General features: G+C 49.2%; 1 protein-coding gene and 1 non-coding gene across 2 annotated transcripts; one reads left to right on the top strand and one right to left on the bottom strand.

Annotated features, from left to right (window-relative positions):
- Nucleotides 1-3,212: 3,212 nt before the first annotated feature.
- SH3TC2 (SH3 domain and tetratricopeptide repeats 2) lies at nt 3,213-48,196 on the top strand. Its single transcript, XM_045830237.1, has 17 exons — nt 3,213-3,408; nt 12,167-12,265; nt 15,714-15,841; nt 18,761-18,866; nt 21,157-21,300; nt 22,375-22,588; nt 23,348-23,421; nt 25,403-25,598; nt 30,544-30,677; nt 32,995-33,036; nt 33,161-34,858; nt 34,966-35,146; nt 39,325-39,475; nt 41,392-41,514; nt 43,551-43,701; nt 45,467-45,663; nt 47,369-48,196. Exons 1-17 carry the CDS (start codon nt 3,357-3,359, stop codon nt 47,558-47,560), a joined length of 3,882 nt encoding a protein of 1,293 aa, XP_045686193.1. The 5' UTR covers nt 3,213-3,356; the 3' UTR covers nt 47,561-48,196.
- LOC123813300 lies at nt 16,937-17,043 on the bottom strand. Its single transcript, XR_006784728.1, has one exon. It is a non-coding gene; the product is annotated as a U6 spliceosomal RNA (small nuclear RNA).
- Nucleotides 48,197-70,863: the final 22,667 nt, after the last annotated feature.

A 70,863-nucleotide genomic window follows, 5' to 3' on the forward strand; every position in this document is an offset into this window, starting at 1 on the left:
CTGCATTTTTCTCCTAGGGATGCCCTTACAGAGTACCCAAAAGTGGGTGGCTTAAGACAACAGAAATGTATTGTGTCCTAATTCTGAAGGCTCGAAGTCCAACATGAAGGTGCGTCTGCATGGCCACACTCCCCATGACACCCAGGCAGGAGCCTTCCCTGCCTCTCCCCAGCTTCGGAGGGTTTGCAGGCAGCATCTTGGGCTTGCAGCCACGCCACTCTGATCTCTCCCCCTTCGCTGTCAGACGAGCTTCTCCCATGTGTCTGTGTCTCTTCATAAGGTGTTTTGTTTTTTTTTTTAAAAAGGACATAAGTCATATTGGTTTAGGGGCCTGCCTTACTCCAGTATGAACTTATTTTAAACTAACTTATTAACTTAGTTTAATATCATAAAACTCTATTTTCAAATAGAGTCCCATTCAGAGGCACTGGGTATTAAGTCGTCAATATATTATTTTGCGGGGGCACAATTCCACCCATCACATGGTCCTTAGTTTTTCTCTTGAATTATAATACCCAAGAACATGTCTTATTTTCCCAAGAAGATTGTAAACTTTTCCAAGAAAAACAACCCGATTTTACACCTGCGGGGGCAAACTCGCTGCTCTTGGGCTGAATCTGGCCGGCAGGCACGCTTGTCTGCCCTGGAGTGTCGGCCCACCGCCGCTGTGCTTGGGAAGGTACTCAGAATTAGTTCAAAAATGTGAATGTCGGGTTTCCATGCCAAATCCGACTATCTAGTCACGTGCCAGGGCACAGGGGACATTCCGGCGTGCTCCTCACTGCCTGAGGCCTAGCAGGGGCTTCTCTTGAGAGTGGGCAGTGCCCCCCTCGCCCCACAGACGTACGAGTCTATTCTATTGGTTCTGCTTCTCTGGAGAACCTTCACCAAGATACTCTTCACTGGAAAATACGTCCAATACCTCAGCCGCCGTCACCACACCCACTGACGTCACTCTCGTCCAAGCGACCATCTGCTCTCTCCTGAACGTTACCACTGCTGCAAACCTGGAATCCCAGCTGCAGTCTGAGGTCCAAGGAGCAGCCAGGGTGACCTTTTAAAGCCCCAGGTCAATCACGTGACTCCTGCGTTTACTGCTCTCCATTGGCTGCCATCTCCCTCAGAGCAAAAGCTGCAGTCCTACATCACCTGGCCTCCTGCCGCTTTCTCTGACCTCATCTCTGTATGATGTCCTGCCTCCTAGATTCCAATCACACGTGCTTTTCCTCTAACATGCCATGCATGTTCCAGCCTCAGGCCGCGCACATGTGGCCTTCTAGATGATCTTCATACCTGCACCGCCTGATCGAGTGCCTCTGTCTGTCCCAGGGCCTTTGGACATGCTGCTGTCTCTGTCTGAAAAGCTCTTTGTTCTGCTTGATTCATCTGAGCTACCCAGAGCAGAATAGCACTAGTTTCTTGTATCTGACGAGAAGCAATGGACCATTCATTTCAGATTTGACAAAATATGTGTCTCAGTCCCTTGCTCCAGGGTGTCATCTATGACAGATGACCTTCCAGTGGTTGGTCTCTTTCATTTACAATTTCTGATCTCCGTTACTGCGCCTGTATAACAATGGTGTGCGGGCAAGTAACGCGGAAAATGGCGAGCCTGAGATTTGCCGTCCTCTGCAAGTTAAAGACCGTGGTTTCTCTTCTCTGTCTGATTCTCACCTACCTCCCTGAATTTCAGGTGGCTGCTTTCTGAAGAAACCCTCGCCCTTTTATCTTGGGCCCAAGAAAACATCCCAATTCATACTTGAAATGCTGTGCTTTGGTGAGGAGAAAGGCATGGGACACGTCATGGGAAGCGGACACTTCAAACATCCTGCCTGGTGGCAGTGTGACCGGAGACCCTGTGCCGCCTGCACTCCCTGCCCTGCCCCCCAGCCCAGTCCTCCCTCGGCGTGCTCGTGGGAAGAACCTGTAAGCAGAAAAGTGCAGCCTCTGGCGGGTCCCGAATCTGACTCTCCTACATGGTAGGGTCTGAGACAAGCAGCACGCCCCTGCTCATCGGCTTCCTCCCTTACGAGTAGGGACGACGATGCCGACCCCACGGGGCTTAAGTGAAGTAGGGCGCACTGAGCGCCTGCCTCGTAGGAGCTGGGAGTCAGGCTGAGTCAGTCTGCACCTGGAGCCAGGCTTCAGACACGTGGTGGAGATGCCGTCCCCTGGGTTTGAGCTGGTGTGTGAGGTGGACACACTCCAGACCACTCCGGTGAGATTGACCCCCGGGTCATCCTTCACATTGTCACCCCAGTCCTCCTTCCAGAATTCGACTTGACCTGGCCTCCTCCCTCCTTCAAATGCTTGTGAGAGGGACCCCAGGTCCATCCTCCCGGCAGTCGGGACCCTGATTTCTCTCAGCCTACGTCTCCTCGCTCTTTGGACCACTCACCACTGACCTTTGCTCTTGGCATTAGACAAACACTAAGGGATGAGTGACCCTTGCGTGTGGTTGTTAGATCACCCGTGCCCCTGTCTGACCCGGCTGGCGCTCAGCCCTATCTTTTCTGTTTCCTTCGGGCGATGTCAGGGGAGGTTTGCTGAGATTCAGCCACACGGAGTCAGTTGCGTTCCCCTGCTTTGCTGACTTTCCAAAATGGAAAAGAGGTTGGTCTGTGTGACCAGTATTTTGTGCATACTTGTAGCCTTCCCATACCTGGTCCTCCACCTTCTCACCTGTGAGATGCTGGGCCACATCAGGCGACTTCCCAGATCCCCTCTGCCCAGGGCCTTGGGAGCCAGGGCTGGGGCGTGGCACCTTCCCCAGCAGGCGGTTGGCTCATTGATGCTGCTGGTGTTGAGCTGAGATGCCTCGCCCAGAGCTCCTGCTTCAGCCTCACGAGGGTAGCTGAGGACGGTGCTTGCAGAGAGCCTGGGTGGGGAATCCCTTTCCTGAGGCAGACAATTCAGGGCAGGCCAAGTCAGTCCAGGAGGGAGCAAGACCAGCAGCCTGGTTCCTGGGGTGCTCTCTGCCCTCCTCCTCCACCCTGGCCGCCCCCGCAGGAACCGAACAGTGTATCTCAATCTTAGAATGCCTGGAATGTGCCGCAGCCTGCTAGGCATGAAGCAGTCTGCAGAGAGTCAGGGAGGAGCTCTGCTCCCAGGCAGAGGCCTGGCAGTGCGAGGGCGAGGGCGATGGGGCCTGAGGGACGGGCAGCCCCTCCCATCCTCCCTGGGCCTCCTGCTGCAGCCAGGATATCAAAGGCTGCATTGTGCACTGAGCCGGGGCCTTGGTCCCTCGTGTGCCGGGGTGGAGGCGGGAGGAGGAACACCGTGGGGAGGCTGTCCCCTCCCCGTGCTCTTCTGGCTGGTGTTCCCAGGGTCCTCGGCCCCAGGAGGATGGTGAACACATGGGTGGCTGCTTCTGCATCCCCAGGGAGCCGACTCTGTCCTGGGGCCCAGGTGAGTTTCCTGGGGGGGCCCGGCCTGTGTCTTGGCTGAGGTGGTTGGTCCAGTGAAGGCTCAGGGGTCTGCTGGGTTGGGGAAGCTGCTCTTCCAAAGAACGGGGGGACGGTTGTGCCTTCTGGCTCCCTGCTCCCTCCCGCTGTCAGTGTTTGCCATTCTGGCTTTGTGAGAAGGCTGCAGAGCCTGGGAAGCCTCTACCTTTCCTGAAGAGAGAGGCTGTGAGCTGGCTCTGCGAGGAGTCAGTGCTGTTTTTGGCCGCCACTCGCAGGGTGTGACTAAGCCCTTCCTTCCTTTCTTCCCAAGATTCTCTAGGTCAGGAAAAGAGCTCAGGCTGTGAGTTCCTCTGGGGCCCATGGGTGGTCAGAAACTTGGCTTCTGTCCCTCAAACCCTGTGTTCGTCAGGGTTGCTGTTACTGAACAAAAACAGGCAGTTTCCTGTTACAGTGTGATGTGTTGTTTCGGTACGTCAAGTTGAGGCCACAGAGGGTTGTTGCTCTAAGAAACTGTCAAACCGCTGAGACTTGACATTGGGTGACCAACCATCCTGGTTTGCCTGGGATTGGGGGGGGGGGCGGTCTCCCCAGCTGCAGCCAAGGCTAAAATTGGGACGGTCCCAGGAAACGAGGATGGTGGGTCACCCTAATGCAAGCTCCTTGCTTCTCTTCAGACCAGGACCAGGATGAGGCCCTGTGGTCTCGCAAACGGCATTTATGAGGGCAAGTGGTGGCTTTGGGGGTGGGGGTGATTGAATTGGGGGAAGACCATTGAGGAGCTGGAAGAGCGTCACACCAAGGAGCAGTTCCCAACCCTGGTTAGCACGCCGTGTCTGCCCGGAGCACTGCCGTGGTTCCTCGGGGGAGGAGCCCAGGAGAGCCCCTCGGCCAGGCTTTCCCGTCTCTGACAGAGGATTTCCCCTGGGAATCTTGCTAGTTGGGCTCAGCAGTGTCAAGGTGAACAGGAAGAAGCCATGTTCTGCTTCCTTTGCTTGAAGTTCTAGCCTAGGCCCTTGGCACCTCTAGCAGGGTGAGGGTCCTAGACTAAGGCCACCCCAGACTGAGGAAGTATAAGCAAACCTGCAAATGAGGCCGCCAAGGCAGGCATCATCACCGTTGATCACCTGGCCTTCGAGGCCAGAATGCCTGGGTGTGATCTTGGTTCTTTGACTTGCGTTGCACAACCTGCAAGTCAAGCCTAACAAACCTCTCCGTGGCTCAGCGTTCTCACCTGTAGATTTTATGATATCATTGTGTCTTCCTCCCAGGGCTGTGGTAGGGATTAAGACTCCATGTGAAACACTCAAAACAACCTGGTACACAGTTAATTAAGCACAATAAACGTTAGCCGCATTAATTACATTCCTATGGCGGGCACATCACGCTCTCTCCCCAGGCTTCCGTTTGCTCATCTGTAAGATGAGGGGGGCATAAACTTGGCCTGTGCAGGTTTCTCGGGACCCCTCCTCCTGCACCCTGACCTTCAGCTTTAGATCTTGCTCTTAAACCCGGATTTCATGGGAGAGCATTCTGCAGCTCAGACAAACAAACCAATATTGAAAAACCACCCTCAAAGTTCTTCAATACTATCATTCAGTTATTTTACTGGTTTACCTGACTTTGTTATTGATAATTGGTGGGCATCCTAGATTCACTTTTTCACCAAGAGCCAGCTTGCTATTTATTTCCAATGAGGCTTTTTAATGACATCATTTCACATTGTCCCCCATCCTTGTCAGGGCTCTTTCCTAGGGTGGTTGAGAGAAGTGTTGTAGGTCTTAGGCCAGTTGATACAAACAGCACCTTCTAGGTGCACTTATTTGTCCTAGAAAAATGGAGCAAAATGGGAGACATATCCTGGAGCAACTTCATGATCACGTGATGCTGGGCAAGTCTCTGATATTCTCCGAACCTGCTGAATGAGCATACGTGCAACAGGAGGCTGTGGCTAGAAGTAAAACGTAAAGCTTTATTGAAGGGTCTGAGGGTTTGCAAACTGAAAACACAATGAGGCGATACCCAGAGTGGTTGGAAGGGGAACGAAAAGCCAAGGGTTCTCACAGTCAAGGGCGTGTTCCGGAGAAGAGTCAGGCCTGCATTCGCTGTCAGCCTCTGGGCTGGTCTGCGATGGCAATCCTCTAGGTGGCCGGTGGCCTGGGCAATGGATGTCAGGTGGTCTGGCTGCATGAACATTCTCTCTCCTTAGTTCTTCAGGGCTGCCCAGGGGGGTATCTGGAGGCTGATGAACACCAGGTATTGACACAAGACTTATGTAAAGGTCAAAGGGGTAGGTTCCCAGGCTCACAAAAACAAGAACAGGATTGCTTCCTCATACCTCAACCTACTCGATTTTAGTAGTTCAGCATCTTGACTCTAGGGACTTCATTGTATTTCTTCACTGTATTCTTCAGACCTCAGCCTTCCTGCCTGTAAACTGCATCTAATGGTAGTATCTATTACTTGGTGCATTTGTGCGGGTTACATGGGATCATTCGTCTCACGGGTGGAGCACAGGGTCTGGCGTCAGATAGCCCCTCAGTGACTGCGGTCTGTGTTATCGTTAGCTGGTAGGAGTGCCCCAGCATTCCTTCTTCTGCTTGCTGGAGGCTCCCGAGCAGGCTCAGTGCTCGTGTTTCTTTGGCTGCCTCTGCCATTGTGTCTGCTTAAGTGGGAGTGAACATTGAGGACCAACAGTCCCCAGGGGAAAGGGAGGCAGCAAAGGGGAAGGTTCTTGATGGAACCGAGCCCTGGCTGGCCGGCCGACTGGTTTGCTGCTGTGCGACAGGATGACTAATGCTGGTTCTGATGGCCACAGGCACGCCACCTTCTCGTGTGTGGCTGCTGCCTGCAACATATGTTTCCTGTGATGTCTCTCATCTGCTCACGTAAACCTCCTGATTACGCATGGTGAGAGGGTGAGTTTCTGGTCAATTGCCATCAATTCTGACTTCCGGGCCCCTTCAGTGTCCTTGCCATTGTCCAATAAACCACAGTGGGTCACCTAGGATTACAGAGCAAGCCATGTCCAAGTATGTGGGTCCAAAACCTCCTAGCACTTTCCCCTTATCTCAACACATTCTTGAAGGAATTTGGCAGATGTCTACCCTTAAACAGTGGATGTGAGAGAGATACATTTGCCTGTATTGATGGTTAGAGTTTGTAACTTCCCTTTCAACCTTTGTGGTCAGTAGTAATCATCAGCATGACAACAGGAGACTGAAGGTGAATGCCCGAGGAAGGGAGTAAGTGACGCTTCACGTCTGAACTTGAGAAAACTTGTGAGGCACTTTGAACATCCTGATGATAGAGAATATTAGAACAATAAGCCCACCATCTAGCTTTAGTAAGTTTCTACTTTATGCCATATTAGCTTCAGACCTTTTTAACCTTTCTCATACTTTTTGAAAAAATGAAACATTGCAGATACAATTAGGGTCCCTGGGTAGTTTTCCCAATCACATTCCCCTTTTCACTCCTCAAAGCTAATCACGTCCATGAATTCAGCAGTTTTGTGCTTTTTTACATTTTTACATATTCATTACAAAAAACGATTTTGAAGATTTAAATACTTAAACAAAATTCTATCATTATGCAACTCACTTCCCCCACTCAACATTGTTATCTAATAATGATATCTGATGTAGCTGTAGCTCTACTCTGACCTTTGTCCCTACAAGGACAAGGGGTTACATCATAAAACTGCTGGTTGTGTGCTTGTCAGGTCAGAGGAGGAAGAAAAATGTGTGAGTAGAGGAAAAAATCATGCAGGGAAATGTTTACTATTTACTTTTTTTCTTAAAGTTGAGGGCGAGGGAGGAGAGGCAGAGAGGAGAAATGGGTGTGGATTCTCATTCGCAGCAAGTTTCTGTGAGTTAGATGTTTCCCGGATGAGAGGCTTTGGAAGTCAGATTTTTGAGGTCAAGGTAATGTGGTGGAAACAGCAAGGTCTACACCCGAGCTCTGTGGCTGACTTTCTGTGTGACCTTGGACAAGTCACTACCGCTCTCTGGGGCTGAGGCTCTGAAGCGGTAAAATCAGGGGTGAAACTGAGTGATCTCTTCTAACATTCATCTTCTGTAATTACTACCCAGTTAAAATGGAGCAAAATGTTTGTACAGACACTCTCATTCAGAAAATATGGAATGGCAAATAAGCACATGAAAAAAAATGCTCAGCATCAGTAGTTATTAGGGAAATACACATTAAAACAATGAAATAAAACTGCACATACAGAATAGCTAAAATGAAAAAGATCGGTACTCACAAGTATTGGTGAGGATGTGGAGCGACTGGAACTCTCACACATAGCTAATGGGAGTGCAAGATGGTACAGCCACTTTGGAAAGTAGTTTGACAGCTTTTAAATAAATCTCAGGGTTTTCTGAATTAAGTAACCTTTTCTAACCAAAAATAATAACAAAGCAGCTAGCTTATAGAAAGTAATTTACTGATCCATAAGTGAAAAATCTAGACGTTACTTGCTTCAGGTGTGGCTTGATCAAGGAATCCATGATGTTATCAGGAAGTTATCTTTCTGGGGCTCTGTTTGTACTGGGTTGGCCTGAAGCTCAGGCAGGCGTGTCTCTGTAGCTGAGCCCCACAGCTCCAGGCTGTCGGACTCACAGCTTCAAGTCCAGCAGAAGAAATTCGCTCTTCTCTAAGAGTGCTGGTGAGGGTCCTACGACTACTTTTCATTGGTTTAATTTGGTTGTGAGGCTGTTGCACAGCATAACGAGATTCACTTTTACTTGAGTCATGTGACCACTTTTGCAGCCCTGGATGAATGGAGCCAGCCTCATCTGAACCACACAGACTGGTTCACAAGGGTCACATGGCTAATGAAGCTGGGGTTCGAGTCCTGGACCATCTGATTGCAGACTCTTTGTTCCTAGGCACTTCTTCACCTGCCTCTAGCGTTAGAAAGCAAAGGCATACCCAGTGCAGAATGCTTGGAAAGTAGACAAAGTACAGGAAAGTCATTTAAAATGACTCAGCAATCACCACTGTGGACCTTTTGTTTTATTTCCTTTCAGTCATTAAAAAAAATCATATATTTTTCCTAAAGTACTTTATTCTACATCATAGTTTTTTGTTGCCTTCAGTAGTGCCTGGTTCTTTCTCCAGGCCCAGCTCAAGTCTTGAAATTCTTTCATGTGGAACTGCAATTTCATGTGAAAAAGCTTGGTAAACTGTAAATCCTGTGCAACTATTAAGTGCCCTTCCTGTTATAAAGGTCAATGTCATGTTCCAGACCCCTTGCTGTTTCTCAAGGGGCTGGCCTCTGGCTCGTGCGTCCTAGGCATCTGCTGAACTGGCTCTGCCTGTGTGTTCTCAGGGCCCACAGGAACCCCCAAAGTGCTAATTAGACACGCACTTCTCCAGCCTCACCAAGATATTCTGACGTAGAGAAAGGTGGCGGGAATGCTTTTACACTCATCCTGTCGTTAAAGTTCCCCATTCATGCAGATCTGCGCGTGAAATTAGATGTAGGCAACGTGCTGTATTTTCCTGAGGGGAGCGTGTCCACCTGCACTGCTCCCTGGGGTGGTAACTCACTTGTTCTCATTGCTGCATTGTGTTTATTGTACGCAGACCTTTCGCTTATCCGTTCTAGTGGAGATGGACACTTACTTCATTGCCAGTGTTTGTCTGTTATCGACACTGCTGCTCTGAATATTTTAGTAGATGTATTTTGGTGAACATATGTATGTACTATTTTGGATATATACCTAGGAGTGGAATTGCCGAATCTCATGCATATGTATATATGGATATGTTCAGCTTGAACTGAGACTGTCAAACAGTTTTCCAAAGTGAAAATTTTTAAAACTTATTCTCACACTTGCCGTATATGAAATTCTAGTATCTGTGCATCCTTGCGAACACTTGGCTTTATCTGTCTTTTTCATTTAAGCCATGTAGTGGTGTTTCATTGTGATTGTAATTTTTACTTCCCCGATGAGCTTGAAAGAGTTTTTATACATTCATTGGCCATGTAGATATTGTCTTTGATAAAATGCCTATTCAAGCCTGTTGCCCAATATTCTAGAAGGTTGCCTACTTATTAAAGATCTGTTAGCATTCTTTGTATATTCTGGATTTGAGCTCTTTATGAATATACGTATTGTTTATATTTTCTTCTACTCCATTACTTACCTTTCACCATATTGTGTCTTTTGATTAACAAAGTTTCTAATTTTAATGGATTCTAATTTATCCATTATTTATTTTGTGAGCAGTGCTCTTTCCACCCTATTTAGAAAATCACTGGCTACTCCAAGTCATGAAGATTTTCTATATTTTTCTACAAGGCTTTTTTTGTACAGGTATCTTTTACAAAACGAGCATGTTGTGTGAAAACTGTGATTTTCCGCTCTGTGCCTCACGCATCTTTACGAGCTGTGCACTCCTCCCTCCACCCCCCAGATCAGGGCCACCCTCCTGGACGTCCTTCTTCGGGGTGGACTCAGCTCATGGGTCCTCATCGTCCTCAGGCTGTTGTCCCTGCTCATGCAGCCCTACAACGGGCACACACTCTCGGAGCTAGCCGAGGCTGAGTGTGAGTGAGCAGCCTGTCTGTGTGGGGACCATGGTGGCCGGAGAGCAAGTGCCCAGCGGAGGGGCTGCAACCACCCAGCCTCAGCTGCCTGCTGCTACGGAGAGCGAGGGCTTCGGGCTGCCGATCTGCAGTCTCAAAGTGAGGCCAAGCATCCAAATTGTGCAAAACATCCTGATTTTAAATGGTGTCAGCCATTCACACTTTAAAAGTTCACTGTGTGGGGAAAAGAAAAGAAAAAGAAAAAAAATGTCTGTGGGTTTTCTCTGGCCTGTGGCTTCTGTTTTTCCGGTTTCCCAACTTTGTCCTCGAGCAGAAAAGCAGGCTGCCACTCCAAGTGTGATCCCGGGACCGCATCAGAAACGCCGAACCTCAGGCTTTCAGCTGTGGGGGCAGAGTCTGCATTTGATCGGTATCCCCAGGTGATTCACAGCACATCAAAGTTGGAGAACCGCCAGGGTAGGCACGTGGCTCTTCACACTGACTCAAATTAGAAGCATTTGAGGAAATTTAAAAAAATACCTGTGGCTGGGCTGCACAACGAACCACATAGATCAGCAGTCAGAGATGAGGCTAGGCACCGGTATTTTTGAAAAGCACGCTGGGTGTTTCAAATAGGCGGCCAGTGTTGAGAGGCACTCCTTTAGATCAATTCCTCACTTAGGGGTGGGAAAAGTGAAATCTCAAAACATGGACACAAGAAATGTCTTGGCCAATGTCACTTAACTAGGTATGGGAGGATCCAATTGTACCAAACCTCGGACCTCGTGATTTCCAAGCCAGTCAGTGTCTTTCTGCTACAGTGACTTTTGGTTGCTGGGGGCAGGGCTGTGAAATGATCCCATTTAACCACAGATCATTATGGTCAGCTTTCCAGCTAAGCTGCTTAGCTGTCAGCACTGAACCCTACTGAGACTTACGGAATGAAGAGCTGTGAGCTGATGGGCCCCTCCTTCTGCCTATTCAAGCCACAATCCACTCCATTCTCCCTGTTCACCACACACAAAAAGAGTGCTAACTGTCTCACCGTGAAGAAGTGGAAGGTCCTCCACTTGGATCTCCAAGTCTCGCTTGTGTGGGCACAGACGGCGGTGTTGCCTCCGCGCCTCAAGGTGGGGATTTGGGTCCCGCACTCACCAGCGGTGACTAGATGGGGCACAGTCGCTCTGTCACTTATCACCATGTCAGGCTTGGGCTGCATCAACAACAGCAAGGGTCTTGGAAGTGAACCTGGTGGGCCTGCTTGACTTTGACCCACCGCCATTTTACAAGTGAAGAAACAGGGAGGAATAAGTGAGGGACTCAAACAGTGGTTGTCAGGGTGGCTGGCCCTCTTTCCAGGGCCAGGTAACATAATACTCAGACCCCGTGCCACATATAGTCCTTGAGCAGTGTCACGGTCAAAAGAACAGAGTGACCAAAAGTAATGCGTTAAGGACTTGAGTTCTGTCATTGTATTTTGGGGATACTGTGAATGAGACCCGCATTCCATAGCCATACTTGTGAAATCCCCTTTAAGTTTAAAAAATACCTACTGCCTCATGCCGTGCCTCAAGCTTTTAGCTGCACTCTCTTCTCTTCTCAACCCTCTGCCATCAAAACAGCCTCCTCCCTAACTCTAACTTGTGCCGCAATCTTCGTTTTTTCCGCCTTCTCACTCCAATTCTACAGCTGCAAAGACAGGGATGTTTTGGAGAGCTAGAGACGAGAGAGACGTCCCATTCAGGATGCTATTTAGTGGTCAGACAGAAGGACAGTCTGGGGACCATCATCTCTTTCAGGGCCATTACAGCCATGCCCCAGCCACCTCCCCGATGATGCCCTTCTCTCTCGTTCTGCTCCGGCACCTCCATTCCCCACCCACTGGCCTGGAGCCATGCTGCAGTCCCACCTGTGCTGACCTTGTTGGCTCAGCATGCATCAAGCACCTTCAACATCCTATGCCTTGGGACTCGGTCTGACCTGGGGGTGCAAATCCGTTTTTATTTTAATGAAACAGGGACACCCTGACTGTTGCATGATTGAGATGGCATGTATAACAGCTTTTTTGTATAACAGGTAAGTAGTAAATAATTATAGCACGATGGTGATAGAGTTCTTCCATGCTGCCGGCCCTGGAGAAAAATTGTCACTGGACAAAAACTTGTAGTCTTTGTTTATACTTGCTTATATTCTCACAAATGGCCTTTCATTTGCTCTCCTCCAGGTAAAGAAACCCTGTCCCAGGATTCAGCCTCATCAAGCAAGTTTAGATCTGCACCTGAAGACAAGGAAAAATGTTTCCCGCTACAGAGCATGACTCCAGGTATCCAAACGCCAAAGACAAACCCTATTTTTGAAAAAACAGTTTGCCTGGGGAATGCTGCAGTAAGCTCCCTGTCTCTCCCACCAGCAGGTTCCCTCCCTCTGATCCCTTTCAGGAGCACCGCCAAGTGCATCTTTGTAGGCATGACCCTGACAATGACATTCACTTGCTCACAAATCTTCCAGTGCTCTTCATTGTCTATGAGATTAAGTTAAACCTTTTCAGTTTTAATGCTCAGCCCTTCACAATCTGGCACATATCAGGAGCTCCACACATATTTGCTGTATTAACGAAAGCACATCATTGGTTAGAGTCTAAGGTGCTGAAGATCAGGAGTGATGTTTTTGAATAATTATGTACTCTACATGGTATCTAGAAGAATTACTTGCGCGTAGCTGGTGCTCCAAAAAGTCTGGTAAATAAATACAGGTCTAGTTGAATAAATAGGTAGAGGTCACATTTGTACTCTATACAGTACCTAACAGTATACAAAGTAGGCTCTCAATAAATATTTGTTAAAGTAATAAACGAGTGAATAAAGTGTTGAACATGTGGCGGGGGGCTTGGCTGAGCAGAAGGGCATCTGTGTGAATCTTTCAGAAGCAGGAAAAGATTTTGAAACCCTGAGAAAATTCTTACTCTCAATACAAGCCTCTCACAAGGTTCCCCTTAAGAGCCCTCAGTGAAGCTGGCACAGGGCGGGTTGCCCTCAGAGAGAGCTGCACCGGGGTGAGCCTCGTACCAGAAACGCTGAGGATGAGCCTGCAGAAGACTCAGTACAGCACCTGCGACCACTGTTGAGTGCCAAGCAAGTGCTGAGTGACCCTCCTATGTTCTTCCCATCTGCACGTGCTCACCTGTGGGACATGGCACCAAACTCCCCGTTTTGAAGGTGGCAGAGAGGGCCTCAGAGAGGGGGGTGACTTCCCCACAGCCACAGTTAGTCTGTGACGAGAAAGGGATTCAAACCCCAGTCCTTCTTCATAACCATGATGCCCCCCCTCCGCCCCTCCAAACACGTACCTCTCTCCAGCAGATGAGATAGAGATTTGAGGAAAAGGTTTACATTATGCATGTTTCAAAGGATGTAAATCACATAAATTAACATTGTGTAAGTGTCCTACTAGGTTCTTTCTTTTCCTAATTTCAAATTCTGCCAAACCGCTTGGCTGACAATAAGCAAAACCTTGCCCTTCATTTCTTTTTATTGTGTCAATCTGCTTATCTGCCTGTCAGCTTGGGCCACCCCGCCAAAAGCTGAATCACCATCTGTTCTTTCGAGAACACGGTGGAGTCAGCATTTCGCCTTATCTGTGCGCGAAGACCCGTGAGCAGGGGGCCACGGGGTGTGTGTAGGGGAAACCTAATCCGCTGAAGCTGAGCTTGTTCACCGTTCAGTGTGTTCTGCCACACGGCTGCTTCAAGGAAGGTCACGGGGAGAGAAGGGGAGACTCGGCTCCCGCTGCCAGGCTGTCCTTCATAAGAAAGATTTGAAGACAGAAGCAGTCAGATATACTATCGTGATTAAAAACTGGTTTTCAGAAGGACTGCAAAAAAAAACAAACAACAAAATGCCGACCTTGAGTCGTTCCCCCGCATGCTGGTGCAGAGGGTGCTGCAGGCCCCGCAGTGGGCCCAGAGGCTCCGATGGGAGTGTCGGCTCTCACTGGCTGAGGCCTCAGAAGCAGTTTGCTCATTTAAGTCCATGTCTTTTGTTTTCCACATCCAGAGACTCATGTGCATGCGAGGCAAGGAGATTTACACTGAAGGGGCTGTCATTCATCAGGGGCTACCAGAGAGAGATTCTAGGGAGTGTTTGGATCAGGTTGTACAAGGACAAAAGAGACAAGTTTGGTGAAATCACAAAGTCAAGGTTAACCACAGGTGTGGCAAGATGCGGGCAGGGAGAGCAGCAAGGGCTGGAGTACCGGGGTGAGGGTGGGGGATTTGCGAGGGGCGACAGCTCATGCTTTATGTTGTTTAATGAACACTTAACATGCACTAGGCACCAAACAAAACCTTTACATGCATAATCTCATTTAGTAAGCCTCTGAAAACCCCTGTGGGGTAGGAACTCTCAAAGCCACTTGCTCATGAGAAAAGTCAAGCATAGAGAGGTAATTAACTGCTCAGGGGGTGAAGCTGGCAAGAACAGAGCCAAGCCTTGAGCCTGGGTCCGTGTGACGCCTCCCCCGGACTTCCCCTCCTCCTCGGGACCGGTGTGCAGAGACCCTACCCGACGGAGGGTTGCAGCTGGCCGGCTGAAGATGGAGGGCTTGGGTGAGGCTAGAACACAGGTCAGAGAGGAATGGAAGGGAACAAACATCCAGCCGAAGTTCACACCAATGTCAGGTCAGTTGGGCATGCCATACTGCAGCTGGTCTGCGGCCACAGCATTTTCAGGCCTTCTGGGGTAAAGACAGGCCTTTCAAAGGCAGGGGTCCAGGGCTGCCCCGTGGGCCCAGGCCAGTGTGATAGGGGCCGTCACTCAGGAGTTCGCAAAGCCCCTGGCAAGCTGAGGCTAGAAGAGACACTTCTGTGATTATCCAGGCCAATGTCTCCTTGCTTTATTGTGTTTGGTAATTCTGCTTAACGTCCGAAGAAGACCCAGGGGCAAAGCGCAATTGTTAGATGAACTTTCTAAGTGTAACCTTTCCAGACAGTGCAGTCCGAAGGCCTACCCCACCCTCCAGCGGCTCCATCACTCTGTGTCTTTACTCGGTCGCATTTTCCGCAGCACCTTCCTGCATCTGAAATGACTATGTTCAGAACTGGTTGTTGGCCAACAATACAAGCTACATGAGAATAGGGACCATGTCTGTTTTGTTCTCTGCTGCATCGTAGCACTTAAAACAGCTTCTGTTCACTGTACTGGGTGGGTGAATGTGCATTTTGAAGAAATTAGAGATAGATGTTAATCCATTAACCAATTACCCTGACAAATAGTAATAAATGCATTATCAGAAAGAAACAAGTTAGAGACAAACTGTATGTGTGCATGTATAATGCATAAGGTATAGAATACCAGTTACATACTATAATTTGATATATAAATACATTTTCATGAATATGTAAACAGTTTGAAACTTTCACAAATTATCCACGGGAGGGAATACATATCCCAGCTGGCTCCACCGCTAATGCTCCATGTGTTTAGTGAACATTCAGTGACCGTGTCTGCACCATCATCTAGTGCCAGGCAGCGTGGGAGTCAGCCTTGCTCACAGCAGACAGAGCCAGCCCAAGTGCACTGAGTCCTGGGCTCCCAGAGCATATTCGGACTTGAGCAATTTTTTTTCTGGGGAGATGGTTTAGAGGATTGTTAAATCCCAGGTAATTTCTGAGAAATGAGCACACCTGCTCAGGGTTTAGGTGTGAGAAACACTGGTGCTTCTGTCTTTCTTCCCCTGCCCTGCCATCACCTCATCCCTCCCCTGTCCCCTTGCAGACCTGACGCTCTCCTTCAGTGTGAAGAGCCGCTCCAGGAGGTGTGTAAATGGCCCCTTGCAGGAAGCGGCCAGGAGGCGGCTCTGGGCGCTGGAGAATGAGGACCAGGAGGTGCGCGTGCTGTTTAAGGTGAGCTCCGGTCGAGGGGTGTGAACTCCCACCCTGGGTTTCTGTCTGCTGTAGGCTCCTGGTGCCTAAGACAGTGCAGGGAACAAAGGAGGCCCCCAGAAAATGTCTGACTGAGCAAATGAATGAAGGACATGTACACATTCTCTGCTCAGCTGGAGGGCAGGAACTCAGAAGTGCGGGGGTGGGGGGGGGCCCTGGAGTCTCAGGATCAGAGAGACTTTGTCTCAAATCTGCCACTCTTAGTGGCATGTCCTTCCGAAAGTTAACCTCTGTAGGATGGGAGTTATTATAATTTAAATTTGGTGAATTTGAATGTATTGTTTTTTTATTGTGATAAATGTGTATAAAACAGAAGTTTTCCAGTTTAACCATTCAGTGGCATCAGGTGCATTCGCAGTGTTGTGCAACCATCACCCCTCTCCTTTTCCAGAACTTTCTCACCATCTTGCACCAAAACTCTGTACCCACTAGACCATAGCGCCCATCCGTCCCCTTCCCTCGGCCACTGGTAACCTCTGGCATACATTTTTCTTACATACCAAGCTTGCTAATCAAAAATTAATTACTGTAAATATTAGAATGAGAGAATGAAAAGGCAATTAGGTAAATAAACCAGTTTCTGGTCTTCCATAGTGGGAAGATGTTATCTTCAGTTGTTAAACCAAGGAAGAAGGGTAGGATCGAACTGTTCACCATTTAGGAGGTATTTCCCAGGAGAACGGAAGTCTAAGTCGGTTGAAAGTTGTTGCAATAGAGGTGGAGGAAGGAGACTAGCACTTTATATAACAAACTATTGTGTTCTGGTTATTTTTACCGTCTCCACATTCATTTGACAAAAATTAAAAAGAGAAACGAGCTCTGTTAATCTGTCATGTAACCCAAAACGGTCACCTGTGTTTTGTTGGAAGGCGTATGTGGGGTGGTGTCAGCAGAGAGCTTGGCACGTGCTGGGGTGGTGGTGTACGCCCCCCACACACTGGATCACTTATAAAGAGTGGAGTGGTTTTGGTTTTGTTTTGGAATTTCCCGAATTCAGGCACTTGGAGGCGTTAGTTGCTAACTGGCATCATAGTTTCTTTCTCGTTTCTTTTCTTTTTCAAATTGGGATGCTTCACAGATTTGCGCGTCATCCCCGTGCAGGGGCCGTGCTAACCTTCTCTGTGCCGTCCCAGTGTCCGTGTCAGCGCTGCCGAAGGGAGCACAGAGTTCTCTTTCATTCGGGTCCCGCCTGTCCTGGGCAAGGGCTGGGTCCAGCTGAGGAGCCGGTCTGCTGGGCCACGCCCCGGAGTCCGCTGGATCCAGCCGGGCGCCACGGCGTCCTCTCAGGCGACCTTGGGCAGGTTGTTTAACCTGTCTCTGCTTGGGCCTCCTCGACTGTGAAATAGAGACAATTCCATTTTCTGTGAACTCTGAAATGCCATCTGATTATGCAATGCACCGTTATTTCGTTTACCTCTGAGAAAGAAAATAAAGGCTGCCAATTAAGTATGATGTGTTGCTTCCTTATCTTTTGTTTCAGAAATTGTTAAGATGGTGAAAGTGCATTTTAGAATGGATTAAGTACTGTGAGTGTGCCCTTTCCACAGGGTGATTGTGAGAGTTAAATGAGGCGTTGCTCATAAAGCTCTTGGTGAAGGGCTCAACAATTAGTAAATTCGCTGTAAATCAATCCTGCCTAGAATGGCTTCCCTGACTACTGGGACCTTCATCCTTCAGGAGCTGGGGCCTGCTGGAGCCTGGGGTAGTGAACACCGGAACTCTGACTTGGCTGACCTAGGGGCTGGCTCCTCCTTCGGATCCTTGCGTCTTCTTCCTTCCCCAGGGTTCTCCCAGGTCACTGTCGCAGGGGTTGATCTTTGATGGTGGGACTTGGCCTGGGGGGACAGGGACTTTCTGATTGTCCCTCATGACAGTCAGCTCCAGAGGCTTGGGCAAGCAGGATTGAAGGATTCTAGGGGAAAACCAGGTTTGGGCAGTGACTCAGGTCTGTTTTGTCAGGCTTTGAAAAGGGGGGCGGGGCCTGCAGGCCTCCTCTGGCTCTGCCTGTGAGTTTGTAAATGGCACCATCTTCAGAGGGCCCTGGGGCTCCTGCATTACAGGACTGAGGCGTGCTTATCCTTCCATTCCCAATGACACTTCCCAAAATTACAGTCCAGGATGTGTGCAAAGGTTTGGGTGTAGGATGCTTATCACAGTGCTGTTTAGGATGTTGAGGAAACTGAAAACAACTCAAATGTCTAGCCCTAAGGAAATGTTAAGAATTAATTGTGTTAATGCAACAATGGCACATGTAACCATTCGAAATAATGTGGGTTAGTCAATGACGTGGAAAATGGTTCACAAAATATTGTTTAGCAACAAAAGGTCACAAAACAATTTAAGTGATTTGATGCTACTTACATTAATGTAGTTATATAGATACTCATGTGTAGGAAAAAGGACTCAGTTAATCATTTTTATTTTTGTGCTTTTTCTGTTTGCCAGCTTTATAAAAATAATCAGTATACATAGATTCACAATCGAAGTGCCTTCCATGATTTCTCTTCCACTCTCCCCCACACAACTTTGTTTTACACAACAGGTAGCATTCACTGCACATCTATACTTGTTTTTTTCTTTTGGTCACTACCATTGTTCCTTTTAACAGAGTATATTTAGAGGCTATACCAGTACACAAAGAGTTTCTTCATTCTTTTTTTTTATGGCTGCATGATATCATAATATTCCATTGTCTGGATGAGCCATAATTCACTTTAACCAGTCTCCTATGATGGGCATTTAGGTTGTTTCCTTTTTGTGTGTCTTTGATGTGAAACTCAATGCCACAACCAAGAAATTCATAGTGAGTGTTTGGTACCTCTGTGAGCTGGTTCACAGGACACCGCCATGCCACACTGACTCACTGTTCTCTTCGCTCAGGACCTCTCAGCCAGGCTGGTAGGCATCCAGTCCCAGAAGTCCCAGTTCCTCATCACCTTCAAGACCATGGAGGAAATCTGGAAGTTCTCCACCTATCTGAACTTAGGTACGACATGGAGCAGGCAGGTGAAGAGCACCTCTCTGACATTAAGGGAGGGTCTGACGTTAAGGGATTGGTCTGGCTCAGATAATTAAGAGGTAGAGCCCTGACATGGGTAGTTAACCACAGCATGCCTGAAACTAAATCTAAAGCAGGTATTAACTATGGCTCTAAAATGCCACGCGCAACACTTTTTGTATTGAGGGAGAGACTTCTTTATTAGAGAACCAATCAGTTGGCAAAGAGTTATTGGTCAAGACTAAAATTCAAAGTACCAAGATAGCTGTGACCTTGATGGTTTGGAAAAAAGAACCAGCCTTGAGTAAGATCAAAGTAGCTGCTTAAAATAGTAAAGTTCCGTATTTCCATTTTCCTGAGAGAGAGCCAAAGCACGAGATGGAGGATTTATCTGCTAATGGGGCCTTGGTCGCAGGGTTTTCTACAAGGTAAAGAGGATTTGGGCGCACAGCATTGCTCTGGTGCAGTGGGAGATGGTTCCCCTACCTTCACCGTGGAGGGTAACTCGTGCCGGGGAAGTTACAAAGCGAAAGGAGGCCACTTGATGCGGTCCCTGGGGTCATGGGGTCCACGTCATTATGGATGAAAATGAGACATTCACACAGACTACCGAATCCGGTGGAGGAAAAGGGACAGCATGGATTTTTCTCTCAAGGGGAGCAAATGCCTTGGCCCTTGCTCCAATAAGCTTTTATTGTCTTACTGGGCACATTACAAGAAGGTCCTCATTTACTATGCACAGGCTCGCTTTAGGTGGTTACCTTTTACAGAAAACAAAGGAGAGGATGCTGGTAATCACATCACAGAAGAGGGATATTTGCAAATGAAAAGTTAAAAGTAGTTGAACCGGTTACACTCATCCTTGGAAGGTTTAGCATATTTTTTTAGGAAGTTGCTTTGTAGTAAATGTCCTCAATTCAGGGTGAGGGAGTTTTAGCAAAAAGCAAGACTCATAGTGGCCTAGGTACATTGCAGGCCTGATTCCCCACAGGAGAACCTATCTGTGGGCGTGGGTCCTGTGCATCTCTGAGTGGAAGCTGGGCCCACGCCACGCAGAGCGGCCTCCCACAGCCACTTGAGTTCACACATATTGTACGCATCCCAGAAGATGCCGGTCTCTGTGTGGACTGACACAGGAAGCAGCCTTGTGCAGGGACTCATGTTCTCCTATAGTTGAAGTGATTTCCTTCTCTCTACACCACCCATGTCCTCCTGCGACCATGAGAGACCCTCACTCTTCCGAGTGTGCTCCGTGGACCAGCAGTGCCAGCATCATGTGGCAAGCATTAGAAAGGTAGACTCCCAGGCCCCACCCCAGACCTACTGACCCAGCATCTGTATTTCACTAAGGTCCCCAGGGGACTTGTGCACACACTAGAGGACAAGAAGCACCATCAAAGAAGATACACGAAGCCCTGGCTGGCGTAGCTCAGTGGATTGAGCATGGGCTGCGAACCAAAGTGTCATAGGTTCGATTCCCAGTCAGGGTACATGCCTGAGTTGCAGGCCATGACCCCCAGCAACCACACATTGATGTTTCTCTCTCTTTTTCTCCCTCCCTTCTCTCTCTAAAAATAAAATAATAAAAAAAGACAATTAAAAAAAAAGATACACGAGACCTGAGTCAGTACAACACAGAGTCAGGATGGAAAGAGACATGCTTTGCCACTTAAGAAAAAAGGAAGTCTCAAAAGAAGCAAAATTTCAATACAAATACTTCACATTTACTGGTGCATTTAAAGTACGGTCCATAATAGTTGGAATTCTTCAGTGTGCATAGTTCCTAGCCTGATTTTAGCAAAGGAGAGCTTGCTGGGCATGGGTGAGGTGGAAGGTCAGAGCGGGGACGTGGGAGTAAATCCCGACTCCTGCGTGGGCCATGGAGATCCCGCCCCGGCCGCTGCATCACCCGGGATACGGGAATCTGAGCCTCATGTGGCGTTAACGGGGAGCCAGGAACGAACCAACATTGTCATCGTGGGGATTCCTCCACGGATGTATTAGAAAAAGGTAGTGGGGTTTGCTTATCTCATTCTGCATTCGTGGAGACCCATAAATATGCTGGAAAGGTAGAGAGCATTTAAAATGACTTGCATTTCCCCACAGATACTGACAGGAATCCATTCATTCTGGAGATTTCTAAGCTACCCCTCTCATGCTTTTCTAATTCCAGTTAAATGGGGGTGACTTGGGGGTCGAAGCCGGGGAGGGGACTTCAGGCAGGAGCTTGCTCACCCTCCTCTGGCTGCTCAGGAACCTTGTTGGCTTGACTTCTCAGGCTACGTCTCTGCCTGTCTGGAGCACCTTCTCTTTGACCACAAGTACTGGCTCAACTGCAGGCTGGTGGAGGATACGGAGGTCCAAGTGTCAGTAGACGAGAAACACCTGCAAACAATATACCTGGCGCTCCTGGCACAGGAAGGTGAGCATGGAGTAGGGGTGGGAATGAAGGTCTTATCTGGATATCTATTATCAGAGTCACTGCAATAATCAGGTTACAAAAGAGGCAAAAACCATTCAGATGTGATAATATTCACAAATGAACCCACCTGTTATAATACTACTCCAAATCTCTCTCTCAGTTTCACACTGACATCCCAGGGACAGCTCTGCTGGCCAGTCTCACTGGTCGTCTGAGGTTTAAACCAGCTGGGGAGTTTTCAGAAGACGCTTTCGCCAGGGCTCACCCAGGCGAGTTAGATCCCCAGAGGTGGGGGACCAGGCTTTGGTGTACAGTGAGAGTTGCTCAGGTAATTCCAACGTGTACCCAAGATTGAGAATCAGTTTTCTAAACATATTATATAATTTGATTGCAAAATAAAATTGCCAATCTTGCAAAACCTAAAAGACTTCATGAGATCGAGGAAAGGGATGTTAGAGAACCACATGAACCCCGCCCCCCGCCCCCCCCCCGCCCCCGCCCCCAGTCTGCTCACCAGGAAGGACCTGACCAGCGACAAATGATGACGCCGTAGACACTTAGAGAGCAAGATTTGCATCGATCTTCTGCAAAATGATTCCCTTTGTGCCTGCATTACACAAACAATATAAGAAGGAAAGAATTCCATAATATGTTACTATAAAATTTACTTGGAGAAATTATATTCATTCAAATTAATGCAACTCATTCTTTGTTGGTCCTAAGATTAAGCATGAGGTTGCAATTATAATTGAAGTTCTGTTAAAATATATTTTCATACATTTTGTTTCATTCTTTTTCAAGGAGAAGTTCCACTTAAACCTAAGACTCACGAATTACTCAGAAGTTTTGGTGTCTATTTTTAGCGAATTCCCTCTTACTGGCTTTTTTCCTGGTACCGGTTTTCCAGGTTCTCAAGGACCGCCTGCCATACCTCCCTGACCCCCAGCCTTCACCAACTGTGTACTTTTCTCCCAGGAAGAACAGAGTCTGGGCCATGGAGAGGAAGGTTGCACTGTGTGATAATCCCTTCCACCTCCTGCTGCTCCTTGGGAGGGCTTTTCTCGTTATCTGCAGGCCACTTCTTCTGCAGAGCCACATGCGCTGTGGCTCAGCCAGCTGAGAAGGAAGGGGAGTGTCTGACGCTCCGCAAGGACGAGTTAATCTCAGTGAAAATAGCCGAAGGCGAAGTCGAAGGCGAGTCCGAGTGGGAAGGTGTGTCCTTGGTGACAGGTCAGCGGGGCCTGGTGCCTGTGTCAGCCCTGGAACCTCTGCCGCTCCCTTTCCACCAGTGAGTAGCCACCGGCGTCCCGGGAGAGGGGTTACTAGGTCTGGGCTGAACAGAGCGGGCGTGCTCACACATCGGGGCATGCTTGGTGCCAGGGAGGGAGCACAGTCAGGGTGGCTTTTTCTCTTTCATCATTTTTTTGTTTAACAACCAAGATTTGCACAATTTGGTGAAATTGGAGACGACGCTAAATTTCAGGTGGGCGGTGTACCTAAGAGGTAGTCTACTGCCTGGTCTCCAGTGTCGTGTGTCTCAGTGTAGGGACCAGGGACCGTGGGTATCATAGCCCCCCATGGATGGTACTACAGATCTAGACCCCGGCCCTCAGACTCTTCTGGGGTTGGATCCAGGAACCTGCATTTTACATAAGCTCCCCTTGAACATAAGGAGATGTTTCCCACACTAGAACGTGAGAATCCTTGCTGGAAGATATTTAAACTCAAACATACATTGTGACAATAAACATTCCCCAGCTGTGGGCTGTGTGCGGCTGTGGCAGAGAATCTGACAGAATGGAAAGGGATCCTTTGTTGGTGATTTAACCAACAGACTAATTGCAGAGGCAGCCAACAGGACGCTGGCCTCCTCTCCTTTCACAGTGCTGGAGCCCAAGTAAATTCTCAGTAAGCTCCTGCTGGCATTATGTTAAGTCAGCAACAGCACTTACCCTCATCACCACCATTGTTATTTTAATGGACTCTTCTGCTCACTGCTGTGATTTTTTGAGACCCAAGTTTGCAAACCCTGTGTTTCCATTGACAGATGGTTCCTGAAGAATTATCCGGGAAGCTGTGGCCTCTCCAGAAAGAGGGACTGGATGGGCTCCGATCAGATTGGTATGGCTGAGTTGGGGATAGTGTGGTGTCGTTAGGGAGACAACATTGTCCCGCCTCCAAAGTCTGTCCGCACATTTGGAGTTGGTGCATGTGAATTCCTATCCACCCCAGCTACGGACTGGCTGTGGGGAAGCCAGTCACTATCTGTGCATGTGGGTTTCCTTGCCTGTGAAATGAGAGGCCCCAACCCAGGACCGTGGGGGAAGTGCTGCAGGAGCAGGCAGCGCGCACACGCACGAGGGCCTGGAAGCCGGATGCTAGGGAATGGAGGGGCCGCAGGGATTTAAAGACGCATGGGGGAGAGCAGGCTGCCTGGCCCAAACATTTTTAATTTCCCTTAGAGTTTTGTGAAATTAATCTTGAACTTGGGAAGAGTAAGAATGCCTGGCACATAGAGGGTACCTAGAAAATAAATTTTGAATAAGTGAATGAAATACACACACATACACATACATATAATTATAATGTAGATGTATCTAGTGGGTAACAAACTCCATAGGTGTCTAGAATATACATTCCTTTTATCTTCATCCTTAGAGTCCTTTGCTCTCAATACAAGGTAAAATTTTATAAGTTCTAAGCCCAAATAATACTTAAGAAAAAAAGAAATAGCAGCAACTATGGAACCCAGAAATGAAATCTAATTGACAATTCACCATAAACAAGATCTTTAGCTCTCTGAGAGGCAGTAGCGCCTTGTAGTTAGGAACACGGGCTGTGACGTCTGCTCTGGCTCAGATTCTGACTCTGCAACTGAAAACCGGCATGATCTCGGCCAGCTCGCGTGCCCTCGCCACACTGCAGTTCCTCATTGTCAGCGGTACCGTAAAGCCGACTTCAGATGCTGTCCCGAGAACTGAACCAAACGACCGCCGTAGATCACTTAGTGCAGCTTCCCCACACCGCAAGTGTTCACCACACTGTGTGTCCTCTCAGCCCACAAAGGGGTGGGAATTTCTGGTCTTAAAAACATGGTCCATGGAAATTTGACCAAAAACGTCAGGAAAAAAGCCAGTAGCTTTAGCCGAGGAGCTAAAGCAAATATGGAAACCAAGGCACATAGAAAATCGTTAACTGAATCAGAGGAGAGTCAGGAGAAAGCAGGGTCCCCGGCAGTGGAGAGATCCGGCTTTGTCGCACATAGCTCCTTGGACAAGTCACGTGCCCTCTCTGTGCCTCCTGCTTTCTACTCTATGAAACGAGGATGCTGGCAGTTGGCTCCACCAACCCTGTGGGGTCCTCGGGAAATCCGAGAAAGCAGGCATATGTGTGCTTTGTAAACTGGAGCGCAATGCTCATAAATATAGCATGGCTAGATCCTAGCTAGGCAATTGGTCAAGCGGGGCAATGACCACAGAGTGGAGACTTCAAGGTCCCTCTGGGTCTCAGCAGTTTTCTGTTCATCGGTACTATGAGGCTAACACTTAGTGAGTGTTGGCTAGGGAGCAGTCACGTGACTCTTCCTAAATTCATAAGAGACAGGTATTCTTGTTATTCCCATTTTATAGCAGGGGAGACTGAGGGGCACAGTGGCCGAAGGCGCTGGGAGGGAATGAAGAGATCCCACAATGGATCTCGCCCTGCTCTGTGGGTTTGCGTCAACCACGATGGAGTGCTCACACCATAATGGCAGATCAGCCTCAGTGGGACGACACAGGGGGCTTGCCAGTTTTCCACGCACACTAGCTGTATCCAGTTTTAAGGTAGATTCAGTATTCTGAGATTATCTTTCCTACATGTATTCATGAAATGATGATGGAAGTGGTTAGTAGTTCCTTTTATTGAATGTCCTAGTTTGGCAGAATGAAAAAGCCAATTTATGTCATTCTGTGAATTTCTCCTCTGCGGGGTGTGTGTGTGTACAGAATTTACTGGCCCTTGACATTGGAAAGGGAGGGACCCCTCCCCACTGTGAAAGCTAGTGGGAAGGAAGCTCCACTGTTTCTGCCTGGCTCAGGGCACCCATGTGCTCTCTCCGCAGGCAGAGGGAAATGCAAGGCCTGGAAGGGCCATGAGAGAGAAGAGCGGGATGAACTGAACTTCCGCCAGGGAGACAGCATCGAGATCATCGGCTTCGTCATCCCTGGGCTTCAGTGGTTCATCGGGAGGTCGGCGTGTTCCGGAGAAGTGGGCTTTGTCCCCACCGGGAACATAGATCCTGATTCTTACTCCCCAATGTGAGTATGGCAGAGAGACCCTGGGATGTGTCCTGGGCCTGGGCCACCTTCCTCAGGAGTCCCACCTGTTCTGAGTGGGCTTGCAAATGAACTTCAGGTTCCCTGGGAACACAGGGCCAGAGGAGCACATTCTGGCCAGCAAGGCCTACACAGCAGTGATAGAAAGGACAGGCTGAGTGATTGAGGAAAAGGTCAGTTTAGGTCCTTTGGACAGATGGCCACAGGGGCTTTCCTCTGCAAAAGGAGAGGAGTGCAACCCCTGGACAAATGCTGCTGCTGGGCACCTGGGAGGTGAGGAGGGGCCTCGTACCCTGACACTCATCCTGTCTGATGAAGAGGCCCCATCAAGAGAGGGGCACACGCAGCGGCCTATAGATTCCAGCTTAGCCATCAAGAGTCCCTCCCATGCAGGTCTGTCCACCGAAAGCTTAATGTGTGATGGTGGTGCTGGCCAGGATGGTAGAGGGCATCTTCTCTGCCCGGAGTCCAGAGGGCTGCTTCTGAGACGCAGGTGGCCAGCCTGCTCCGTCACCGTGTCACAGAGGGACAGAGTGCACGGGTACTGCCCCGCTGTCTCTGGGCTGGGCTTCCTGCGTGGGGTTGGAAAACGTCAGGGAGCCTGGGCCCAGGAAGGATGAGAGGGAACGCAGATCTGGCTGCTAATACTGAGACACTCGACACCTCCACACCAGAAAAATGTGGCCCACGGATGATGTCTCAGGCTCTGAACACTGGGACTGGACACCCTTCTCTTCTGGGAAAGAGCCAGCGAGGAGAGTAGACCAAGGGCAGAGCCCTCTCGAAGCCCTGCCTTTTGTAAGGAGAGGAGACAGAAGCTCATTTTCCCTGCACAGAAATGGGGAGCCCAAGGAACTCTAAATAAGAAAGATCACCCCCTGAGCTCCTGGAGGGTCATGGGGTGCACTGGGAGTTTATAAGGAAGAAAAGTGTATCAAGAGAACCTCTGCACACAAGGCGACATTTGAGTTCAGTTCTGCATGATGTGAGCCGTTTCAGCAGAGGCACACGGGGAGAGGAGGTGACAGGTGGGGAAGCGAGGGGATGTTAAGGAACAACTCACATTTTCTGGGAGGCAGGTTACTGGGAGGGCCCTGGTCTAGTACAGGTTTAACGGGCCACGATGTACAGGACCAAGAGTGCCCGTGCTGAGGCCTGCCCTTCACTCGGCAAAAGGGGAGCCACTGAATGTGTCTGAGCAAGGACTGGACACGGCAGGAACTTCCCTCTGGGAAGCTGACCTTGGCTTTGGGAGAGGCATGCATGGGCAAGGGAGGACCTGTAGCAGGAGACTAGTGAGAAGGCCCAGGCCAGTGGCACTTGGGGAGGAGAGGGCACTGCTCAGGACAGACTGTGTTCAACCTTGGAAGTTCCATCTCATTGGTCTGGGCGGGCCTGGGCAGTGATGGGTATGAAAGCTCTCTGGGGGGCGGTATGTGGCCAGGGGGAGACCACAAGGGGAAGTGAGGACCCAGGAGTGAGAGAGCTGGACTCAGCCCCTTGGGCCTGGAGCCCCAGAATCCTGGCATTAAATCCAGTGAGTGCCATAATGAATCCTGGAGATGGGGAGAGAGAATACAGAGGACAGGGCCATGGTGGGGAAGAACCCTCTACGGGGCAGAGGAACGCAGCCAAGGAGACCGAGGAGCCCGCCGAGAGGGCAGGACCAGCCACAGGGGAGTGGGGGGCGCCTGACACTGTTGAAGGCCTTTGGGACTGGTCACCAGGAGGTCACTGGTCATGGGTGACAGCGTAGCTTAGTGATTAGGAGTTTCAGAGCCCACTTCCAGAAGGGCACCGATGGCCATGGGGCACGGCCTGTGCCCGTCCCCTCAGCTTCCCAGCTGCAGCCGTGGGTGTGTTCATTTGTCTCTCTGCGCCTCAGCGTCGTCATCTGTAAAGTGCTCGCCATATTTATACATCCCCACAGGACTGTCATGGGCTGAAATGAGCAAATACAAGCAAAGCACTTAGGATTGGCACCTGATACAGTGTGTGTGCGTGTGTGCATGTGATAAACATGTGTAAGCTCTTACTATTGCTGTTACCACTGGTAACCTCTGAGAGAGTTATAACAGGGTGTCACGGGCAGATGTCAGGTTTCATAAACTGTGTTTGGACTCCACCTCATACCTTGCCCCAAATGACAATAACACAGTACCACTAGCTTTATCCCATTTCAGCTGCTTAGTTGCAGGGGGCACACTGTCACCCTGAAGAACAGCAGCCCCTGTACTGCAGTGGCGGCCTGAGGCCTCCCTATTTCCACAGTACCGTCTCTTGTCCTGCAGCTGGTCAGCTGCGGGACCTGAGAGATTGCACACTTGGCAGGGAAGGTGAAAGTGAGCCAGGACACAGGGCAGGATGGGAGAAGGAGAGGAGAGAGCAACGGGCTCAGTGCGTCCTCACAAAGCACTTTCTAGATGACAGACACCCTGGGACACAGCAGTTGGGAAAACGCCACAGACGTCCTGGATGCAAGCGGCCACCAGGGTGTGGAAGTCCTGGGGAGTGTTCCTGTGTGCTGTGCTGGTGGTTGGCCACTGGGTGTCACGCTTAGTCTGTGTTTGGTCACGGGTTTCTGCAGGTGGTCCCACATTTGCTAGTCTCCATCCTTTTCCCACACACTCCCTCACCGTCTGGGATACTACTCCTTAAAGTGTATGTATGTATGTATGTATGTATGTATGTGTTAGTTAGCTAATTAATTAAGAACTAAATTGGCAGTACAATGAAAGTGAAAGTTTTCAGAAGCTGCTTTCTGACTCGTTTGTTCCATGTCTCTGGCACACGGGAAAGGGGTCCTGCGTGTCCACGGGAGCAGACGTGTGGGCTCCCCTTTTCTGGAGCACAGGGTCGCTGTCATGCCCTAGTGTCATGGCCACAGCAGCTGACGGGCCAGGCGGCAGGCGTTCTGTCCTTGCATTCAACCAGGGTGACTTCAAGGATCCTCGGGGCCTTTGAGAATGACAGAACCCCACACTCTTCCTTTTAAAGATAATCAGTCTGTGTGTGTGTGTGTGTGTGTGTGTGTGTGTGTGTGTGTGTGTGTTAAAGGAGTAAACGTCTTTAGATGGAACTGAAGACACCTCTCCCCCCTCTATCCTGATTCCCGCCCCAGAGGCAAATGTAATTTGAAGGTATTATGTATGTTTCCAATCATTATTCTGATACATTTTAAAAATAAGTATTTGTTCACAAACAAAAAATACTATATGGGTCTGTGTATTTAAAATTTTATATCATTTTTTTCTTCAGCTGGCCTTTTTCTCAATTGACTTCATATATTTAGAATTTATTCCCATTGTAGTAGATATAGTTCTTTTTCATAGTGTTACTTAAAGGGCATTTATATACTTAAATGCCTAGATTTAAAAATAAGCAAGATTGAAAAATTAATGCACTCAAAAGCAGAAAAAAGAATATAGATGAAAAGCTACTATTTCATAGTATGAAACATTTTTAGAAATATCTTTCTTGCATCCCCTCTTTTATTCTTTATATTGTTTACCTCTGTCTTCTTTACAATTCCTTTTCTTGCGGCATCTATTTTTACTGATGAGAAGTCTGCTGCTAGTCTCATAGCCATTGCTTTGCAGGTACGTAGCATTTTTCCAAATGTGGATAAAAGTATCTACATCATGAAGTTGTTACAAAGAGTAAATGAAATAGTAAATTCAGGAATGCTTTGTAAAATTTAAGAGTTGTACAGAAATGTGGAATTGCGCCATTCTTTTTATCTCAAGTGAGCTTAGTTGTAGGTTTCAATCAATTACACGCTCTTTGGAGGATGGACGCTCTTGTGGAGAGTTTGGGGGGTCAGGCCAGGGTGGTGGGGTTCAGCACGGGCTGTGGAAGGAGCCCCGGGCCAGATGTCAGGACGCAGCTTTAGTGCCAATCCTGCCAACAATCAGCGGTGTGACCTTGAGCAGTTTATATTAGCTGCTCCTATTTTCATCATTGCCTTTCAAACAGCCTTTATCTGAGCTCTGGGGACAGAGGGTAGGTGCCTCATAAGGCAATTGTGTATATGAAATGATATAGACTGTCTATATTAGACTGTCTAATTGATAAAAATCCCCCCAAAAGTACTAGCTATTATTAACTCGGGATTCTAAGATATTTTTTTTGTTCAAAAACCATTTTATAAGCAAACTAGATCTTAAAAATTGTTTAGATGGATACTGGATTGAACACTTTCTAAGGCCCCTCTAGTTTTCAAATTCTTTGAGTCTAAGGCAAATCTCTAGTAAGCAAGGTAGTTTGCACAGTTTATAAAACAGGGTGAATATGAAGGTCCTTACTTTTTGTAATCATTTCTTCCAGTGCCCTGGTCCTCTCCCCACCCACTGCTTATCCTTAGCATTTATTTCTCTCTTGACGAAACGACACTGTTGTTCGTGTTATGGAATCTGGTGTCAGGCAGTTGTGAAAGGCCCCCTATGACCGCAGACTCACTTTCCTCATTGTGTCACCTGTCCCCACCGTTTTCTTGCAACAACCCAACGAAGAAACTTCTGTTAATTGTCCCTTTCCAACCTTTATGTTTAGGGCAGCCAGTTCCTGTTTCTCCCATTAAAAACGGGCACCACGAGGTCTCAGAGAATATGTAGAAGTTGAGAGAAGGGGCCATGTTTTGCTCGAGAGAAGGAGTTTGAACAGGGGGTGTGTTCATCATCACCTCGTCCCGCTCAGTAGCTCAGTAGCACACAGCTCAGCTCCCTGTTGCAGCGGTGCCAGCAGTGCTCCTCCTCGATGGCGTATGAGCAAACACATCACACACGGGAGAGACGGAGTCTGATTTCAGCTCCAGGCGTAGGGGCCGGTGGCTTCTCTAGGTCCTTTCCTACCCCCTCGGGCAGAGGGAGAGGGGGTTGTGTCTGGAACCTTTAACTGACCTGCGTCCCCATCTTTTGTCTCAATGCAGGAGCAAGAACTCCGCCTTTTTCAGCGAGGAGGAAAGGTGCTCTCTGTGGGTCTTGGGGAGTGACGGGACGGCTGAGCATGCCGGCTTCCTCCGCACGCTTGCTCACACCGACATCACGTCTGTCTACCGGCTTAGTGAGTGCTCGTCCTCAAGCCCCTTGGGGAGCCCAGGCTCCTCAAGATTAAGAGAGTGTCTAACCAAGAATAGAATACCTTTTTAAAAAAAAGATTTTGTTTATTATTTATCCTTTAAAGAGAGGGGAAAGGAGAGAGAAAGAGAGGAAGAGAAGCACCGATGTGTGTGAGAAACATTGGCCGGTTGCCTCTCGCACACCCCCAGCCTGAGACCTGACCCGCAGCCCAGGCCTGTGCCCTGACTGGGACTGGAAGCGATGACCTTTCAGTTCACAGGCCAGTGCTCAACCCACTGAGCCACACCAGCCAGGGCAGGAATAGAATATCCTTAAATTCTAATCCCACTCATGAACTTGGGGCTGTGGCCACTCTTCAGTGATGACCTGGGTTGACCATATTGGATCAGCAGCACTGGTACTTGAGATTTCAGCCAGTTCTGGGTTGGGCGGGGCTCGTTGCCTAGAAACTGAGAGATGTGTTGAAGTCGACTCAACTGCCACTTGGGAGGCCAGCCCTGTCAAGCCTCCCTCTGTGACCCTGGAGGAGAAAAGCTTCCTGAGCTGTGGCTGTGGTCCCTCCTTCTAGGATGGAAGTAGTGCAGGTTCCCAGTGATGAAGGTGGGGGCACAGAATGTTAACAGCTGGAAAGACCCTAAGAGATGACCTCTCCTCCCGTTGCACAGATCGGGAAACTGAGGCCCAAGTGAGTTAGTGCCTGAGCCTGGATAAGAACAGCCCACCCCCATTTTCTAGTCAGCACAGTCCCTGCTTTCTCACGCTGACCCCGACCCAAATGGCAGTGGACGGCTGGGCACGTGAGACCTGGGTGGGCGAGGGGTCTCAGCGCCTGGCACGGTTCGTAGCAGCTTCAGGGTGACTGACTGCGTGGATGAACCATGCTCCCTTTTCTTACTTTGGGGAGGGCCCATCGCCCTGTGTCGGGAAGCACCTTCTCCCTGTGACGGCAGTTTGAGGAAGGGTCCCTGTTTCTCCTGTCTCTTCAGTGGTGGTGCTGTTGTGTCCACTTTTCATGTGGTGAGGTTTGTTGGGGCCTGTTCCATGGGTGCAGCCAGAGATTCTGCAGGAGGGACCCCTGGTCAGAACCTGGGGGGCAGAGGTGGGGGCTGGCATCCTTCTCTAGCACAAGGAGCATTTGTGGGGAGCCCCTGGGGCGGACATCCGCACCAGCCCTGGTGGATCACAGAGACGGGGATCTGAAGCTGCAGGTGCTGTCCAGTTGGGAGGAGTGGAGCCCTGAAACCCAGCACTACTGGGTCTGTGTCATGGGGCAGGGCTGGCCACAGACTTAGATCCAAGGTGTCTGTCAACTATTGACCCCGTGCTTCAGAGAGACACAGGGGCAGGTTCCAGCCAGCCCAGTGCTTCTTTTCTAAAGACCAGGCGAGCAGTTCGGCTGCCCACAGAGCTGTGCCTGTGGCTGAGCTGGCCGCCCCTGGCGCCAAGGCTCCTGGTAGAGGGAGCGGCCTCTTGGTGAGTCCCAGCTCCCCCAGGGCCTGTCCCCCAGGGCAGAAGTGCCCCTCTGCCATTCCTTCTCTGGGGAGGATGCCATTCTGTGGCTCGAGACTCTGTGCTCTTGGTGTCTGTGCCGTCTTGGCCTCCTCCCGAGGCCCCCACTGCCAGCCTGCCTCCTGCCAGTTGGATTTCATTCTCTGTCTGGAGTTCCTGCAAGCACTGCCAACTCAAAACAGCTAACACGAGGCTCAAGACTGCCCTTTCCCCTGTCTCATCCCACTGTGCTACTTCTGAGGACACAACGGAGACTCTCATACATCTTTGACTTCTTCCCTCTGTTGCTCGTGTTTGGTCACCCGGTGCACGTAGTGTGCACTAACTCGGGGCCTGTCAAGTGATGGGTGATGGGCAAAGAGGAGGGATCTGGGACGTGCGGGCTGGGAGGCCCTGCTGCATGCTGCACAGCACACAGTGCTTGGGGTTCTGTTCACGGCTTGGTCGTAAAGTGGCCGAGAGGTTTGGAGCTTCAAAGTGCATCGTGTCCCCTCCCCATACCTCTTGGCATAGAGCTCATGCCTTCAGCTTCTCTTTTCTGACTCTGGGTCTCATTTCTACCTCAGTTCCCAGCTGCAAAGCAAGTGGGTCAAATAAGATAATCTTCAGGTTCCAGCAACTCTAACCAGACAATAAAGGGGACGATTCTCCCCAGTTCCTTAAAGACAGCTGATGGTCTGAAACATAAACACAAAGTCTCCTAAGAGACCACTGGTCTGGAACACCCTGACAGGCATAGCCATGGTGGCCCAAGGTGACTTAACACGGGTCTGTCCTTCATCTCCATCCAGGTGGCTTTGAATCCATCCAGAACCTGCCAAACGATCTGAGCGGTGAGTAGAGATCCTGCTGAACCTGACCTCCGGTTCCCCAGGACAGCATCCTGTTCCCTTGCCAAGAGCCCGCCACTGCAGTGGCAGGTGCTTAGGGTCGCTCAACTCTGCCTGTCCCTTACAGCGCCCCAGCCCGAAGGCTTCAGGGAGGCCCGGCCGGGTGCAGCCTGGGAGGAGCATCGGGCCACGGGCTCCGGACGGTCCAGCGGCTCCGAGGACTCCAGCCTGGAAGAGGAGCTCCTGTCAGCCGCCTCCGACAGTTACCACCTGCCGGAACCAGACGACCTGGACGACCCGGAGCTGCTCATGGACCTGCACGCCGGTCAGGAGGAGGAGGAGGCTGAGAGCTTCGCCCCCATATTGGCCTTCCTGGATCACGAAGGTTACGCTGACCACTTTAAAAGCCTCTATGACTCCTCCTTCTCTTTCCTCACGTCTTCCTTTTACGGCTACTCTGAGGAGGACGAGCTGGTGGTCTACCTGGAGGCCTCCAGGAAGTGGGCCAAGCGGAGCCACAGGACCTGGGCCCACGCCCGGCTCTGCTTCCTCCTGGGCCGGCTGAGTGTCAGGAAGGTCAAGCTGTCTCAGGCCAGGGTGTACTTTGAGGAGGCCATCCACATTCTCGACGGGGCATTTGAGGACCTGCCCTTGGTGGCTGCTCTGTACATCAACCTGGCGGCCATCTACCTGAGGCAGAGGCTGAGGCATAAGGGCTCAGCCCTGCTGGAAAAGGCGGGTGCCTTGCTGGCCTGCCTGCCTGACCGCGAGTCCAGCGCCAAGAACGAGCTGGACGTGGTGGCCTACGTGCTGCGCCGGGGCATCGCGTCGGAGAGCTGCCCCCTGGAGGCCAGGGCCTGCTTCCTGGCCATCCGGTTGCTCCTCAGCCTCGGCCGGCACGAGGAGGTCCTGCCCTTCGCTGAACGGCTGCAGCTTCTCTCTGGACACCCTCCTGCCTCGGACACTGTGGCTGCTGTCCTGAGTTTCCTCTATGATAAGAAATATCTTCCACACCTTGCAGTGGCCTCTGTCCGGCAGCGCGGTCTCCAGAGTGCCCAAGGGATGCCCCTCCCTATTTGGCAGGTCCACCTGGCCCTCCGGAATGCCAGCAAGCTCCTTGTTGTTCCCTCCGAGAGCCGGACTGAAGTTTCCACCCTGGCCTGTCCGGCCCTCCGGCAGGCACTGGCCGCCTGCGAGGAGCAGGCTGACTGGGGCACCCAGAGGACCCTGTGTCTCATCATGTCCAAAGCGCACCTCCAGCACAGGTCTCCTGACGGGGCCATCTACTACCTGAGCCAAGCCCTGATGCTGGGGCAGCTGCTGGGTGAGCAGGAAGCCTTCGAGTCTTCCCTCTGCCTGGCATGGGCCTGTCTTCTGGCCGGCCGGGCGAAGAAGGCCTTGGACATCCTCTGCCCACTCTTACACTCCCTGAAGGAGACAGAGAGTGTTACTCAAATGGGCGTAGTTCATAACCTTCTGGGCCTTGTACTTCAAGGTGAAGGCCTGGTGAACAGGGCGGCCAAGAACTATCTCTGGGCCTTGAATGGGGCTCGGGAGATGGGCGATGTGCGCAACCAGGCAGTGGCTTTGGCCAATCTCGGCCACCTGTCCCTTAGGTCCTGGGCTCCGCAGCCAGCCAGACACTACCTCCTCCAGGCCATCCGACTCTATGGCTCACTCCAGGCCAGCGTGGAGACAGACATGGAACTAGTGCAGGTGTTTCTCTGGCTGGCCCAGGTCCTGGTGCACGGGCGCCAGCTGGCCGGCGGCCGCCTTTGTTATGAAACGGCACTGCTGTTTGGCTTGAGGCACCGGCACCTGAAGAGTGAGTATGCCCCCTGTTGCTGGGGAGCTTGGAGAAATCTGTGGGCGCACGGCTTTGCCCTCGGCCTTGCTCAGGTCGTCTCATTCGTGTCCCTGCTTTATGTTCAGGTCAGCTTCAGGTCACCAAATCCCTCTGCCATTTCTACAGCTCTGTGTCCCCAGACCCCGAGGCATGCATCACCTACCACGAGCACTGGCTGACGCTGGCGCAGCGACTCAGGGACCGGGAGATGGAGGGGCAGCTGCTGCAGTCCCTCGGGCAGCTCTATCGGAACCTGAGCACGGCCAGGTGAGTCCGGGCCTAGGGACGGCCCCGGAAGGATCTTTCCTTTCTTAAGCAGAAGCATTGTTCTTCCCCTCAGGAAGTCAGGCCCAGGTGCCCATGCCATGCGTATGTGGTGTCAAGGAGGTGAGCGTGGGCTTCGCAGTGACCACACAGTGCCAGCCCAGGGCCACCCGTCACCTACCAGCTGTGTGGCCGTGGACAAGTTACTCACTTTCTCTTTGCCTTGGTTTCCTCCTCAGTCCAAGGAGAATAATGATGGCATTTCTCCTGTAGCGTTTGTGTGAAGAATAAATGAGTTAATGCCCATGGAACGCTTGGAACAGTGCCTGATGCATAGAAAGGGCTCAGAAATGTTGCCTATGTTACCATTAGTTGTGTGTTTCCATAACAACCCATCATGTGACCATGGCTGAGGATGCATGATTCGGAAAGGTGGTGGCTATTGCCAGGATGGTGGGACCCTCAGGTCTTCCTTACCTGAAGACAATCAGTATCAGAGAAAGAACAGCTAAAGTAGATAAATTTACTGAAAGCAGGGGTGTAAAACTTCATGGTAAAGAAAGTTTGTTTGGACCCTTACCTTTAACATGAAACTGGGAATTATAAAACTAAGTTTATTTCACTTCTTAGTTAAGAATATTTAGGTTATAACTGCAACTATGCACTAAGTCTTGGGATCAAGGAAAGAAGTATTGACTTTTAGCTCATGTTGAGTACAATGAAACATCCTTTGTTTTGTGATCAACTCCTCAGTAATCTCTTTAAAAAGGTTCATTTTTTGCAGAAATATACCAAAACCTAACTGTTTTACCCCAAGGCTTCTTTTAACCATCAGTGTTTAAACTATTCTCAGAGCGTCCTGTCATCTCCTGTGATTTTTCCCTCCCCTGTGTCCTCACTGGCCTCGTCTGCTCCATCTTGTTTGCCAGTGGCATGTGGCCTGCTGCTCCTCGGGCTAATGAGCCTTTAATGCACTCTATTAAATTCTCCATGGCTTCCAAGATGTTCAACTTCGTTTTGCAACAGATTAGCATTGTAGCATTGAATTCATCATTGTGAATGACTTCTGAAATAGAGCAAAGATAATGACTAGTGAGCAGAGAGAGGCGGTTGAGGAGAAGCTAATTAAATTATAATTTTTGCTTTTCTAGGCAACATAGTAATCTGGTGACCCTAGACACCCCGACAATCGGATTAGGAACAATCAGATAATGATCTCTCTCTCTCTCTGTCCTCCTTTCCCTCACCCTCTTCCTTTCTTCCGAGAATCAGGCACCCTGCAAATCTCCCACCATCTATGCCTCACTCCCAGGAAGGGAGTTTTTGATCCTTGCTGCATGTGAGGGGACAGGGGGCCCAGCCCCAGCTCTGTCCTTGCTTCCATCTGGACGGCCCAGCAGCTAGGATAAGTCTGGAGCAGATCCAGGAGTCAGGCTCGAAGTGACCTTAGAGACAAAGCAGTCAGGGACAAACACCCCAGGGAAGGCTGTTCTGGCTGAGTGGGCTCTGAGTTGGTTAAATAAAACAAGCCCTGTGAGGGGGCTTTCAGGGAACTTCTGGGCGTGGCGGGTAGTGACAATCCACTGGGGACAGAGCACTGGGGAATTCCAAACTCACTGCGCCCTTCCAGTGGCTGCTGGCTGCTGGTTTCCCAGCTTCCGTGGCTGTGAAGCGTTTGGTTCTTAAGGCTGCCACGGAGCTGCGGAGAGGAGATGCCTGTAGTCTAGAGCGAGTGAAAAAGCAACAAAACTCACTGTTTTTAACAGGATTCAGCTATTTTCTTGAATGCACTCTCCTCAAACTGTTGCAAGCCTTTGGTTAACTTCGGAAGTTCTGAAAAAATTGATTGTGACCATTTGTGCCAGAGTTCTCATTGGTTTTATGTGGGAGTGGATTTTTGGAGGCCTTTACTCTGTTGTTCTGGAAGTTGATCCAGATTAGAATTTTTAATCCTAACATTCTGTAAATCTAAGATCCGAGATTCTTATTTGTACAATTGGGAGGAAATGAACATCCACTTCTTTACCATCATCATGAGTGACCCAGAGAGGAAGATCATGAAGTCCTGGAGGTGACAGAGGAAACCTCCATGGACGCTTGCCCACTCTCCCTTTATGGAATGCCCAGTTGATCAAGGAGAACATGTTGTAAGGTCATATTTACTTAGCATGTGTAAATCGTCCACTTCTATGAGCACTCAAGGAAAAAAGAGAACGAAACCAGTTAGCAAATGTAGAAAAACAGGTGTTCCCATGCACCCGGGTGATTACTGTAAGTTAGTGCTGAGCTTTCTCGTGGCTGAGGTGAAAGGGGAAAGCCATGCACAGTCTCACTGTGGGATAAAGGAACATAAGCAAATATATCTGTTGGAGCAACATTTTCCATGGCACTGATTTTTAGGAGGAATTTATTGAGTGGGTTTTGATGTAATGGACACATTTCTTCCACTGAACTTCCCTGAAGGCATTTTCATTCTCCCAAAGCCACAGCAGGCACAGGCAGGACAAGTCATGGGTGATGGCAGGCTTCTGCAAGCCTAGGTTTGGAGGGACAGGAAGGAACTGAGAGTCAGGGAAGACTTTGTGAAGCTGGTAGCATTTGAGGCTGTCCTTGAAGGATAAGTAGGATTTTGAGAGTGAAGAAGAATCAAAGAATGGAATTTTGGGTAGAAGGAATAGCGGTAGCAACGGAACGTGGGGAAGGTGGGGTCACATTTGAAAGACATCGCGTGCGTTTCAAAGGCAGAGTTTGATGTTCATCTGGATATGGGCACAAAGGGAGAGAGGAGTCCAGCTTGTCCCCTAGGCGGGGACATGGAGCTTGGGGATGGGGGCGGGATTCACAGCGGAGCATAGATCTGCCCAGTGAGCACCCACTGGGAAAGCGGTCGTCACAAGAGGAACGGAAGGCGTTCAGTGCGATGCACCATTTGCCGAGCGATGTGTGATCTCAGGATACCCGCCCGAGGTAGAAAGAGTTATAGCGACGGAGAGCTGAGGAAGCCTGACTGGCAACCGTGATGCCTCTGACTGAGCCAGGCTGAGGTGGTTCTGGGAGGATGTGTTTTTAAGAAGCTTCCTAGGTAATGATGAATCAGGCAGGCTGTGAATCGGCCTTTGAGGAATGTGGGTGTTATGGGACAAGTCCTGGGTTGGGACTCAGGAGAAGGGGTTCTAGCCTTGAGTCTACCCCTAATGTGCTGTGCAACCTTGTACAGTCGCTTCCCATCTCTGGACCTGTTTCCTCTATAAAATCAGGGGCTTGGACTAAGTCCACAAGTCTCAACCCAAGCTGTACAATGGACTCACTATTGGAGAGCTGAGACAGAATGCTGGTGCCCAGGCCACACTCCCTCCCTGAGTGTCCCAGTGTAGCATGGCATGCCAACACATTGAGGTGAGTTTGCCTGTGTGTGTAGGTTTAAAAGACTTCCAGGTCATTCCAGTTGCTCCTGGACTTGAGAACTACTACCTAGATGATGCCCAGTGCTCCCTCCTGTTCTAGAATTTTCAGTCTGCACAATACTACGTCACCTCTGCCTTGTTTCTTCTTTAATCCCTGTCATGGGGGAGTACTATCCTACATAAGACATTTTTTCCAGATGATTAAAGAGTACTCTGTTGAGCACCAGCCTTTTAAAACTTTAACTCTTCTTTGATCCTTCTTCTTACAACATCAAAATGTTTTTGCTGATTGAAAGTCATCGCTGTGGTCATTCATTTGCACATTTATCCAACCAGTAGGCATTTGGCATCTACTGTGTGTTAGGTGCTTATGAAAAAAATGTTCTAGTGCAGCAGGATGGATGGATGGATGGACCCTGGGTCAGAAATGATAATGACTACTAACATGTAAATATTTACCAGGTGCTTACTCTGTAGTAGGCACTGTTCTAAGCACTCCAGTTTCATTGTTACATTTAATCCTACAACAATCCTCTGAGGCAGGGACAATTATATCCTTATATTACAGATGTGGAAACTGAGGCACAGAAAAGTTCCGTGCTTTCTCAAGGTCACGCTGCTGTCAGAGGCAGAGCCAGGGTTCAGATCACGCCTGGACCTCCCCGTGTGACCTGAAACAATGTTGTCTCGTCCCAGAGCCTCCGTGTCCTCCTGTGGTAAGGGACTTGGAGGCCCCTCTGAGCCCTTACACCTTATGAGTCCGTGTCTGCCCCTCAGGTCCCTCAGGAGGTCCCTCACCTGCATCAAGGAGAGCCTGCGTATCTTCATCGACCTGGGGGAGGAAGACAAGGCTGCCGAGGCCTGGCTCGGGGCTGGGCGACTCCACTACCTCATGCAGGAAGACGAGCTGGTGGAGCTGTACTTGCAGGTAGGCCTCCTGTGGGGCTCACCTGCCGACCTGGGCCATTCGGGGAGGCAGCCGTACCCTGCAAAGTGGCCATCAGGAGCTAGAGAGAGGTGCTGTTCTCTCTCTGGAGGGCAGGTCAATGCTGGGCTGCTCCCTGGACACAAGATGGAAAGCAAGGAAGTCTGGCGGGCTGCAGACAGGTGGCGAAGGGCCAGTGTCCGAGTCCACACACACAGGTACGCTCCCCAAGAACGTGCTGGGAGACTCCTCACCTGTCACGTCAAGTACGTCCATCTTTCCAAAGCTTGACACATGCTTCAACTTCAGGATTTGGCTGCAATTTGAGGCAAGATTGATGTGTGTGGAGTGTTAACAGTGTTGTTCTCAAACTGTATAACCTTGCACATGTTACTGGAGCTCTCTAGACCTCTAGTAAGGTTCAGGTATATCACTTGTGCAGTAAATGCATATGCATAGTAAGCAGTTACTAAGTGCTGGGGACTTAGTAAATGCTCAACAAATGCTATTTCATTATCATCACTATTAACTGCAGATACTGATATTATGATGGTATATAAGATTTGCTCCATCAAAAATGTGCTTATTATCTTTCCTTCTTTCCCATTGCATATTATTTTCCTTTTCCCTCCCCCTTACTCCATTACTTAAACTTGCACAAACTCACTTGCACAGGGCCTGCACGGTAACACTAATTGAATGCTTATTATGCACAGGAGACTTTGGTGAACACATCACATGTATGATGTAGTTTAATCCTCATGACAAACACAGCAGGAGTTTCTACTGAAATTCCCATTTTACAGATGAGGCCCATTGAGGCTGAGTACCTTGCCTAAGGTGATACAGCAGTAAGCGGTGAAAGCAACCCACTGGTAGCGTGACTTAAAGCTTTCTCTCTCACACTATTCTGCCAGGGCATTTTGGCACTGGCAGGAGCTTCAAAGAGCAGATAATTCCGTCTGGCCTCTCATTGTCCAGGGTACAGAGGCTATCTGGGTTGCTCAAGGCTTGGCGGCCGAGCCTCCTGACTCTGGACTGCCTCTCCCCACCCCTCTCTGCGTAGCTGCACACGCGGTGACAACAACTGTGGCAATTCATTCACTGGCCAAAAATGGTCTCCAGCCCACCCCACCCCAGACTACCGTCCGACCTGAAGTTCTGCAGGTCATTCCCACAGAAGCGAACCCTTCTCTGTCCGAGGCTGTGGGAGGCCCCGCAGCTGTGCTGCTGATGCTGTCGTGTGCGCTTCGCTCTTCGACTCCCTCACCACGTTTGGTTTCGATGCCATAGGACATAGCTCTCGGGGGAGAAGGCAGTCACGGGGGCCGGGAGAAGGGTGTCGGGCTGGAAGACGCCAGCATTTGTTTGCCGCTGACCGCCCATGTGACTGTGGTGTGGTTCCGTAATTTCTCTGGGCCTCGGTCCCTCCATCCGGAAAGGGCCGGCGTCTGTGAGATCAGTGCTGTCCAAAGTTCAGCCATTTACACGTTGAGGTCACGGCTTTGCCGTATCCGCGTGCCGTGTATATCACTATTTACTTATTTTTCTTTGACTTAGCTTCAAGTCACCATAGTTTTTTACACTAAGTAATATTATCTGAAATCACAGGTTGATGTATTACTAATCTTTTTTCTTAAAACACATTAAAATAATTACTTAGCTATTAAAACATAAAATGTTTGTACTGCTGACAATTATTCTGGGACCATCCAATGTACTCTGTCATACAACGGTGGGGACGTGCCGGGCTACGGACTCTCAGAGGCTTCCGACCAGCCCTGTGAGTGTGGGGACAGTTCAGGATTCTGGGGACTTCAGCAGAGGGCTGAACTAGGTGGCCGGGGTCTCACTTCTGACAGTCCTACGAGCCTTTGACGTCCTTCTGTCGCTTTGACGGTTGTCTCTGTCCCACCCAGGCGGCCATCCAGAAAGCCCTGAGGTTGGAGGAGCCCACCCTGGCCCTCAAGCTCTACGAGGAAGCCGGCGACGTGTTCTTCAACGGGACCCGCCACAGGCAGCGCGCGGTGGAGTATTACCGGGTGAGTCCCAGGCCACGCGGCGTGCCCCTCCAGGCCCTGCAGGACACAGGTGTGGGTGGGGCCACGTGGACTTCAGCCTGGACCCTGCTTCCCCTCTTTTGCTGCTAATTCCTTTTCTTCCGTTGGTCAGTGTAAGAAATGACCACGTCTGGAGAGAATTTTTATGACTTTATGGTGCCAAAGTGATGACAATTCCTGAGAAGCAAATCTCAACAGACTGAGAAAATGCTCTGGAGAATGGCAGTGTTGCAGCTTATTTTATACATTAGAATCAGAGGAGGAGCTGCAAGGAGGGGTTACCTGAAATCTACTGGTGGTAGATTAAGGAGATGGGAGAAAGCAAAGCAGGGAAGTCTCTGGGGTCGGAGAAAAGGTGAAACAGAGAGACACGTTTCTTTTACATTGGGGGCACAGGACGGTTAACAGTGAGCATCTGCAGCACGTGGGGACGGTGTGGGGGGAACGAGACAGCAGTGAGGGGTCCTGTGGCCTCCTGGTTTGCGGGTGCACCCCGAGGGGTCTGCAAAAGGAAATCACTCTAACATTTCGAAGGCATGTCCTCTTAGACGCAAAAAGGCACCAGACAGGCTCACATAAGGTGAAGACTGACCTTTGCCAAGGAAGCCACAGGCCTAGGACGTGCCTACCTGCCATGACCCACTTTTACTGAGGAATTTTCGTGTTCAGACCATCCTATGTGGTCACTTTCAGTCTCTGAGTTTGTAGGACCCCGCCACGCAGGCCTCCCCTGAGCTCACAGGTTTAGCGAGGGGATCCTTTCGAGAATCAAGCCAGCAAGCCTTCTCTCTCTTCAGTCTGTCAACCTCCCGGAGAAGGGGCTGATATGCTCTGTCATTCTCAGGCTTGACAACTTACTCCTCCCGGGAGAACAAACTGTAGTAATCACATCTCTCGGGTGCACGGTTTGCAGCGCGCTTCCCTGTTTAGCAGAACGCCCCCCCTCCAGTCATTGGTGGCACGGCAGGAGATGACTGGTCGTGGGTGAACACTCCTGTTCACTGTGTTTTTATTACGTGGAACACCAGCTCGTCAGGCCCCCGAGTTCACCGGTATTATTACAAAGGGTGAGGCAAGATAATACAAGGGGGGCGATTTAAGAAATACTACTAAATAAATGTCTAGAAATTAAACAGATATGTCAAATATCATAATTTTTATTGCAGACTGAGGTTGGAAACATGATCTTCTCTGATTCTAAAATCTCACTTATTCAGACATTCATTCATTTGCTTGTTCAATTGGTTATTCAGTCATCAAACATTTATCAGTCACCTACTATGTGCCAGGTGCTGGACAGGAGACACATCCCTGACTGTGGAGGTGCTCGTTGTCATACGCATTTTTACAGGCTCAGAGAGGTGCAGGGACCTGCCTAACATTCTGTTTATTGGGCACTCTTGTGCAGCGACGCATGCGTGCGCTTCAGAGATGAGCACTGTGGGTGCCGAGGGAGCACGTGGCTGGGAGGTGAAAAACTTTTCCTGCTCTCAGTTTTCTAAAACTCAGGAGGCCTGATGTCCTCCAGTTCTCCCACCTCTAAGATCTGGGCAGAGAAACCAAGAAGAAGGACCAAGAGGGAGAGCTGAGGAAACCCATGCGTGGACACACGACGGGTTTCCGTGGGCGTCAGTCCCTGCCGTCCCCCAAACTGCCAGTCGAATGTGAGCCTCGTAAAGCAGCGATTTCCAGCGGTTTCCATCTCCTGGTGCACATAAACTAATGCCTAAAGTTTTGCAGCACATAAAAGATATTATATATTTTTTGCTGATTGACAAAAAATAGGTATAATTTTGATTCATTCAGAGCCAGACAGCTATTGTTGTGTTGGCTGTTGTCATTTTTTCAATTTGACAGTCTGAGGAAAAGAGGCTGGTGCCCCTGACGAAGTAGTCAGGTGTTGCAGGCTTTAACAATTCCTGCGGTGCACCGGGTGAAAATAGAAAATCGCTGTCCTAAAGTACGGTATGTCCTGGAAGTTCTTGGGAGTCTAAGATTCCTTGTGCCTCCCTTCTCAGGCTGGGGCTGTTCCTTTAGCAAGGAGGATGAAGGCGCTGAGAACCGAGCTCCGGATCTTCAACAAGCTGGCAGAGCTGCAGATCAGCCTGGAAGGCTACGACAAGGCTTTGGAATTTGCCACCCTGGCAGCCAGACTCAGCACAGTCACAGGTAGGTGGTCTGCTCTCGAATGGAAGGGACCAACACTCCCCAAGGAGACAGAACAGAGCAGTCCCAGCACAGGTTCTGGACACCGACTGCATGGGTTTGAATTCTAGGTCCGACCGCAGGGAGACCTTAATTAAGCAAGCTGCTTAAGTCTTGAGTGTATCTTTGGCAAGTGAGGGTTAAAACTAGTACCCATCACATGCAGTTGTTATGAAGACCACTGAGAATCCATGTAAACCTACAGAACAGTGCTGGGCACATAATACGTCCTTGATAACTCCTACCTGTGCCACTCTAATTACTATATTGCTGTTGGTATTATTCCATGAGGACAGGGCAAGTGGTAGTCCATTCTATGCACAGACAATGCCCTGTTACAAAAAGACCGTGCCCTAAATTTTTAATTGGTTGATCGTTAGTTAGTCGGAAAAATGCATATTTTCCCCATAGAACTGAAAGGTCAATGAAGGTCAGATTATTAACTAACAGCAGTAGCCAAAATAGTTTGCATGTACCACAAAAGCTAGTGGAAAACAATGCAAGTCATTAAAACAGAAAGAAGGCAGAATAGAAAACAATGAAAAAGAACCCCTCAGTTTGAAAGTTGATGCTTGAAGGAAAGCAGGTTTGATTAGAGGAGCCGTGATTAGATGTGGAGCAAATGGAGCCTCCTGCGACGGCTCTGGAAGGGACTCTGGGCATCCTCAGCCGCCTGAGACGTGGATGCTGCTGGACTTTATTGTGTCTAATTGCACTTCCGAGCTCTCCTCCTATCTTTTCCTTGACTGCAAAAACCCTCTGAGTGACTGCCTGCTGATCTCAGAGGAGGCCTTGCCCCGCCCTTCTCCACCCAGCCTCGGGATGGCTCTGCTCTCCCCACCCCACGGCTGCCTCTGGGAGCAGGCTTTGTCCTTCCCTGGACAGGGCTGAACGAGGAGCGGAGGCTGTTTCCACCCTTTTCATGAACTTTTCTGTGACCGAATTTGACCGTATCAGAGACTTTTCTCTCCTTTGGATTTTCTATTTTAATTTGGGCTTTTGGCCCTTTGAAGCTCGAAAGTGAGGTTTTTAGATTGTGTCAAGCAGCCACCTTGCAAATATTAAAAACCAAAACAAAACACTGGAAGCCTTTGTGCTCTTTAAAAGTCCACTTTGTGTTAGAGCAGCTGTGACCAGCCACCAAAACCCCAAACCACAGGACCGGGACTGCAGAGAATGACGGGTCTGTGGTTTGGGTCCTGGAAGCTCATCTGAGCCCCGGGGCTGGTGACGGAGCAGCGCTGGCTGCCGCTGGGGTGGCCCCAGGGCTTTCTGTCGAGGGAGCCTTTTTGTGCAGGAGACATTTGTTATGTGGGGTTATTTCATTGTCAAGAATTCTTAGTTATTCCGTCAAGCTGGCCTTGTCACCATGTCCCATCACAGGAATTTGGAGATAATCATTTCCCCGAATCTTGAGTTAAAGTGACGCCTGTAAAGAGGAGACATTTTTCCTCTGGACTCGTCCCAGGAAACCTTGACCAGCGTGCTGTCAGGGAGCTGTGTGTTTTCTTCGGCACCACTTACCCCGGGTGCACTTTTCCTTTTGTTTGTGGGATTATTTCCGACAGCAGCCCTCAGCTGCGCAAGGACCTCTTCCGCTTTGTTCCTCTGTCCCGAGCACAACCCCTGACACCCAACAGGCCTTCAAAGAATTGCACGGAATGAATGAGGGAACTAATGAGGGAAGGGCGTGGCTGCCAGGCATTACTCTCCGTCTTCCAATCCCCAGGAGATCAGAAGCAGGAGCTGGTGGCCTTTCATCGCCTGGCCACGGTGTACTACTCCCTGCACATGTATGAGATGGCCGAGGACTGCTACCTGAGGACGCTGTCCCTCTGCCCAGCCTGGCTGCAGAGCCCCAAGGAGGCCCTGTACTATGCGAAGGTGTATTACCGCCTGGGCCGGCTCACCTTCCACCAGCTGAAGGTAAGAGCCAGGCTTCTGAGGTCACATGAGAGCTGCCATTCAACTATACTCTTCCCTGACCCCGAGCCTTCAGGAGACAGCTGAGATGGCCCAGATGGGGGGTGACAGGGCAGGGAGTGACTCCACTGGGGACCCAATGGCTCTGTCCACTCAGCCTCTTCAGAGACCTCAAAGATGTCTCTCATCTCTGTGGACAGAGCCCAGCTCCCCTTTCTCCTGGCTCTGCCCTGATTGCTGCGACCACGTTATCTGTCAGGAGCTGTGTGCACGGTGTCCTGCTTGAGAGCATCTCAATGACCTGTGAAAACATACACTAGGAGACCCAGATCAAAAGAACTATAAGCCCCCAAATTAAAATCAAAATTAGTGCTGCAGGTAAATGCTTAAATGTTATAGACAAACGAGTCAATTATAAAGTTACATAAAACTATATTTTAGGGGAAATCTGAGTGCCAGTATGTTTGAGAGGATGAGGCGTGGGGTCTGCGAATGCCCACACGCCGAGGTTCTCAGAAGGTCTCAGTGCTGACTGTCCTGTTTTCTCGGCTGGGGCTGAACCCAGAACTCATTTCCCAGCCACTTCCGGGCAGAACTGTGCTGGTGACCTGAATCCCCTGTACAATCCTGGCCCTCAACCCTTGTCCCCAGACGTCGGCTCCTCTGGGCCAGAGTGTCCTGTCTGCCTCAGCATGAGCCTTGATCTCTCAGAGCGGGGGCTTCGGAGCTGCTCGCCTGTGTCTGGCCCTCAGGGGATCCTCGGGCAACTCTGCTGTGTGTTTCTTATTCGCCAGATGTTGCTTCTGGCCTGAATGAATTATTGAGTTACGAGGGTTAATGGGAACCAGACATCCCTCTCCGAGTCTCACCCAAAGCAGCCTTGGTTCCCCTCCCTGCCGTGAGGGGAGGGCCGACTGGGTGTGAAGGACCCACCTGCCATCCTGCTGCTCAGGCAGGTGGTTCAGGAATGAAGTGTGTGGCCGGGCTGTGTGAACCAAAGTCTCCAGGCATTGCCAGGGGAAGGACTCACTCAAACTAGCTTATGAGAAAGAAAGAAAGAAAGAAAGAAAGAAAGAAAGAAAGAAAGAAAGAAAGAAAGAAAGAAAGAAAGAAAGAAAGAAAGAAAGAAAGAAAGAAAGAAAGAAAGAAAAATAAGGCAATCTGTTGGCTTAAACAAGGGGGAAGTTCAGGAGTAAATTCAGTTTCCAGTAGCTCTGGATGCTGGTACTCAAACGCCATCATGCATTTCCCCACCTCGCTCTGCATCTCTGGGCTCTGTTGTCTCTACTTCTCTGTGTTTCCTGGTCTCCTTCCTCTCCCACTATTGGCAGGCTCCAGCCCATGTCTAAGAAGGTAAGGGGCCATTTTCTTTGCTAGGTCACACTGCAAGGCCCCGGGGTGGGACTGGGATAGGTCAGCTGAATCATTTATGCATCCCTGAAGCACTGTGCCCAGGAGTATGCTGCTTTGTGGTTTGCTGGCCCGGGCTAAAGTGCCACCCCTGTGCCTGGGCAGGAGGCACTAGGGTTAGCAAAGTCCCAGGCTGCAGTGGAGTAGGGAAGGGGCTCCCCTCCAGACCCCCAGCCGGGAGACGGGATGGGAGCGTGTGTCGGGCACACAATAACTAGGGCTCCCAGCACTGCCTCCCAGCCTGTCCTGGGAACGTTGCTAATGCTGTTTCTTCTTTGCCCCTATGCCATGGGGATAGGATGCCCACGATGCCACTGAGTACTTCTGGCTGGCCCTGGCGGCAGCCATCCTGCTGGGTGACGAGGAGCTGCAGGACGCCATCAGGAGCAGGCTGGACAGCATCTACCAGAGCCCCCTGTGGCTCAGCAGCCCCGGCGGGCGTTCCTCGGAGAGGGCCCGGTGGCTGAGCGGCGGGGGCCTGGCCCTCTGAGGAGCGCTGTCCCCTCTCTGACCAGCTGCCATAGCCAGAAGTTGCCTCCTGCCTTAGGCTCCTGGACACTAATTGGAGGGTCTGAGTCCTCACCTGGCCCAGCCCCCTCATTTTACAGTGGGAAGACCACAGTCCCAAGGGAGAGGGGCTCTCTGGGCTGGCCACACAAGCAGCAGATGATGGGGCTGGGGTTAGGAACTTTACCCGCAGACGGTGGCCCTTCCACACAGGTGGCCTCGGAAATGCACTTTCTTGACACACAGTTCTCCCAGAGAAAATGAAAAACTGTGCCCCTGGGACAACTAGCTCCTTCCCCGGGGAAATCAGGAACTGCCCCGGGGAGAAGGCAAGCTGAAAGGACTTGGCTTCTTCACTGACTTTGCTCAGGGAAAGACCCTGCCCCTGCTGGTGGAGAGACAGGGGAACTGGTGGGGCGAATTCACCATGCTCTTAGCCCAGAAGACGCAGCCTCCAGATGGCCCTGGGAGGCACAGGGCGTGAGCTCTACCATGGATGCTCTGTGTCCATCCTGCCCATGGGACCCCCCCAAACACTTCCCAAGGGCCAGGGCATAAAAACTGAGCACTCAGAAAGCTATGCTGTAAAGTACATGTAAATTGTGTATATTATTAAATATCGCCCATTTATACTTACACAGACATTTGTCTCCTTTGTAATATGGGGAGATGGAATGGGAGACCTGAAGGGCGGGTGTTGTAATGGTTTCAGGGTAGCTCGTTTTCAAACCATTTCTGTTGGTTATCCGTCACTGCATTGCACACGTGGTGGCTGGAAATGTATTATCTCACAGCCTCTGGAGGAAGGCGGGAACTCAGGGTGACTTAGCTGGGTCCTCTGGCTCAGGGAGGCTCACAAGCTAAGATCAAGGTGTCAGGTGTGGCTGCAGCCTCCTCAGACTCAGCTGGGGAAGACTCCACTTCCAAACTCACTCACTGCACGTCGGCAGGAGTCGGTACCTGGCTTGCCGTTGGCCCGAGGCTGCTTCATCAGAGTGAGCGTGTGAGAAGATCGAGAGGAGGAGAGTCAGGGGCTTCTCGTAACCTTGTCTCAGAAGTGACATCCAGTTAGTTTTCCCTATTCTGTTCATCATAAATGAGTCACTCAGTCCAGCCCACACAAAAAGGGTGTGAATACCAGGAGCTGGGGACAATTGGGGGTCCTTCAGAAGCTGCCTACCCCAATAATTCGGATTCACTGGGTCTGGGAGACACCCTTGGCACCTGCATTTTCAACAAGCACCTGCAATGCCCCCGAGGCAGGTGCTGCACCCTTGCTCTGCCACAGGGCTCGCCGCCTCCAGCCCGGCAGCTTCGATTTTACCGTCATAGCCTCTCACCTTGATTTCCAGCTTCTCGGGCAACCAGATGGTGGGCGGTGTGTCGGGATGGGAGGCGGGCAGTGAACTGAGTCCGCATTGCATCTTTTAGTCACCAAGCCTGTCTACACGTCAGTATGTCTTGCTTTCTCTGAGGGGCTTGGCTGGGTGTCAAAATACTCCCTACAGAATACCCTTCTCCAGGAGGGAACTGAAGTGAGCTAATCACTACCCTGTAAAACGGATGTGGTTTTGCTCCCACCACGAACCAGTAAGTCCCGATCAGGGAGGGATGTGGGGTGGGGGCTCACCTCCCAGGCGGAGCCCTTCCGGCAGCGCTCCTGGGAGCTGATCGGGGCACGCGCATTGCAGAACCGTTACGCGCCTTACATTTGAAGGCTTGCTTGGCCCGTGAGCAGGTGCCATGACCTGTTCTCCATGTGACTCCAGTGACGGACCCTCTCCCTTTGCCGCTGACCTATTACTCTCCTGGACAGATGCCCACTTCCGTTGCTCTGACAGTTGTGGTTCCCATTACTGCGCCAGGCTTTGGGTCCTGGCTGGCGGGGGAGAGTACGGAGAGCTGTTACCGCACTCAGTGTTGTTTAACACTGTGTTTTAATGTCGCACCAAGATCGTTCTCTTCTCCGGCAGACGCCTTACCACTGGCTCACACGGAGCTTATGATCAATTGAAACATCTTCTTCCATGAGCTTCTGTTTGACTAGATCTGTCTCAATTGCTACATGTAATTGACATATACCCATACTTATACATTTCTGTGAAGGGCATTACACCTGCCCATTTTACATTTCATTGGGAATTTTTGGTTAACATTTTCTGATTCTGTGCCCTTTGGTTCTTCTGTCATTGTGGCATCTAACTAGGTCAGTTGTAAAAACGTTCAGTACCCTTGCAAAGACAGGGTAGAGCTTTGTTTTGTTTTGTTTTCAATGAGGAAAAACACTGGACTGTATTATTGTGAGGACTATACCCTACAAGCAAAGTGCTCCACTGAAATAGTTCTAACAGTGTTTAAAATTCCGTTTTAAAAATAGGGGTGCCTATTCCCCTTGAAGTCTTGTTGAAGCGTTTTTTCACGATGAGCAGAGTGTGCAGTGGCGTCTGGCTCTGGTCTCTGTTGAAGCGGGTTTCACCACACATACACAGTGGCCCAGGAGGATCCAGTTAAGCTTGTGTGGCCTGTTGGCCTCCTGGCTGCTGGTATCAAACCCAAACAAAGAACAAGGAAGGAATCGCTACATTGTGGAAAACCCTGTGACATATTTTCTCAGCTTCCAGGTACATTACTTCCCTATTTAGCATGTTAATGTGCTGAAACCCAGTATTGCCTCCATCTTTTTCCTACTTGCTTTTCCACGATTTCAAGATGTGTTTATGGTGTGTGTGTGTGTGTGTGTGTGTGTGTGTGTGTGTGTTTTGTAAGGGGGTGGGGAATTTCAGAATGAGGAGAGAAACAGATCACCAGGGAGTAGGAAAACCTGGATTTGGGCCTTGAACGTGACACTAAATTGCAGTGTGACCTCATGTAAGTCCCTTAGCCCCTAGCACTGCAGATCTCTGATCTCCAACATGAAAAGTGTGCTCCCCTCTGGGGTCTTCTGCGGCAAAGTTATTTCCATGGCATTCGGGCAGGAAGAGAGATTTGGATCTGGGAGATGAAATCGTTTACTCTACAGCCCAATTTTGTTCTCTTCTTTTCACCGGGGGGTTAGCTAAGAAACAGAAACATAATTTTCTCCCAGTCTCACGGGTAGTTGGTGACAAAGGCAGCAGACCGGCGTCTCCTGACACGAGGACTGGGCTGCACTACTGACGGGTTCTCTCACGCACAGCACAGCGAGCGTCACGGTTGCACGGGTGTCTGTGGGTGCACGTGCTTCTCACCACGCGTGCCACCCGAATAGCCATTTACTGACCTTCTGCTAAATTGGCTTACTTCCCTTACTCATATAAATTAATCTTATAAAAGACGACTGGTCTAGGTAGCGGAGGATCTTGCACTGCTATCCATACAAAGTATTTCATAAACAAAAACAAATATAGTGAAGGCAAAACAAGTCAGTCAACTCCAGCTAGATGCTGTTGCCCAGGGCAAGTGCCCAGTCAAGGCTTGATCTGGCAATATTTGAAAATAAAAAGATTAACAAGTGGCAGGGCGTGATGGAGACAGACTAGCGTTGTCCTCCTTGTGCAACCAGAGAAACGGAGTAAGCTGTGCGCAGGACTAACCTCCCCACCCGGGAGCCAGGGCTGCTCAGTGCAGTGTCTGGGCACGCCCCTCCCACTTGAGGAAGCGGGGACTCACTCGTGTGAGAGGGAAGGGGCACATCATGTAACGTGTAAAGGACTCAGGTGAGCAGCACTGTGATGGGAGCTAATTACCGAGTATGACGGGAACTCGAGGACGGGATTGTAACTCAGACAGGGGAGTGAGGGCATCAGGGAGGGCTTCCTGGAAAGAGTGATGTCTAAGCTGAGTCCCGAGAAAGAGCCCTACAATTCTAACTGCAGGCCGGGGGGTGTGGAGTTGACAGGGCATGTGTCAAGCAGAGGTCCAGAGGGTGGAGAGGGCCCGGCATTTCCTGAGAACAGCTGCAAGGTGAGCAGAGCTGGAGCCGAGTCTAGGAGGTAGGGCGGGGACGCGAGAGGGGAGGCCGGAGAGAAGAGCAGGAGACAGACCCCGAGGAGCTGGGTCTTCACCCTGAGGGGGAGGGGAGTCCCGGAACAGTTATAAGTGGGAGACAGAGTGGTCAGATTTGTGCTTTAGAAGGATGATTCTGGAAGCAGCTGGAGAAGGGGCTACAGAGCAGCAGGAGGGAATAGCTCGTTAGGACCTGGCTAGTGCAACCACAGGCTGCAGCCTTCACTTGAACCTCACCAGCGTCCCCACTGCAGCTCCCTGTGATCCCGGGTCCAGGGCCCCGCCCCGCACTTAGCTGTCACGTTTTCCTAGTCATCTCTGGTCTGTGATAGTTTCTCAGTCTTTGCTTGATGTTAATGACCTTGACCATGTTGACCTCGACCATGTTGACCTCCCTCCCTTTTGATGGTTGCACCCACTGAGATTTGTGCACACGGGGAAGAAAGAAAGGAGCAATTCGGGGGGTGGGCCCTGTGCTCACCCAGGTGGCAGTTCTGGGTGGGCAGTAGGTATGCCTGCGTCAGAATCTGTCTTAGTGTCTGTGCGACCGTCAGCAAATTAACTAAGTTCTTTGAGCCTATTGTTGCCAGAATGATATCAGATGTCACGTGTAAAAAGTACCGAGCACACGCAGTGCCTGGCACGTTGTGTAAGTGCCAGACGACCTGGTAGATTTGTTCACCTCTTTGCCTCATCGATGAGGAAACGCTGGAGCATGTCTCCCTATCTCCGAGGCCAGCCCTTCCCCCAGGGAAGAAAAAAGGCTGACTCAAGACACAAAACAAATGAGGCTATTTCTGAAGGGAGTTTTTATAATGGTTTATGTTCTAAAAATGCCTACTCTAACCCCGCCCATCAGTTTATTTACTTTAAAGTTCAGACTTAGAGCCTTTTTCAAACTCGACTTTACTCACCACTTAGCAGTTCAATCGCATTTTGTTTATTTCTTGGTGTAAGCCTTGAAGTTGGGTACAGCCCAACCTAGCACGGCAGCCAGGAAAAGTGTCCCTGTCCTCGGGGACCCTGGGTCTAGAAGCCAGCCTCTGCCTCGTCTCCATTGAGTGACCTGGTCAGGTTGCTGTAGCCCCTCAGGCCTGGATTTTAACTCTGCTTGGAGTTTCACTCGAGACCTCCCGCATGGGTGACTAGCCATGACCACTCAGTCCCTGGCAGCTGTCGTCAGGAAGCAGGATTAAACAGATTCTTAGTCAGCGAATCCTGTTCTGGGCCCCACATCTTAGGAGGGGGTGTGTGTTAGGGGCGCCGTTTTCTCTGGGTCTTTCCTCTCGGAGAGACCTCCTGGGTGGAACAGCCTGCGGCTCCAGTGTGTACCCCTCCGCTCCCCAGCGCGTCGGTTTTTTCAGACCTCGGGGGCGTTGCAGGATGGAGGCTGCTGGCAACCCTGGCCCTGAGAACACGCAGCTGGTGCGCATTCCTCCAAGGGGTGTTGTCTCCCCAGAGAAGCAGAGACAGGTGGCTGCGTAGGGGCTGGGGCGGCTCTGCCCAGCTGGGACGTGGGTCGGGGCCGAGGTGAGACCAGGATAACCTGTGTGTGGCTGCGCCTCAGTCATGGGGCTGCCCTGCTCGGTTTCCCAGGAGAGGCGGTGGGAGGCAGGTGGGAGGGAAGGACGCTGTGCTTTAAAATTAACTTAAAGGTGAGGATCCCAGCTCCCACTCTAGTGCTGCCTTTGACTCATTGTTGGGGCATCAAGGTAGCTCAAGGAGTGAGTCCCCTCCAAGTGAGCTTCCAGACAGGGTAAGGGAGGATGGCAGAGGTCACATGGGCAGTGACTAGAGAGGTCTTTGCTAATCTATGGTGTCCCTTCTCTGTGAGAAATCATGAATAGTTCCAGTAGGGGGCAGTAATGTCTCTCCTAAACAGTATATCAATACTGAAGAAAGTGTTTAATAGTTCTGGATCAGCCCTGGCTTTCAAACCTTTTTTTTCTCACTGTGTCACAGTAAGATATGCTTTTACATTGTAGCCTAGTATGCACATCACCATGTAGTTCCTACAATGCAAAGTGCACTTTGATACATTCTATTCCATTCTCATTTTTTTTTTTTTTACATTCTAGCCTAATTTAAAATATCTGGCTAATGATCTTTTAGAGTCACTAAGCTGCAGTTAGAGAAGCACTGACCTTTGTTCCTAAAATAAAAATAACAGTTGACATTGTTGAATCAATATTACGCACCAGGCCTTGTGCAAAATCTTTCGCAGGACTCTCTCATGTAACCCAATGATATTTTGAAGAAGATAGTATTGTTTTCATCTCCACCAAAGTTTAGAGAATGGAAATGACTCGTTTACGTCCACCATTAGTAAGTGGTCAAGGTGAGATTTGAACTTATGTCTCCCTGATGCTGGAACTGGAGCTCTAACCCATTACGTTATATGTACTGTGGGTCTTTGTCAGCTGCCACATCTCTGGGACAGGTGCTATTACTACTGTGATCATAACAGAAGCAAGATTCAAAACTGTTTCAGCAGCCTGAAATATTGGGTTGAAATCAGCACCGTGACTCTGGCAGGTTAGAGAACAAATTCCTCCAGAACGGAATTGGAGAGACCTGATGTTTCCAGGAGGGCTTAAGAGAAACCTGGGGGTCACCATCGCCCATAGGCAGGTATCTGAGTCTAGAAAAAAATGATAAACCATCTTTTCCAAATGGAAAAATGAAAGGAGGAACAGAAAGTTTATATGATGGCATAGTGGTGGTAGGTCAAAGCAAATTATAAATTCGATTTCGAAGATTCCAGGTGTGGAGTAGGGTGAGCAAAGGGAATTTGCAAGAGACACAGAGGCGATGCGATGACAGAAGACTATGGACACCTGGTCAAGCGAGGCGGCCAGGTAGAGCCCCAAGGGTCTCACTCATCCTGGGCACGTGGCAGAAAGGCAGCGGCAGAAAGGGGGTCACAGACCTGAGAGGATCGCCTACTTCTGATATCATGGGAAAGCTGGTAGGGACACCATCACCCTCCAAAGGTGCCCGGTGAACCAAACAGCCTGGGAGAAGCCCATGCTCGTGTTGAGATGCTTTAAAAAATCCTTGTGCATAAATACCATTAGAAACAGGTTTTACTTCTAGTATTCAGGAATGCATGCTTACTGTCTTCATTTTCCATTTTATTTTTATTTGAGATTATAAAATTTTTACCACTTCCTATGGAAAGGATTTTTAAAATAGGAACTCTCTTCCGTTTTTGATCCTAGCAGTTTAGGCCTAGAGTGTGATATTTAAACATGATGTAAATGAGTCTCACCTACTTCACCTTTCTGGCACGGGCTGAATATTGTGTGCGAAGGAGCTATTTTTGTTCTTGAACTTTCTTGTAAGTTGAGAACCTCTGATGTTTGTTCATCTGGGGATGTGCTGGACATCTGCTTCACAGAGATGCTCTAAGGAACGTCCCGGCTTCCCTGTGCCTGTACCAGACAGCAGCGGTGTTGGCTGCATCTGCCTTCCTCCCCAGGGGAGCGGCCGTGGGCCAGGCCGAAATAACAGCTGCATGGTAATCCCGGCGACCAAACAGCCACCTATTCATGAAATAAAACAAAACAGACTTTTGTCTGTCACGGCACATGTAGCTCTGGGACTCTAGTGGGTGGACGGAAGGATGGTGAAGCAGAGAGACGACCTGGAGGGTTTGTGTTTTTGGTGGTTTGAAAGTCCTAGGGGATTGCAGAGACTGACATTCCGACCCCCTTCCGAGTCCTGTGACATTCTTTCCTTTTCTTCCCAGTTATACAAAGAGTCTGTCTGTCTTTCCTCCTCCTTGTGCTTACAGACCCCTCCTAGAGCACTCAGCACAGTTCCTAACTATACTGCCTGCGTGTGCTTTGTCAGTAAGGTAACCCCTGCCTGCCACCCAGATGGGAAACTCCGGGAGAGCAGGGGCCTCGTCTGGGCCACTTGCCTCTGTATTTCCAGAGTCCAGCCCAGAATCTGACACATGGTAGGATCTCAGTAAAGATTTGGTGAGTGGGTTAATTAAAAAAATGAATGACTGAAACTGTGGATTCAGCTTGTGACCCCTTTTATCACTTATGAGAGGGAGAAAGTACTAAAACCATACTCTACCTGCTTTTCGCTTATGAATGACTGGAAAATTGGGTGATAGGCTGCTCACACTCATAGCAGCTGCTTGGTTAAAGTCTATTCAGAATAATAAGCATGATTTTCATTTGTTTAGATTGAGTCGCCGTAGATGCACCGGGCCCTTCCTAATTTTCAAAGAGGTAGTGGTTGTGAGCTGTTGTGAACTGTTAAGATGCGGTGTTTCACTGAGCAGGAGCCCTGCACTGGGCCTTGTGCTGAGGGATCCATGCGACTTGCCCCTTCAAATGTCCCTACACAAAAGGTGTTATTATCCCCACTTTCTAGATGAAGGGACCAAGGTTCAAGGTAATTGAAACCCATGCAGAGATTCAAAACCAGGTCTATCTGACCTGAAAATCAGTGCTGTTAACAACTATGCAATTCTGGTTTCATACTTTCTCTTTTAGAATTTAGTGTCTTAAGAAGAAGAAATAGTTAGTTCCCTTGTGAATGTTTGATGGTTCCCCTTTGTCTTAAGGGTTGGGTGGGGGGATGACCAGGAAACCTAGGGGTAGGAACCTTGGTTTACACAAGCATTATTCCACCAAACGTCACAGGAAATCCCTTCAGTGTGGAAGGCTCTATGGGATAAAGACCACCAGGGGACAGGGGACACCTTCAGGGTATTTTGGGGCCTAAGTGGGAAGAGTATTGCTTCAGAATCCCAATGCTCCTTCCTTGGGAAATTATAATTGGTGATGTGGTGAGATGCAGGACAAAAGACTTAGTCTCTGCTTTTGAGTATCTGTTGGTTGCTTGGAGGACACCAAATATGTGCATGAGAGCTCTAGAAGAGAGAGAGTCTGAGTCATGGGGAAGCTCTTGTGGACAGAGGAGGCAGAGAGCCATCCACCCATCCATCCATCCATCCATCCATCCATCCACCTATCCATCCAGCCATCCATCCACCTATCCATCCATCCATCCATCCACCTATCCATCCATCCATCCATCTACCCACCTACCTATCCATCCATCCATCCATCTATCCATCCATTCATCCACCCACCCACCTATCCATCCATCCATCCATCCATCCACCTATCCATCCATCCATCCATCCATCCACCCATCTGTCCACCCATCCATCCAGCCATCCAGACATCCAACCCTCATTCACCCATCCACCCACCCATCCATCCAACCAATATTCAACACCTCTATATGTGAGGCTTACTCTCCAGTGAGCCAGGTAGTCACAGTCCCTGACCTTATGGAGCCTGTGGGCTCCTGTGTGGACCAGGGTCCTCTTATGAACTTTTCCACCATTTCCACCGTCACAGCTGAGCTTGAGCCCTTACACTTCAGACACCGCACTACACGTGTGCTCCCATTATATCACTGTGACTCCTCTTGACAGTCTCTCCCTGTCCAGGAAGCGATTGCACATTACAGTTGTCCATACAGCACACACGAGGAAACAAGTTCAGAGAGGTTAAGAGATTAACCCTTAATCAAAGTCTCACAGGTAGAAAGGCGAGATAGGCTGCTAATATAAACCTCGTTCATATTGCCAAGCGTTGCCTAAAACTGGAACCAGACTTTCGCTAAGTTTCCTGGAACTCCAGCTGGTTTGGTCTCATTGACCTGAATGTCCCACCCAGGACTGAACTGCACCACTGCTTATCAAATGTGGGGCCACAGACAAGCTTTTATTTTAAAATTCTCATCTGAGGATTTTTTCATTGATTTTACAGAGAGAGGAAGGGAGAGGGAAAAATCAGTTGGTTGCCTCTGGCACATGCCTCAACCGAGGATCAGGGATCGAACCCACAGCCTTGTGGTGTTCGGGGCAGCACTCCAACCAACCAAGGCCCCAGCCAGGGTGTGACCTCAGACAAGCTTTTTAAGCTCTTGGTGCTTTACTGTCCTTATTGTTAAACTGAGGGTGATGATAGTGTTGGATACTTACTCCAGGGGTTGCAGCGAGGGTGAATGAGTTAATACGTGTAAAGTGCTTAGACTAGCACCGGGCTCGAGATCCACTAGTGGTGGCTCTGACTGATGTCCCTCTGTGGACAGACACTTCAGCAGATTACTTGTCTGGGTGAAGAAGATAATCGATTCAGCCTGGAACGTGTGGAGCCAGCACGCAGAGTTTGCATCCAATTGTGTGGGGAGCCACTTTCATGTCCACATTGCCCACTTGACCTTATGGGCCATGAGGTCAGAGATCATCTGGGTCACCACTGCATTCACAGCATGGGAACAGTGCCTGATCCGGGAAAGGCACTAAGCGTCCATTTGTTGGTTAAAAGGATAAACAAAACACGAACGGACTGTAGGTGCGATTTAGGGTGCAAATGATACATGGATAACATAATGAAATAAACAAATACGCCCCCTGTTGGACAACGGCAGGACCCGTGCCTGAACCGGGGTGGGCTTCCTGCAGAGATTCTGCGCATGCGCGGCCTGCAGGGAGAAGGGGGTGGTTCTCTTCCCGGTTCTAACGTGAGCAGTCACGCGCTGGCTCTGGGGTGACCCAGGCCGGACCTTCGCAGCATCCCTAAGTTCTCTCTCAAAACTACGTGGTCAGTCCGTTTGGAAAAAAAGGATCTTTCTTCCTGTTCTTTGACTTCAAACTGGGGTCCAAGGCCTTAGGCTGGTGTGAAAATAAATAAAGTTCCCGAGCAGACAAAGGCCATTCCGAAGCCAGCGCTCACTGTAAACACTGGCCTTCCTGCCCTGTGGCCTGCAGCGCCAGGCGCGTCCCCGGGCCCACCGTGACCTCGCGTGGCCCGAAGTCCTGGTGGCTGCCGCAGGGCCTGGTGGTCTAGGAAGAGATGAGGCGGCTCCTGAGGGAAGTCAGAGGTAAGTGTCGACCTCTTTAGATTCTTTGAAAAAGAAAATGTGTGCATGTCTATTCCCCCCCGCAGGACCACCTGAGCATATGCTTACTCAAGTTCATCACTGATTTTACTCTTAGGTAAAGGGTGTGCAGCACACAATTCACGAACGACAATGAAGTAGAAATGCTTCAATTGTAAATTTCCTATAGCTAATAGATTCTCAGAAAAGGCACTCATTGATTTACGTGGAACCCTTGTGTGTAGAGCCAACTCTGGTCACAATTGGGTAACAAGCATAGTTTTGACATGAATACTGGTTGATTTTTTCATGACCAAGTGCATGAAAGTGAAACAAGAAAGAAGTTAGAAAACTATCCCTTTGTCACTGGCGTGAGTGATTTTTCTGCCGAACACCACAGAGCAGCCCTGTTTTGCATGCTTATCACAATGCAGCAGCCTCGGCGGGGCACTGCAGGAAGCAGCATCAGCATCATTAACATCGCTTCTCAAGTCCCTATGATCAGCAAGGCCATAAATGAAGCCTTCATTTACAGCATTTACAAATTTCTGTGTTATAAATACTGTCGCCTTGGCGGAGTTCAAGCTACGAAGGCGAGGTCACTGAGTAAGGGGCTGAGGAAGAGGTGCGCACCTTTGCACAGTAGTTCTGCCCCCCAGGTGTGAACAACCTCAGGAGCACAGACACCAGCAACATCTACTAAACGAATTAGAAAGTGATGAGTTTTGAGTATGCATTACCTCTTTTTAATGTGATATAATTAATCGTAAGTGTATGTTCTTCATATAATTTAACTTTTAATAATGACCGTGTTTAACAACCAGCTCACAAAACTCCTGAAATTTACTAGCTGGCTCTCAGCAGTAGGTTCAAGCCAGCTCTAGCATGCCACTGACCCCAGCCCGGTCAAAGGAGATGAGGTCGAGAGAGTGAGCGGGCACGCAGCCCACGGGGCTGGTGGGTGAGCCAGCAGAAGGCGAAGAGGTGAGACACCCCTCTCATCCAGGAAGTAAAGGGCCTTCTGCAGGAACTGCTCGGCTGTCCATGTGAGCTTGCAGAAGCGGTGACTGTCTGCTTACCTGCCTTGTCAGACAGAGCATGGCCTGGCAAGGACCACGGCCTCCAGAGAGTGCAGTGAAGCCATTGCTGCTCTTTTGCTATTTCCCTTTTCATTTTATCAAAATCATTTTTGCAGAGGTTAATTCTTCTGCATGTGAATTTTTACAAAAGAAGACTGGTTCTGCCAGAGTGAATTTTCTATTGTGGCTCTATTTCTACTAAGTCCAGTTTTCCTGATTCACATTTGGTCGACCTTAGCTTTGTTGGGACAACTGGATTCCTCTATCAGTGTTTAGTCATTTACACATTTTGCTTTGTGCAGTACAGCTGTTCTCAATTTTATTCTGGTCTAGTTATTTTAACCCAAACAGTGAGATACAAGCGCCCGACTACCTGAAGCATTTGTGGCAGCCGAGTGCGGGTAAGAGGCAGACAGGACCAGATCTCAGGGAAACGCCGTGAGCTGAGTTTTCATCTACAATGGACGAGCAGGCGGCAGACCAGTGGTCATTATCAATGACAAGAACTGTAGAGAAAAGGAGGGATGCAGAGGCCCAGGGTTAAACTCAAAGACATAGGCAAAGCACAGGGATTTCCTAAACCGTGGCCCCGGCCTGTGAGCCATGCATGTCATCCTGCTGCAGCATCTGGACCCTGGCAGGCCCTCGGTGTGTGATGGAGGGGACTGAGTTAGATCGGTGAGATGCAGCCGAAGACCCCTGGGCTCTGGGTCAGCTGATCTGAACCCAGCTCTGTTACTCCTTGCTGTGTGTGCTTGGGCAAATCCATTTCCCCAGTCCTAGGTTTCAGTTCTCCCAGCTGTCAAAAGAAGGGTTGGTCTCTCAAAGTTCATAGATCCCCTTTGAAAATCTGAAGAAATTATGAAATCTGCCCTCAGAATTTTGGACACACATTTTGCATGTAACTTCAGAGTTCATGGACCCTTTAATGCCTGCACAAGGATGATGAGTTACAAACACCAGCATAGGTGGTGTGCCAGGGCTGACATGCTGGGACTTAGGTAGGTGATGTCTATCTCTACATCTCCATATCTCTGTCTCTATCTCTATCTCTAATCTATACCTATATCTATCTATAGCTATATCATCATTGGCTAAGTGATTCCTGAGAGCTGACACACACACTCTTTATAGATAAAAATGGGGAAATCCAGAAAAGAAGGATCTGGAACCCTTAGTAGACATAACTGCTTCATTAACATTTTCATTAATATTATTACTGGTTAAAGCATAGGCCTTGGAGTTACACTGCCTGGCTAATCCCAGTTTCACACATGATCTTGGGCAAGACACTTAACCATTCCAGACTTTAGTTTCTGCATCTGTAATACGGGAGTATTAATGGTACCCATGTCATAGGCTTTTGGGTGAAATAGCTAGATTTTCAATGATGTCACCTCCTCTTACCTCTCAAATGAACAAATGACCAGAGAATTTTATATTCTGCAAGTGGTAACTATTACAGCCGGTGGGCCTTGGAGACCATCTAGTTCAACTCTTTGTTTTTCCTTTTCTAAAAATTTAATTTAATTTAATGTAACTTAATTGTATCTTTGATTCTAGTTCAACTCTTGCATCTTAGAAAGGAAGATGCGGAAAAGGGAAGGGCCTCCCCTGAGGTTACCCCACTCACCCGAGTTAGGGCTGCTCTCTGACACGCTCCTGAGACACTGGGAAAATTTCACCACTGATATGACGTCATTGGCATGCTACTTTCCAACGCAAGAGGAGGCCTGTCCCCTCAGACCTGGTCCCACGTGATTAGTTACTGTGTTTGTAGAACTCTCTGACAGCAGCTGTTTCTGTGTGTGAGCACAGAGTGAATTGGTGCAGGCTGGACACCCGTGGGGATGGTTTCTCCAAAAGCAGTTTGCAAAAGCCTCTGATTCTACTTGGAAGTTAGTCACCCTAATTCCAATGACAAGGCTTCCCTGGGATCCAATTCCATGACGGGCGGCCCCTCCCGGATAAGCATTTCAACCACCCAGTTGCAGGGCCAGAGGGCTGCTTACTGTCATCACTATGGAAAGAACAGGAGTCACTGGGAGAGACCCTTCTGACTCAATCACTTTCTTTTTATTTTAAATGTTTTATTGATTATGCTATTATAGTTGTCCCAATTTTTTCTCCCCTTTATTCCCCTGCACCCTGTACTCCCCTACCATCAGCATTCCCATCCCCCTCTTAGTTCATGTCAATGGGTCGTACATATAAGTTCTTTGGCTTCTCCGTTTCCCATACTATTCTTAACCTCTCCCTGTCTGTATCTTTTTCTGTACCTACCATTTATGCTTCTTATTTCCTGTGCATTTTCCCCCATCCTCCCCATTCCCCCTCCCCTGCTGATAACCCTCTGTGTGATCTCCATTTCTGTGAATCTGTTCCTGTTCTAGCTGTTTGCTTAGTTTGTTTTTGTTTTTTTTAGGTTTGGTTGTTGATAGTTGTGAATTTGTTGTTATTTTACTGTCCATATTTTTTATCTTCTTTGTCTTAGATAAATCCCTTTAACATTTCATATAATAAGGGCTTGGTAATGATGAACTCCTTTAACTCCTTTATCTGGGAAGCACTTTATCTGCCCTTCCATTCTAAATGATAGCTTTGCTGGATAGAGTAATCTTGGATGTAGGCCCTTGCCTTTCATGACTTGGAATACTTCTTTCCAGCTTCTTCTTGCCTGCAAGGTTTCTTTGGAGAAATCATCTGATAGTCTAATGGGAACTCCTTTGTAGGTAACTGTCTCCTTTTCTCTTGATGCTTTTAAGAGGCTCTCCTTATCTTTAATCTTGGGTAATGTAATTATGATGTGCCTTGGTGTATGCTTCCTTGGGTCCAAGTTCTGTGGGACTCTCTGAGTTTCCTGGACTTCCTGGTAGTCTATTTCCTTTGCCAGATTAGGGAATTTCTCCTTCATTGTGTTTTCAAATAAGTTTTCAATTTCTTGTTCTTCCTCTTCTCCTTCTGGCAGCCCTATGATTCAGATGTTGGAACTGTTAAAGTTGTCCTGGAGGTTCCTAAGCCTCTCCTCGTTTTTTCTTAAAGTGTTATTTCTTCTTTCTGTTCTAGTTGAATGTTTATTTCTTCCTTCTGCTCCAAACCATTGATTTGAGTCCCAGTTTCCTTCTTTTCACTGTTGGTTCCCTGTACATTTTTCTTTATTTCACTATTTATAGCTTTCACTTTTTCCTCTATTTTGCAACTGTACTCAACCATTTCCATGAGCATCCTGATTACTAGTGTTTTGAACTCTGCATCTGATAGAATGGATATCTCTTCATCGCTTAGTTGTATTTTTTTCTGGAGCTTTGATCTGTTCTTTCATTTGGGCCATATTTCTTTGTCTTGGTGCACCTGATAGATAGTAAGGGGCAGAGCCTTTGGTATTTGCCATGGTGGGGCAACCCATGTCATGGCATTGTGGCACTCTGTGTGGGGAGGGTTCTGAGTAAGAACAGTGCTACTTGCTCAGTTCTCAGCAGGCTTTCAGTGACTTCCCTCCATTCCCACAAGCAAATTGGGCCCTTCTGGTGCTGATTCATGAGTGGGTGTGTTTCTGTACATTCTAGGACCCTGAGGGTCTCTCCAGTGAACTCCCCTGTGAGGCTGGGAGTTTCTCCTGCTGCCTCAACCTGCACAGGTTTTTCATTTAGAGGTTTTGAGGCTCTATTTCCCTGCACAGGAACCCTGGGTTGCGTGGTCTATTTTACTCTCCAGTTGTTCCTCTGGGTTAATCTGCATGCAAATGTGGGACCTCCTGCTCTGCCACCCACCGCCTTGCTGCATGTCCTCTCCACCCCAGCTGCCCGTCTCTGCCCCTCCTACTGGTCTGTATGAATGTTTCTCCTTTAAGTATTTGGTTATCAGACTTCCATACAGTTCAATTTTCTGGCAGTTCTGGTTATTCTTTGTTTTTAAAGGTGTGGTCCTTCTTTTGGTTGTGTGAGGAGGCAAAGTGTATCTACCTACATCTCCATCTTGGCCGGTGACTTAATCACTTTCTTATTGGACCAAGGTGGAAGCCCTCTTGATGAACTTCTGAATTCTACCAGCACTGGGGAACACAGGGGAACCCTGTAAAGACAGGGGTTAGCTTTGCCGCTGAGGGAACTGTGGATTTTAGAACTGGTAGGACAGCTCGAGCTGCCACTCTTCAAAAAGGAGAGCGTGCAGCATGTGTGCACTGTCAGAAATAAAGCTGCTACTATTCACTGGCACTTGCGGTGTGCCAGGCACTGGGTTAAGCACCTTGCCTGCTGTTTGATTTCATGCTTACAGCCACCTCCGGGCAGGTTTGTGAACACCTCCATTTTACCGATGGGGAAACCGGGGCCTGGAACCGTTCCATACTTTGCCTAAGGTCTCACAGCTTGTGAGTAACAAGGGCTGTGCTGGGACTCAGCCAGGCTGACTCCAGGGCCCATGCTCTTCACCCCTGGGCTGTCCTTGTCCCTGGTGCTCCTGACTGGCTTCTCAAGCAGCCTTGTCCCCAGGTAAACCCGTCACACTCAAGTCACCACCTTCCAACCAGTAGACAGCATGTTGTTGTATGTGTGTATACGTGTGTCTGCACAAGAGCCCACCCACTTGTGAGGGGAAGTGTGGACCTTACAGATGGGGAAACCAAGGCACAGAGAGTCACATGTTTGCATTTCCAAAGGGAAACTGTTGGTCATCGTAATGAATATATTTTACCGATCATCAACAGTGGATATATTTTAAATGGCCCTAGTGTCCTAAGGGGACAGCAGGACTGCAGGTGTAACTAGAGACAGGAATAGGTCAAGGAAAGGAGCAAACAGAGCCACCCACCCCTCCCCTGAGCATTCTGCCATAAAATCTCATGTCAAGGCTGTCTCAGGCTCCCCAGGGCAGTTTGTCTGCGAGAGGTGCAGAGAAAGCCGGTTTGAAGGAGACGCAGACTGAGTGAGTGAGAAGTTTGTCTGGGAACGGCACAGGGAGGAAAAGCAGCCCTTGTGCAATCCGACACACACACATTCCCACGTACCAACCCAAGGAGCCCATTCCTTTTTTAAATTCTCACCCGAGAACATTTTTTTTTTCACTGATTTTAGAGAGAGAGGAAGGGAGTGAGGAAGGGAAAGAGAGAAACATCAATGCGAGAAGAACATTGATTGATGCCGCCATATATGCCTGGACCTGGGATCGAACATGCAACCTAGGTACGTGCCCTGACCGGGAATTGAATTCGCAACCTTTCAGTGATGGGATGGTGTTCCAACCAACTGAGCCACACTGGCCAGGGCCCATTTCTTTCTGTGATATGGCCCCTCTTTCCCCAGTGCGCATGGGTTGACCCGTAGCGACAGTTCCTAAATATCCTGAGTGCTACTTAGCTCTTCCACTGTAGCCTATTCCAGCTGCTTCTGATGGTTGAATCTCTTGGTTTTCTGAGATAGCCTGTTGGGCCCCTGCCCATAGCCCCATGATGGAGTAGTTCCCCACATCCATGCACTGGGAAGAGGGCACAAAATTGCATCAGACGGGGAAACACCAGGGCGATCTGGACGACACAGAACCGTGCCAATGGCTGTGCTGATATCAACATGCAGCACTTTGCCCTCCCCCAAGCTCGGATTTAGTCTTTCCCCAGGATGATCCCCAAGTGCACACAGTTCCATTGGCCAAGCTCTGGATCCTGCCTAATGATTCAGTGACCGAGGCGTGATTTCTGGACATGCGGGAATTCGGAGACCTCCCCAGCCACGTCTCTGCTGCCCAAGAGGCCCGTCTAGGGGCCACTCTCAGCTTCGGGCAGCGAGCATCTGTGAGGCGTTAACACGAGAAAAGCCACATCCCTGTTTTGAGCCGTGGTTGGTTCAACTGTCAAGTGGGGATAATATATATCTATATCACAGGGTTGTTGTAAAATTAAGGAGTTATTCCAGGCACTGGGCTTCCAGTGCCTGGAACACAGGAGCTACTAAGTCAGTCATGGCTGTGCTGGAGCCTATGCCCACACCCACAGGCAGCCTGGAAAAACAGGCTTCTTCCTAAGGCAACTTCAGTGACTCCAAAAGGAACCTAGAGAAGTTCAAGAAAAACCTTAGGAAATGGCAGCAGCAGCAAATTCTTCCACGACCCAAGACATTGTTTTGTGTGTGCTGTGTGTGTGGTTAGGGTTGCTTTTATTCCCTTACATTTTGGCTCAGTGGGGCACAATAGACCAGGTAAATCAGCACCCCAAATCCAAAGGCGAAAGCAAAGTGAGACCCCCTGAAAATTAGTAATGGGGATTATATATTTTGAACTATACGAGGGAACATGTGATCTGTGCTCTTCTTTGGTATGGGAGGCAGCTTGCAAGATGCGGTTTGTTTGCCAAATTGTAATTTCTAAAAAATGTCTGTGATTTATGGGACAGATTAGTTATCTCCCCCTTGTCTGCGGAGGATACATTCCCAAACCCCAGTGGGTGCCTGACACTGTGGATAGGAACAGACACTATATACAGTTGTCTCTTGGTATCGGCAGGGGATTGGTTCCAGAGCCCCCAACAGATACCAAAATCTGGTACCTTATATGGGTTGGTGCAGTATTTTCATGTAACCTACACACACCCTCCCATATACTTTAAATCATCTCTAGGTTACTTGTAGTGCCTAATGCTATGTAAATGTCATGTAAATAGTCATTGTTAACTGTATTGTTTAAGGAATACTGACAAGACCAAAAGTCTGTACGTTCTTAGGCCTCACTACATAGCACATGTCAGCAACAACGTAACCTTTTGTTTTCTAATATTTTCAATCCACAGATGTGGAACCGCCACATGAAGGCTGACTGTATACTATGTTTTTGTTCTACATAGTTACCTATGATGAAGTTTAATTTACCGACCAGGCACTGAAAGAGAATAATAACAATGACACACTAAAATAGAACAATTATAGCATTATACTGTAATAAAAGTAATGGGAACACGATCTCCCTCTCAAAATATCTTCTGTACTGTACGTACAGCATGGAGACACTGGACGAACGGATGACTCGTGTCCCTGGTGGGACGGAATGGGACAGTGCAAGATTTTATCGTGTTCCTCAGAACGGCATGCAATTTAAAACTCATGAATTGTTTATTTCTGGAATTTTCTGTTTAATAATTTCTGGCTGCTGTTGACCACGGGGAGCTGAAACTGCAGAGAAGGGGCACTGCTGTACTTGCAGTCAGGGTAACTATGAAAAATACGGTAACTGGAGCTACAGACCCATAGTCCCTGACCTGTATTTGGAGCCAGGTTTATAAAACTAACCTTAAAGTATGCTTTAAAAACCTTGACCATGATGTTTTATTACATCCAGTGCAAACCTTTGCAAATTCCATAGGAAAAATATCCTAACTTCAGAATTTAACCTTGAGGTGTTTGAAACAAACACCAGCTACTTGTGAACCTCTGCTAACAAAGGGCGACGTCCTGTGGGAGCGAGCGTCAACGGCTTGTGAGAGCCTCTGGGGGTCAACGACACTGGTCAAGAAAACCGAGGCAGTGTTCCAGGTTTTCATTGTGCATAAATGAAATCACTCCAAAACTTGTGACAGTGCCTTATTATCTCTCTTCATCTGGCGGGCTGACTGGGTGCACCTGGGCAGTTCTCTCCGGCGGTTCTCAGGTGGGAACAGCCCGCAGTGGCTGGGGCTGGACGAATGCAAGGGCTCCCCTGGGCTGGGCATCCAAGATGGCACCCTGGGGCTGGCAGCCGACGCTGGCTGTTAGCTGGGAGCTCAGCTGGGGCCGTGGTCCACTGGAGTGCCAAGACACGGCTTCTTCTCTGTGTGGCGTGGGCTTCTTACAGCATGGTGGCTGGGATCCAAGGGCGAGCATTCCAAGAACTGGATTCCAGGAGATTAAAGTGGAAGCTGCAAGACTTATTATGACCTCGCTCAGAAGTCACACAGTGTCGCCCTGCCATAATCTGTGGGTCACACAGGTCTATCCTAGATCTGGTGTGGGAGAGGACTGCTCGGGAGCATGAACAGTGGGGCGGGTGGGTCACTGGGGGTCGTCTTGGAAGCCTAGAAACCAGGTGGGCTTTATGAGACCAGATAGCACTTCCATCTAGGGTCGGGTTTTTGAAAATTATTTTCATTTCCATGGAAAAAGGAAAAAGATGCTTTGTTCCTTATTTTCATAAAATCCAGTTGGTTTTCTTGAACCTTCTATCAAGTAACTCCTAGCACGCAGGTTTCTTATCTCAGTAGGGCTGAAAGAAATCAGCTTTATCTCAAAGGATGCAGGAAGGCTATGAGGCAAGTCCCCAGGTGGGCATGCACGGCTGAGGCCTTGCCTGTAGACATCTGCGGGCGTGTCAGAAGTGGACGGGGGCTCCCCTCTGGGTGCGCTCAGTATGCAAACTCACTCCAGTCCCCAGAGTGGAGATTTTAGATAAGAAAACCCCTGATCTGAAGAAGCCCCTCAGTTGTTGGTCGAGCGCTGGACTGAGGACGTGACTCGGAGAGCTTCACGTGCTAGCTGAGTGTGTGGGAGTGACCAGAATGTTGTTCCTCTTGAGTCTCAGCCTCGTGATCCTCCCTCTGGCACTCCACCTCCTTTGCTGTAAGGCTGCCCTTTGCTTCTGAAGTGGTTCCTGGCATCCAGTCGGTTCAGTGCTCATATAGGGAGGCGCGGAGCAAAGAACCATGAATGAGCCTGAGACCACGGGTGTGAAGGCCACACGGGTCTGTACTGGGACGGGGCTGAGCGCTGGGCGCCCAGTCTGCTCTCTGCCGGAGTAGGTCGTGGGGAGCTTTCAGTTCTGGTAAATAATCTCACGTTAATTTATGCACTCAGCAAATAAGTATTAGTTTCCTTCAATGAACAAAACTCCCAAAGTCCCTGACCTCTACCAACTTACAACCCAGTGAGAAGATTCCTGAACACTCCAAATTGTGGCAAGCAGAAACAATCTTTGTTCAGAACAAAGCTGGTTGGCAATTATGTATTTTTTCCTCCACGGAGACAAATTACAATAATTCAAATTTAATTTAAATTTAATTTGGAGGCATTTGCCTCACATGTTTCTTCTAAAAAGGGAGACTAATAAAGTGATAATAGAATGGATGTAAAATAAAGAGTTTTACAGAGGAGAATTAAGCATAATGAATTCCCATGAAAGAAACTAGTTACTGAATTAATTCTTCATTTTCCAAAAATCATTTAATAAACAATAGCTCCCTGGCATAAAACTGGAGTCTTTGAAAACGCTGCCTCTCCTCCAAATTCTTGATATGACCTCATCTTATTGCATTGTTAAATAATCTCAGCCCTTTTGGGTGTAACTGATTTGACAAGTTAATGCTTGATGCTGTTTAGACAACGTGTGCTTTAGAAGAGCAAGACGGAGCAGGACTGGGATTACGGCATGGGAATGGGATGCAGTCCCCTCGTGTCTGGGTGCCCGAGCAGCTCCTGCTCTCCGGTTTGGCCCATGCCACGTACCAGTCATCCAAACGCACGGCTTAACAATGTGTCAAAGAAGAGATCTGTCACTTAGTCAAACCTGATGTAAGCATGAATAATTTGATGAAAGTCTATTTTTCTAATCATCATTCAACAAACATTTATTGAGGACCTAGGATGGGCCAGGTGATGTGCAGTATTATGGCTAATAGAGACCCATAGTTTGGCAGAGCTTAGCTTCCGCTTGGGGAGGGACAGACACATAAAATGGGTGGAGGTGGGAGTTAGGCACATGTGGTAGGGAGTGATTGGGGGTCACTTTCAGCCGGGTGATCCATGCATCACAGTGGGGACTGGCCTTCAGCAGGTTGGCTGTGTCTGATTGTGGCTCCCACCAGCCCGGAGAAGGAGGCTGTGCAGGGTCATGAGCGCATGGGCACCAGGTCAGAAGTTCTGGATTCTCTAGCCAGCTTTGCAACTAGTCACTTTGCACAGCCTTGGCCTTTCCGGGCCTCCATTTCCTGTCATTAAGAGCTAGGACTTGGGGGAAGATCTTGAAGTTTCTTTTAGTTCTAACATTCAATAATCATGTGATCCATGCTATTAGGTTTAAAGAGCACTAGGGCTTGATAAGGTTGCTCATAGAAGTTTAACCTCATTAGTCATGTCGGAGTTCTTATGAACACAATGTGTTATTGTTTCGTGACTCCAGAGCTCTGCCCCGTACATGGTTCTCTTCATCCTCACAAAACCTTGTAGAGATGAAGGTACTGAGGATTGAAGCAACTAAGCAATGTGCCCAGTTTCACATGGGTGGATTGGCTATGACTGGCTCAGAACACCCCACTCAAATGGCAAGAGTTGCTTCCTTTTTAAGGCTGACTGGTATTCTGCTGTGTGTTTATACATGTATAACCTCACAGTTTCGTTGTTGGCGGACACTTCAGTTGTTTCCACATCTTGGCTGTTGTGAATAAGGCCACAATGAACACAGAACAAATCTGCCATTTGCAATAACAGAGGAGGACATGATGCTAAGTGAAATAAACAAGACACAGGAACACAAATACTACATGATGTCACTTCCATGTGGAACCTAAAACATGTTGAACCTTTAAAAGCAGGAAGAATAGTGGTTGCCAACGGTTGGGGGTGTGGGAATGAGGAAATGTTGATCGAAGGGTGAGAAGTTTTACACACGAAGGCTGAATAAGTTCTGGGGATCCCATATGCAGCGTGGTGACAACAGTTAACAAGACCGTATTGTATACTTGAAATTTGCTAAGAGAATAAATCGTAATTATTTTTCTGTATGTAAATTATACCCTCATAAGAGTCAAGCGTCTGCCTCAAAAGAGTCATTACATCTATTGTGTGTTTTGATTTTAAAATGTTTTGAGTGAATAGCTTTCTGTCAAAAAGACACCCTATTCTTACGCACTATTTTCTGAGGATGTCAAATGGGGTCAAAATGAATAATAGTTCCATCAAGAAGAATTTCCGTTAACCAGATCAGCCTGCCCAAGTCAGGGAACCAGGACACACAGTTTACAAATAGTCAATGAGTAAATTTTCATGGTTCTGTCCCCAGGACTCACTTTCTCTTCTCTGTTTTGTTAGCTTTTAAAATGATACTTCTATAATAACCCATTATGATTTTAGCATCCTCCCTCATTCTGACCACATATGGATGCAATCCATTTACGGACGTGAGTGGGATGCAAAGCATGCAGGGTCCCACAGGAAGCACATATTTGCTCCAGAGTAGAAGCTGTTTGAGGGCAGGTATCAAGAATAAATTGACTTACAGCACCAAGCATAGTTCTTTGAGGGCAGGAATACCCACAAAACCTCTAAGGAAATGTGGATATTTACCTTTCAGGGCCTCT

Source organism: Phyllostomus hastatus, unplaced genomic scaffold, assembly GCF_019186645.2.
Source record: "Phyllostomus hastatus isolate PE091 unplaced genomic scaffold, TTU_PhHast_1.1 phas_contig_150, whole genome shotgun sequence".
Lineage (NCBI taxonomy): Eukaryota > Metazoa > Chordata > Mammalia > Chiroptera > Phyllostomidae > Phyllostomus > Phyllostomus hastatus.

What these genes read in the sequence shown, in the direction of transcription:
- SH3TC2 (XM_045830237.1), top strand. Translation starts at nt 3,357, where the DNA reads ATGGGTGGCTGCTTCTGCATCCCCAGGGAGCCGACTCTGTCCTGGGGC. An exon ending in AGGTGCGCGTGCTGTTTAAG is followed by an intron (nt 15,842 to 18,760) that starts GTGAGCTCCGGT and finishes CTCTTCGCTCAG; the next exon opens with GACCTCTCAGCCAGGCTGGT. An exon ending in CCTGATTCTTACTCCCCAAT is followed by an intron (nt 25,599 to 30,543) that starts GTGAGTATGGCA and finishes GTCTCAATGCAG; the next exon opens with GAGCAAGAACTCCGCCTTTT.